The sequence below is a fragment of the Mytilus galloprovincialis genome, chromosome 7 (genome assembly GCF_965363235.1).
Source record: "Mytilus galloprovincialis chromosome 7, xbMytGall1.hap1.1, whole genome shotgun sequence".
NCBI classification, from domain to species: domain Eukaryota; kingdom Metazoa; phylum Mollusca; class Bivalvia; order Mytilida; family Mytilidae; genus Mytilus; species Mytilus galloprovincialis.
In genome coordinates this window covers 80,926,470-80,998,558 of record NC_134844.1, presented here as the reverse complement: position 1 = coordinate 80,998,558, position 72,089 = coordinate 80,926,470, and the positions used below count along the sequence as shown (strand labels likewise).

General features: G+C 33.4%; 1 protein-coding gene and 2 long non-coding RNA genes across 3 annotated transcripts; 2 read left to right on the top strand and 1 right to left on the bottom strand.

Moving 5' to 3' along the window:
- Positions 1–19,807: 19,807 nt before the first annotated feature.
- LOC143082003 (uncharacterized) lies at positions 19,808–47,344 on the bottom strand. The gene is made up of 3 exons (XR_012980211.1): positions 47,184–47,344; positions 21,350–21,451; positions 19,808–20,744 (listed from the first exon to the last, which is right to left on the bottom strand). It is a non-coding gene; the product is annotated as an uncharacterized LOC143082003 (long non-coding RNA).
- LOC143083779 (uncharacterized) lies at positions 22,134–33,326 on the top strand. The gene is made up of 3 exons (XR_012980879.1): positions 22,134–22,324; positions 23,439–23,546; positions 32,408–33,326. It is a non-coding gene; the product is annotated as an uncharacterized LOC143083779 (long non-coding RNA).
- Positions 47,345–59,726: 12,382 nt separating the features above from the next.
- On the top strand, positions 59,727–62,835 carry LOC143084285 (uncharacterized). The gene is made up of 2 exons (XM_076260695.1): positions 59,727–60,438; positions 60,515–62,835. The coding sequence occupies exons 1-2, from the start codon at positions 59,727–59,729 to the stop codon at positions 62,833–62,835; spliced, it is 3,033 nt and encodes a 1,010-aa protein (XP_076116810.1).
- The last annotated feature ends 9,254 nt before the right edge of the window (positions 62,836–72,089 follow it).

Here is a 72,089-nt window from a genome sequence, read left to right as displayed (position 1 = left end):
CTGTAATTCTAAATATTTTTCTTTTTTAAAACAATTTTTTCCCTTTTTCGGAGTTAATTGTTTGATATTTCAGTTTATTCCAAAATGTGAAATTACTTTTGCATAGTTTATTTTTAACATACTGACATAAAGAACCAATTGATTGGTCAAAATTTGGTAATTCAATCTCTCTGAATATAATCTATACTAGAATACCATGTATTTACATTAGAACTATGTAACTGTATGTTTACAACATATAAATGCATCAAATAATAATCCTTCTTTCAAACGTTCCAGTCTATGACAATATTTTAACATTGATAAAATTATAGTAAAATACATAGGAAATCTACCAATCTCTGACATTACAGCTATATTACTTGACTTTCTGTTTACACCAAGAATATATTTTATAAATTTGGTATGAGCTTTTTCAGAAGAATCCTGACCAAAAACTTGTTCCTATAGAACGTTCTATACTATATATAGTAGATATATATATATAATATTCAGACAACAAGGGATCCTGTAGACTGCCCATGTGGATCCTGTAGAACGTCCTTTAGTGTATACATGATAAACAAACAATATAATGGATCCTATAGAACGTTTTGTAGTAGATATATAAGGTTCAGACAACAGGGGATCATGTAGAACGACCAGGGGATCCTGTAGAACGCCCTAACAGTAGCTTTATTGTAAACAAGTAACAATGGTTCCTATAGAACGTCCAGCAATAGTAGAATGGTCAGACAACAGGGGGTAACATTACAGATTCGTTTCTTTAAACGCAGACCAGTTTAAACACCCTCTCACACTCCTGTAAAGCCTTAGTACGTGTAACATGTTTAACATGTGTAAGCTTAGTGACATGACTTTTTTCAATTTGCCTACATAAAAATACTCTTTTAAACGGATAATAAAAATATTATTAACTCAATAGTATATCCAAAGCCATGGGACCACGTGCATGTGACATTTGCAGGTCTTTACAACATAATTAAGGCACTAAATACTACTGTTTATCATATCTATATGAAATGTATCATGTGTATTTTAAAAGGAGGAATCTGTATATATATTTGTACTATGATATATGCTACTGTAATGCGGTACATTTTCCTTTTTTTCATGTGATAAAAAAATAAATAAAGCAAATTCACCGTGTTGCATGAAAGTTAATGATTTTGAATCGGTGTTTTTTTTAATAGTTGTACATGTTGAGAATATTCTATTCTTAGAATAAATATTTTCAGAATCGTTTATAAATAGCCTATAAATAGAATATGCATAATTCATGAATCGTGACGTAGGGCGGTCTACGGGATCCCTTCTTCCGCTTACCCTAATTGTTGGAGTAAAGGAAAACAGTTCCGGAACGGAAACGATCACTGTCCGGAGTTTGCTGGATTACCTCACAATTTGCATATGCTGTTGTTTTAAAAAAAAATAATATTTGGTTTATTATTGTATTTTTTTGTGTGTTTTGTATTTTTTATAGTTAGTGTTCCAAACAATATGAAAACTTGACGTTCGTGACGTCACATACCAAACAATGACGTCATTCAATAAATTGCGTCACGCCCGAATGACCGTTCTATTGTATTTTGAGGGGGGGATTTAAGCTTACATAAATAAAACTGACTTTAAGTAAAAAAAAAAAAAAGTAGGATGTGATAAAGGGTATGCGATAAAGGGTGCGCATCAAAGTTGCGCGATATGGATTAAACAGCAGGCTATATCAAATATTCAAAACTACTGTATTTACTACTAAACATATGATAAAGTGTATTTAAAATCTATGACACAAACAGCAGATAAGTGGATAAGAGCAAGGGGAGTAATTACGGAATCCCCGATTAAGAAAGCATTGATGGAAAAGCCTCTTTTTTTGTTCAAAATTCGGATCATAAAAAACTCGAAGTACTGTCCCCCTAAAATTGTTGAAACAAACTGCATGTATGATGTTTGTGCTCACCTGGCGTCGTCGTCTGTTGTCCGTCCTCGTTAACCTTTTTACACAAATTTTCTCATCTGAAACTACTGGACCAAATTTAACCAAACTTGGCCACAACCATCATTGGGTATTAAGTTTTAAAAAATATGTTCGATGACACTGCCTGCCAACCAAGATGGCCGACACGGCTAAAATACAACATATGTTCAAAATGTAAGTTTTGTCTATATATTTGTATATAGTGAAAACCACTATATAGATAATGAAAATCTGATTGATCAAAAATGCTCAGAATGATAAGATCTACTTTTTATACGACCGCAAAAAAAATTGCGGTCGTATATTGGTATCACGTCGTCGTCGTCGTCGTCAGCGTCGTTCGAAGACATTTCCTTTCCGGACAATAACTTTAGTATATAAAGTAAATAGAAATCTATGAAATTTAAACACAAGGTTTATAACCACAAAAGGAAGGTTGGGATTGATTTGGGGTTATGGTCCCAACAGTTTAAGATTTAGGGGCCAAAAAGGGACCCAAATAAGCAATTTTCTAGTTTCCAGACAATAACTTGTGGAACGTTGTATGGATCTCTCTGAAATTATACCACAAGTTTCCATATCACAAAGGGATGGTTAGGATTGGCTTTTGGGGGTTATGGCTCAAACCGTTTAGGAATTAGGGGCAAAAAAGGGGGGAAGGGTTCCTGGTTAATGGACAATTACTTTAAAAGTACAATGTTGTGTTTGAATTACCTCCCTTACACTGCTTTAAAATTATGTATAAAGAAATGTTGTATTGTCTTAAGTGATTAGCTGTCAATTTATTTTTAGAACTTACTGTTTTATAAATGTTGATTAAGGTATATTGATTTTAACCATGACTATGTATGTCATTTTCTTTCAAATCTGAATTGAGATTATGACCATATCTTGAGGGAAAGAATTTTTTTTTTGGAAAAAGGGGGGGGGGATTTTTTTCTCAAGATTTCAGAATTTTTTTTTGGGGGGGGGGGTCAATTGACAAATATTGCACAAAAGCAAAAAGTTAAATATAAATTCAAATCATATAACCAATTTTAAGTTCTTTGACTACAGTTATTCTGTGTCAGAAACATATTATGTTTCAAATATGTAATTACAATCCAAATTCAGACCCGTATCAAGCGCGAATATTGTGTCCATTTTTGCCCCAACTGTTCAGGGTTGGACCTCTGCGGTCGTATCAAGCTGCGCTCGGCGAAGCAAATTATTGTTCATTTACAACAAACCTGCCAGATGACTTCTTTTGGGAGTAATAGCCCTTATATGACGAATTTTACATATTTTCGACTTTAGTCGAAAAAGCGAGACTAAGCGATCCTACATTCCGTCGTCGTCGTCCACAAATATTCACTCTGTGGTTAAAGTTTTTGAAATTTTAGTAACTTTCTTAAAAACCATACTGGATTTCTACCAAATTGGACAGAAGCTTGTTTATAATCATAAGATAGTATCCAGAAGTAAATTTTGTGAAAATAAAATTCCATTTTTTCCGTATTTTACTTATAAATGCACTTAGTTTTTCTGCGAGAAAACATTACATCACTCTGTGGTTGTAGTTTTTTAAATTTTAATAACTTTCTTAAACTATCCTTGGTTTGTACCAAACTTGGACAGAAGCTTGTTTATGATCATAAGATAGTATCCAGAAGTAAATTTTGTAAAATGACAAATCCATTTTTTCCATATTTTACTTTAAATGGACTTTTTTTTCTGCCAGGAAACAACACATTCACTGTGGTTAAATTTTTAAAAATGTTGATAACTTTCTTATACTATTTTTTATTTGTACCAATTTAAGACAGAAGCTTGTTCATGATCAAAAGCTAGTATCTAGAAGGAAATGTTGTTAATATTTTGTACCTCTGTATCTGTATTTTACTTATAAATGGACTTAGTTTTTCGTCCAGTTAACATTACATCCAGTCTGCAGTTAAAGTTTTTAAAACATTTATTAGATTCATAAACTATCCAGGATTTTTTACCAAACTTGGACAGAAGCTTCCTACAATCCAAACATGGTATCAAGCAGAATATTTTTATTGATTTTTTCCCTCATTTTTAGCTCACCTGGCCCGAAGGGCCAAGTGAGCTTTTCCCATCCCTTTGCGTCCGTCGTCCGTCGTCGTCCGTCGTCGTTGTTAACTTTTACAAAAAAATCTTCTCTGAAACTTCAAGGCCAAATTAAATCAAACTTGGCCACAATCATTATTAGGGTATCTAGTTTAAAAAATGTGTCCAGTGACCCGGCCAACCAACCAAGATGGCCGCCATGGCTAAAAATATACATAGGGGTAAAATGCATTTTTTGGCTTATAACTCAAAAACCAAAGCATTAAGAGCAAATCTGACATGGGTTAAAATTGTTTATCAGGTCAAGATCTATCTGCCCTGAAATTTTCAGACAAATCGGACAACACGTTGTTGGGTTGCTGCCCCTGATTTAGTAATTTTAAGGAAATTTTGCAGTTTTTGCTTATTATCTTGAATATTATTATAGATAGAGATATACTGTAAACAGCAATATTGTTCAGCGAAGTAAGATCTACAAATAAGTCAAATGATCAAAATTGTCAGTTGACCCAGTAAGGAGTTATTGCCCTTTATAGTCAATTTTTAACCATTTTTCTAAAATTTTAGTATTCTTATAAAAAAATTTCTCCTCTGAAACTACTGGGCCAAATTTAACCAAACTTGGCCACAATCATCATTTGGATATCTTGTTTTAAAAATGTGTGGCGTGACCCTGCCAACCAACCAAGATGGCCGCCATTGCTAAAAAGAATACATGGGGCGAAATGTAGATTTTGGCTTATATCTCTGAAACCAAAGCATTAAGAGCAAATCTTACAGGGGATACATTGTTTATCAGGTCAAGATCCATCTGCCCTGAAATTTTCAAACAAAACAACCAAACCTGTTGTTCGGTTGCTGCCTCAGAATTAGTAATTTTAAGGAAATTTTGCAGTTTTTGGTTATTATCTTGAATACTATTATAGATAGAGATAAACTGTAAACAGCAATAATGTTAAGCAAAATAAGACCTACAAATAAGTCAACATGACCAAAATTGTCAGTTTACCCCTTAAGGAGTTATTGCCCTTTATAGTCATTTTTTTACAATTTTCATAAATTTTTGTAAATTTTTAGAATATATTTTCCACTGTAATTACTGGGCCAAGTTCATTATAGATAGAGATAATTGTAGCAAGAAGAATGTCCAGTAAAGTAAGATCTACGAACACATCATGATCACCAAAACACAATTTTGTCATGAATTTATCTGTGTCCATTGTTTAATATTCACATAGACCAAGGTGAGCGACACAGGCTTTTGAGAGCCTCTAGTTGTTGATCCTGCAATTTACAGCAAAAGTAGGCGAGACACTGGGTTCCGCGGAACCCTTACAATTTTTTTTTATGTTTGCCTATTATCTTGAAAACTATTAAAAAAAATAATAGATAAACACTTTCAATAGCAGAAATGATCATAAAAACAAGATCTACAAATACGTCAAGTTTTAAAAGAAATCGTTAGTATTCTCTTTGTAGGAGGGATTCTCTAATGTGACATTTTTGTTTTTAGGACAAAAATCAAAGAAAAAAGAGAGACACTGTAAACAGAAAAAATAATCATTAATACAAGATCAACAAAAGCACACTTTTGAACATAATTGTGTGGGTCACTCTGTTTGTGTTAATTTATAAGTTTTTGATATAGTTCCTCACAAATATGGACGTGTGAATCATTCTGGAGCCGGAATTGAAAGATTTGACGATGGTGTAAACTTTCTATTTCCTTATTTATGAACACTGTAACAAACTAGAACTTAGATTTTCCTCTTAATTCTACCAGTTGACTCCGATGTAACTTATCCACATGTGTTCTTCACTGCGATGTTACCGTTACTTGTTTGGATGCGTTTACTCCGATATTACTTATTTTGTGTTCTTCCCTCCGATATTACTTATTTGTGTTCTTCCCTCCGATATTACTTATTTGTGTTCTTCCCTCCGATGTAACTTATTTGAATTGATGCGTTCACTCCGATATTATCGTTACTTATTTGGATGCGTTCACTACGGTGTTACCGTTACAAAACAGACCAACCCGTGATATTTACTTATTTATACAAATTTTCTGTTACAGTATATAAGTTAATAATTTGTAGACATACAAAATCGTTATGTTAAGATATACAAGGTCAAAAGGTCACAAAAAAACAACAAATTAAAAAGAAAATGATTGAAATCGTTGTTGAGCTTTAAATATTTAGGTCTGTTCTTCTTCTTTTTTTTTTTAAGTAAACAAAAAATATATAAAGGCTAATGTCCTGTGTTCGTATTGTCTATCAGTAAACAATACAAAGACAAATGAGTAGTGTCTTGACTATTTTGTAACTACGTATGTTTATTAAGCGTTCCATTTGACTTTGTTGGCCGTATTTCCGAAATAGAAAACTGAAATGATATAATTTTTCTGATCTTTAGTGGACTTGAAATACGAGTAAGTGGTTTCAAGTATTATTTAATTTACAAACTGTATTTATTTATTTTTCAATTAATCTTTTTTTTATTTAATCATTTATGAATGATATTATATTCCACAAAGTGATACTTTATAATCGTTCCCTTTCCTTTGTCGAACTATCTTATGTTTATGTTAATTTCAAGATAATTAAAAACAAAACACGAAGCGATATTTTCAAATTGTTCGTCCACAAAAATGTCCACTCTGCCTTCCTTCTGAAACAAGAATATGTCCAGAGTACACGGATGCCCCACTCGCACTATCATTTTCTGTGTTCAGTGGATCGTGAAATTGGGGTCAAAACTTTAATTTGACATTAAAATTAGAAAGATCATATCATAGGAAACATGTGTATTAAGTTTCAAGTTGATTGGACTTTAACTTCATCAAAAACTACATTGACCAAAATCTTTAACCTGAAGCGACCAAAAACTTTAACCTGAAGCGGGACAGTATCATTTTCTATGTTCAGTGGACCATGAAATTGGGGTCAAAAATTTGGCATTAAAATTAGAAAGATCATATCATAGGAAACATGTGTTCTAAGTTTCAAAAATTCGTTGGAAGTACTTGATAAATTTGCATGTTTATAATGGTGATTTCGAATCCGTTCAAAGTTTTGATTTTTCTACCCTATTTACCACTTTTCCTCATAATCATATTAAGAAAAAATTCACACACCTAATTAAATAGGCATTTAAAAAGTCAGAATGCGAATATATATTTTCAAACTCTTTTAGGTAATTTTTTAGTAACAACAAACAAAAGAATTATGTCAATTGGACCTATGCCTGCTTTGATACTATACCTGCCCTTGGATTTTTGCTAGATAACATTTTTGTTTGCTATGGAGGTTCCGGATATCGTCAGGTTATCGGAATTCCAATGGGGACTAACTGTGCACCACTTATTGCGGACCTGTTTCTGTATTGTTATTAGTTACAATTTATGACTTACAAAGACTCATCGAAACAACATCTGATACAAAAATTTAATAACACTTTTAGATATTTGGATGATATATTCGCTCTCAATAATGACGACTTCAGTATGTACACTAAAGAGATGTATCCCGCTGAACTGACTTTAAATAAAGATAATACTAACAATGAACACTGCCCTTTCCTGGATCTTGATATCTATATCTTTAACGGGAAGCTAAATACCAAAATTTATAATAAAAGAGATGATTTTTCATTTCCTATTGTTAGTTATCCATTTTTAGATGGTGACGTTCCCTTGTCACCATCTTATGGTGTTTATATATCTCAACGTGTTCGATTCGCTCGTGTATGTAACACCGTATTTGATTTTAACGAAAGGAATCTCTGTATTACTGAAATATTATTACACCAGGGTTTTCGATATCACAAACTAGTCAAAACATTTACTAAATTTTATCATCGGTACAAGGACATCATTCGTAAATATAAATCAACGTGCAGACATCTTATACGTTCAGGTATTTCACATCCAATCTTTTATGGTAATATTCTTTACAAAGCACAAAAATGTCGGCATTCACCTCAAAAGCTAACCAAACCTTTAAACAGACGTATTCAAAAGGGATATAGTTACGATACTGGTGTCAGGTCATTAAAGATGGTATATTTTGGTATTAATATTGATTCGCTCATAGGGTCTTTGCCTGGGAAATAAATACATTTATTCTAAAACCAGTTGTTGGCATGATACGGGTTATGTTCTTCTCATATATTTTATGATGGTATGTTACGGGTTATGTTCTTATCATATATTTTATGATGGTATGATACGGGTTATGTTCTTATTATATATTGTATGATGGTATCATACTAAACGCCTAACGGGAGGAGTTGTGCTTGATTTCATATGATGAAGACATAATCTTTCAATCAGTTAAATTGGGGTCTGGAGCTGGCATGTCAGGTCAGTAACTGCTAGTAGTCCTTTGTTAATTTATGTATCATCGTCATTTTGCTTAGTTTCTTTTGTTACCTATTCTGACATCGGACTCGGACTTTTTTTAAACTGAGTTTTACTGTGCATATTGCTGTCTGTTTGTTTAATCTACATTGGCTAGAGGTATAGTGGTAGGATTGAGATCTCACTAAACATGTTTAACTCCGCCTCATTTTTGCGCCTGTCCCAAGTCAGGAGCCTCTGTACCTTTGTTAGTCTTGTATGTTTGTTTTTTTTTAAATTTTAGTTCATTTATATGTTTAGGAGTTTAGTATGACGTCCATTTTCACTGAACTGGTACACATTTTTGTTTAGGGGCCAGCTGAAAGTCCGCCTCCGGGTGCGGGATTTTCTCGTTGTGTTGAAGACCCATTGGTGGACTTCGGGTGTTTTTTTACTCTTTTGTCGGGTTGTTGTCTCTTTGACACATTCCCCATTTCCATTCTCTATTTTATAAGTTTCAAGTTCTTTGGACTTCAACTTCATCAAAAACTACCTTGACCAAACACTTTAACCTAAAGCGGAACAGATAGACGTACGGACCAAAAAACACTTAGGGGCATACAAAAATAACTTTTCAATAAGGCATATCAATTGTAACATTTAAGTGGTCATCTTGACTTTGTAGTGAGGTGTGCGGTTTTGCCCCCGGCATGATGATCGATCGATTGGTTGATTGATTGTTTAACGTCACTTTCAGCACAATTGGCTTTTATCTTTGCGGTCATTTTTGTCGAGCCTGCAACTTTTGTTGCAGAAAGCTCGACATAGGGATAGTGATCCGGCGGCGGCGTTAGCTCACTTCTTAAAAGCTTTATATTTTAGAAGGTGGAAGACCAGGATGCTTCATACTTTGTATAAAGATGCTTCATGTTACGAAGTTTCCGTCAGTCACATGTCCAATGTCCTTGACCTCATTTTCATGGTTCAGTGACCACTTGAAAAAAAAGTTCATTTTTTTTGTAATGTTGAATTCTCTCTTATTATAAGTAATAGGTTAAACCATATTTGATATGTGCGTACCTTGCAAGGTCATCGTGTCTGTCAGACAGTTTTCACTTGACCTCGACCTCATTTCATGGATCAGTGAACAAGGTTAAGTTTTGGTGGTCAAGTCCATATCTCAGATACTATAAGCAATAGGACTAGTATATTCGGTGTATGGAAGGACTGTAAGGTGTACATGTCCAACTGGCAGGTGTCATCTAACCTTGACCTCATTTTCATGGTTCAGTGGTTATAGTTAAATTTTTGTGTTTTGGTCTGTTTTTCTCATACCATATGCAATAGGTCTACTATATTTGTTGTATGGAATGATTGTTAAGTGTACATGTCTAGCGGGCAGATGTCATGTGACCTTGACCTCATTTTCATGGTTCAGTGGTCAAAGTTAAGTTTTTGAGTTTTGGTCTTTTTATCTAATGCTATATGCCATAGGTCAACTATATTTGGTGTATGGAAATATTTTATGATCTTTATGTCAGTCGAGCAGGTTTTATTTAACCGTGACCTCATTTTCACGGTACATTGCACAGTGTTAAGTTTTTGTGTTTTGATCTATTTTTCTTAAACTATAAGTAATGTGTCAACTATATATGTTGTATAGAAGCATTGTTAGCTGTACCTGTCTGCCTGGCATGGTTCATCTGACCTGGACCTCTTTTTTAAGGTTCATTGGTCTTTGTTTAGTTATCTTGGTTAATGTTAAGTTTATTTGACAGTTGTAATAAAGCTTAGCTTTATACTTAGCACTATCAACATAATATCAATGATTAGTATAGTAGGCGAGACATTTCAGCATGTGCACTCTTGTTTATTGGTAGAGGAAGAAAGCCGGACCGCCCTGAGAGAACCACCGACATTCGAAAGGAAAACTGTGACAATCCTAGTCAATTTAAATTGGAATCGAACGCATCTGTCTTGTGCGGGGTTTGAACTCCCCACATCATTGTTGACAGGTTAGTGTTACAGTAGGTGAACAACTGAGACAACATGGCCTCCGTAGTTACTCCGTAATGAAGTGAAAGTTTGAGAATAAAAACAGCATGTTACAGCAATACAAGCGGTTTTTTTCTTTCGAGAAGATTGGTAAGGAATTCTCAAAGATATAGACAGACAGTAACGACACCAAGTAGAAAACCAGTCAATCAAAATTAAATAAATAAAGTGAGAGCATACACCAACGAGACGGCATCGAAGATTTTCGTTTTTGCCGTCTTTAATCAATCTATCAATCAATTGTTCATTGTTACACTTATTATAAATTGTATCCATTAATATTTAAACGTACTAATAGCATGTAAACTTCTCTGAAGTTAATCAGGTTTTTTTAAACGCAAAAGGCGAATAAGACTAAAGAGATTTATGATTGCGATTGAGTCAACTATCAACCAGGGACCTAAGGACAACTACAGGTCACCGTCATAATTAGCTGTGGCTTGCTATATATATCCGACGACTCTTTTAAGCGAAAAGTAATAAGAAAGGGGGCGTTGAACGTTGCGTGTTTAAATTGCATATTTATTTTATTTTCAACTTTTTACCCTTGAATTCAGATTGAATGTGTGTCTTGACACACCTGGCAAATTTTCATATTTTAAACTTTATGGTCTGACTAAAATGTCTGCAACTAGCAAATATAATAGAAATTCGAAACTAAAATAGTAGAGAGATTATTTACAATTACAATTAGTAAACTAAATAAATTTTGAGAGTATAATTCATTAATGTGAAGTAGTAAATAATTACCTGTTACATTGAGTTTAAGCAAATTTTGTTTAATTTGAGTTTGAAGATATATTTTATCAATGAATACGTTAATTATAAAATTCAAAATAAACACCTTTATGTATTACTTAAAAAATTGGAATACGGGAATAAAAAAAAAGGCTATTTACATGCTGGTTAGGTAGCCACTAAGTTGATAATGAGAAAATACTTTAAACTATAATAAATAATTCCACCTGGACTTTTAGTGAACAGCACACTAGTAGACGTACCTTGTAATATCTTTACAACAGCTTTGGATTTTATGGTAATTGTAAAAGCTCACGGTCTTTAAGAACAATGAGAAATTTCACATTATTTGGCGCCAACTTTCAATTTTTTATCTTCGCACATCCGTTGAGCTAAATAATATTCAAACCATGACAACATTTTCTCGGATGAACCTCGGCAGTGGTGAAGACATTCGTTCATAGATAGCTTCGACAGTTAGTTTCTGACACTTATGAAATCTATTTGTCAGATGGTAGGAAAAGCCCCTTGTTCCTCTATCAGGATGACCTAAAAATCCAAAATGTCAACGACAACGGACATGACTAAGAGAAAACCTACAGAGCATATCTTTCATGCACTTAAAAACTCGAGCTTTAAAGTCATTACCGCAAAATATTATTTAGCGTATGACCTTATTTCATGGAAATATGTAAACCGACGTGTGGTCTTTACTATAGTAGTATTATGTATAATGGATGATTTGGTGTTCATTCTTAAAACCAGCTAATGGTGTCTATCTAATATCCAAAAAGGGTTTCTTCGCTGAAAAAGGAAACCGGTTCTTTGTGAGTCACAGACTTTAGTAATGCACGGTAATGATTTGATATCTGGCTTCAACAGCAAAACATAGTTAAGACGCAATTGACCTTTTGCGTATATAATCGCGTCAAATTCGTATACAGTCCGTTTTTCAACCGGATTTAACACTATTTGCTACTTGACCTTTTTTTTTAATCTTTTCTAGTGTATATTTAGAATTGACTTTCCTTAAGATGTTCAAATATTCATTTTTCAAGAAATTGGGATTATGAAAATAATCAAATTAGTTATATTTTTACTTTCAAGTCATGAATTCCTCTTGTAATATGCTGACCGAATAGAGCTGCATAAAATTTAATCGTTCTGATTTTATATGTGATTCTAAAATTTACGATTTCCGGATTTTGTTCATTTCCGTTTCCAGTAAACGTCAAACATTTCGTTTCATTCAAAACTTCCTGTTTCAAATTTCGGTTTTCGTATTTCTTCCGAGTAATTTAAAATGATTCTGCAGCTCTATGGTGACAAGTCATCTACCGAGAATAGAGATTGATTACGAGAAGGGCATGAAATACTCGGGATTAAAGTAATACGCTGTGTCCAAGAACGCAAATTGCGGCATGACACACATTTCTGTGATTAGAACCGTTGATTATTTTATTTAATAAAATGACTTTGTGTCAGGAATTTTTAACTATGAATTATATCCAAAGAGCAAGAATCGTGGAACACATTGGTACAAATATAACTGGATTAACCAATTGACACAAGCACGAACTTGTTAGATTTATGACAGTATATTGAGTTCAAAAAGTCGGCAAACATACACTTAGATTTACCCATGGCTATTGTTTTTTTGTTAACAAAAAGCAAACACCTTCTGTCCCAATACCCTCAATAGAGTCATTAAACAACTTCTTTTTTGTTTAGTTCGTGTTTTACATATTAATTATATTTGCATCTATAAGAAGAATCATAAAAGCGCGAACCCTATTATTTTCAAAACTGTTTGAGTTTTCATTTTATTCTGTACTCATAATTCTTGTGTTGCATACCAATGCATATTTGTTCCATTTTATGGAGACAAAAAAACATAAATTTGGTGAAGGAAGTCCAACTGAAGAGAGCATTTCTCGTATGTTTATGCCGTTTACTAAAAATAGGTTGCTAAAGCAGCAATTACATGTAGAACCGTGAGTGGTTGTCAACACTAGATTTTTATTTAAGATTTGAAAAATTATGTACGATTCCTTATAAATACGTATAGATTATAACATGCCCTTTTCCATATTGGCCCTGGTATCATCCCGAGACTCCCATATCGGCCTCGAGGCTTTAGCCGAGGGCCGATATGGGTCGAGGGATGATACCCGGGCCAATATGGAAAAGACATGTTATAATCTTTTTATCACATATTTAAGTTCTGCAGAAAAGAGAAAAGAGAAAAAAAACGTAAATTATATCAATTTTATGATACATAAAAGGTAAAATCTTAAGCAAATTATCACAAACGTGTTGTTAAGGATGCAATGACGTCACATCATTAGGAACAGGGCACAATATGGATATGTCTTTTTTGCCCCGGGCAATTTTGAGGTTATTGCATATGCAAAACCTAATTTATCATATACTTAGACTAAATAACATATGATTTTTACCGTATGATAATAACATTAAATTAAAGTATTTTCCATATTTTTCGAATTGGTGCTTAGCGGGCTGATATGAAAAGTTTATCACATGCTTCGATTGTTATCACATGCCTTTCCGTAACGTTATCACATGGCATTCCGGTGATACTCGGCAAATTCCGGAAAATACATCTCAATGCTACCATTACAAAGTAGTGTACAAAACAATTATTTGAATACTGGAAAGTATATTATGTAAAATAATTAAATTTAATTAAAAAAAAAGAATATTAAATAAATGAATTTTTTAAGTTTTTCTGAAACATAATTTAGAAAGTTACTTTAAAAAAGTTGACTTTTCCAAACAATGTTCATTATGTATCATATTGTTGAATTATTTTTTTGTCGATTCGTCTATATTAAAATGTGTTTTTTTTTCTTCTGTTGAGGCATATGATGGAAAGATTTCATATTGAATGTATCAAATTTTGGGTCCGACGTCCGTGAACTTTTTACTCTTTCAACTTCTTTTCGGAAACCACGTAGAGGATCAATATGTGAATCTGTTATTTCTCTCTACTGTTGAAGCATATGATAAAAAGATCATAACATGTCATTTTTCATTCATAACAAATATGTGATAAATGTATATACATGATATAAGCTTATTATTACACTTGGGTATATGAAGAACACGTCACAAGAGGGTTTCATAAGAAATAAAAAATAAAAAATAAAATCCTCCCACCCGCCCCATTTTTTTCAAAAATTTGGATGAAAATCTACTAATTAATTTTAGTTGGCCTAATTCTAGCATTTTAGTTAAATTATAGACGGTTTTCGTGTAAAACGAAAGTGGCCGCATTCGTGTTCATCCTTAATATTGAAATGTAAGTTGTATTTTATGATAGTACATAACATATATAAAGGTTGAGGATGAACACGGATGCGGCCACTTTCATTTTTACCAAAAACCATCTGAAAAGTGACATTTTTCGGCAAATTAGGTAGATTTTTCATATTTGAGCTTGAATCGGATCGTTTTTAATGACTTAATCTGTTAAAATTTTCACATAAACTAATTAATTCAAATAAAATAGACACTTAAGTGTTTAAAAAGTGGTCAAAATCTTTCGTCAGATGAACCTGAAATTTGAGGCCAAAATCGGTCCTTACCGGACCTACTCCTTTTGACCAAGACCACAAATTAATTAAAGCCTTTGCTTATGATTGTTTCATAGATATTAAGGAAGTTTGGCTGTACCTGTAGAAAACTAATCACAAGCATGCTCCCAAGAAAATTAAAAGGGTAAAATTACCCAACAACCAGAGTGGTGGACTGCTGATATAAAAAGTGCTCGATACCAAAGAGATTATTTTCATAGAATTGGAGATATATATAATTATAAAATTTTGCGAAATAAGATGACATTTTTAGCAGAACAGGCAAAGAAAAAGTATTTTCAAAATGCTATTTCAAATTGTAAAGAATCAGATAGTAAAACTATTTGGAAATATGTCAAAAGTTTAAATCCAAAAAAATTACTATAGTATTAATGAATGGGTGTTTTTATAATGGCCCTGTTATATGTCCAAGGTCTGTAATTATAGTCGAGAAAGTCTGTAATGGCCCGAGGCAACGCCGAGGGCTATTACAGACATCCGAGGCCATTATTACTGACCAAGGACATATACCAGGGCCATTATAAAAACACCCATTTCTTAATACATTTATTAACCAACTGAACAAAAGTGTATGTGTTGCTGATAACTTGATGTACTGTCGTTCTCTTTTAATGACAGTTTAGTTTGAACAAAATAATTTGTACTTCACCATTATAAAGCTTTAAATATACCAAATATCCAAGATATTAAGCTGAAAGAGATACATGTATGTGTTAAAAAAACAGGATGAACAGTGATCCCTTTATATGGTTCTTTAATGTTGGTTGCTGGTTACTAAATTAAACAAAATACAAAAAGGTATTATACGCTTTACAACTTAGTTGTAATAACTTTATTAAAAACCCTAACAGGGCTTAATACAGACAAACTGGGCATTAATACAGGGCCATTACAGAAAAACAGGGCCATTACAGAAAAAAACGGCCATTACAGAAAAAACAGGGCCATTACAGAAAAAAACAGGGTCATTACAGAAAAACAGGGCCATTACAGAAAATATGTAATTTTTAATAAACAGTCACTTTTGGCAATAATGCACTTAGTTGGTTAAAAAATAATAATATCACTCATTTAGAATATAAAAATAGTGTTATTGAAAATGATGTTGATATAGCAAATATGTTATAGTAAAATTGTGAATTGCCAAAGACAAAATTTTAATATAACAGACCAAACTAAAGTGAAAATTATTCAATTTTTACAATTTGAGTTAAAGTATTTTGAAGTTTAAATTTTTCTTTTATTTCTAAAATTTCTTCTTACATAAGTTACATTATTTTTGGAATGTTAATTTTTGATAAAGAAGAATGACTTACAACTTGAATATTTAGATTACATAATTAAGACGGATAACAAAGAGACATGTAAGCGCTAAATTATTGACTTTGGATTATGTACCTTACATGTAAATTAAGGCTTTTGTTAAACAACCTTTTCCTATTACTCATGTGTGAAATTGTTTGTAACACCTGTCACCCATGACTTGATTATTGACCAACCAGTGAAAATAGGTTGTGGTCAAGGGAGCTTTACAAGGTAATTTTTGATTGGTGAAAACAGGAGAAAGTTAAGAAATCAGTGATCATGTGACCACGCCCGCATGAAAACAATCGTCGGACCGTATGAGTATACGCGCCATGACCATAAGCGTATGGTCCAAATACTCATATGGTCCGGGACATATTTTATTTGCGATCACAAAATGCATTTCTATGTAAATTTGGTCGATTTGTATAAATAAGATGAATGCGTTTCTGTTGCCAAGTGTTTTCACAAGTATAGAAGCAGTATAGCAGAACAGTTTAAGTTTCCTATATACACCAAATGATACATTAAACCAATACAATAACGTAAATGCATGCAAATTTCACATGGCTTAATCCAAATAGCTTTCTTACTATCCAATAACTTTCAAGAACGAAAAAGACAGGGCAGAAGTATATTTTGTCTATATGTTTTGTATTTGCACAACTTTTGAAAGTGGATTATGCGTTTGTTCTAAAATAAACTTTTAGATCAGATAAACGTTAAAAGATGACATAATTCGACAATCGTAATTGTTAAATCGCTTTGACGTCCTAAAAAGATGATCAATCAACACATGCATTGCAACTTTTAAAGCCAGTAAGTCATTCTTTTTTCTGAAAGAGCATTGATTGTCAAAACATAACAAAAACACAAGTAAAGGACGTTTAATTATTCAATATAAATCAAAACACAAATTCCTGATTAGTATTTCGAATTATTTTATTTAGGCGTTGAGAACCTTTGGTGACCCCACGGTTTAAATGTCTATACTACGGACGTCGTGAGCAATGGGCGTTATAGACGAACGTTCACCTAATCTGTCCCAGTCGATGGGATATTAAAGTGCGCCAATCAATGTCCACAGCGACACTGTTATGAATTCGATTCTATATTTAAATAGTAATGACCTACTTTATACTAAACAGTCAGGCTTCAGACCTAAACATTTGTGCACTACTGCACTTACTAAATGAGTAGATGAATGGTTAAGCAAATATAGATAATGGAGAAATAAACGGTGTTATATTTTTAGATTTGAAGAAAGCTTTTGATCTGGTTAATCATATAATTTTATTGAAAAAAACTTGAATATTATAATGTTTCAAGCTGTACACTAGACTGGTTTAAGTCATACTTGTTTCAACGAAGTCAACAAGTTAAGGTCAATAACGTCATGTCTGATACTAAAAACCAAAATAACTGGTATACATCAAGGCTCTATCCTGTTATTTATTTTATATATCTATGATTTACCTCTGAACATAGAAAATTCATGAATAGATTTATATGCAGATGATTCTACTTTACACAATAAAGTTAATAATGTACATGAGTTAAATGCTAACCTTCAAAATGATATTTATATTATTGAAAACTGGTGTTCGCAAAATTGTATGAAACTATAAATGCCAAAACATGTAAATCAATGGTTCAAAACAGGGGCTTTATTCAACTGGAAACAGTTCGATATCAATATTTCAGATGAACAAATAGATAATGTAGATTTTGAAAGACTTCTTGGTTTATATATCGACAAAAACTTAAATTGGAATAAGCAAATAGATAAAATGTCATGTACAATATCAAATAGAATCAACTTATTACAAAAGATAAGAAAGTATTTACCTATGCATTATTTTCTTTAATGCTTATATTCTGCCATTGTTTGATTATTGTTGTAATATATGGGGTAGTTGTTATATAACTGGATAAATAAACTTAATAAGCTTTTAAAGAAATCTGCTAGGGTTATAGTAGAAGCTGGCATAGTACTAATGACATCCTCCAGTTTATTGTTTAATAGTTTCAACTGGTTAAATGTGGAAAAACGAATTCAATATCAAAAGGCAATACTTGTATTTAAATCATTAAAGAATATGGGTCATAACTATTTACAAGAAAACTTTCATTTTACGGATAACCAAAATTATAATTCATGTTCAGCTGACGGCGAAAAACTATTAACAATCTTCCGAAGCCAAAAACTAATTTTTTGAAAAAAACATTTACATATTCTGGTTCTCAAATATGGAACAGTTTACCACAAGAAATAAAGATGAGTTATACACTTGTATCTTTAAAACAAAATGTTACAAATTTTTCATAAATTGTGCAAATTAATATGCTTTTTCATTAATATCTGTATATAATTGTATATTGTTGTATATATATCATTATAATATTGTACTATATAAATATGTTATTATTATTTTGAGGACTCTCAGGAAGATTAGTTTAAGTAATGGGATTATCCTCTTGAAATAAAGATTATTTAGTTATTTATTTATCACAAACTTAATCTTTATGGACATGTTATTTACATGTACCTTCACAGTCCTACAATCTGTCAATACCTATAGTTTGGCATTCAAAGGGTCTTGTTTTTTTGTCGACTGTAAATAAACTCATCATAGATACCAGGATTGAAATTTTGTATTTGCTACAGACGCGCGTTTTGTCTACAAAACACTCATCAGTGTCGCTAGAATCAAAAAAGTTAAAAAGGCCAAATAAAAAACGAAGTTGAAGAGCATTGAGGACCAACAATTCCTAAAAGTTTTGCCAAATACAGCTAAGGTAATCTGTTCCTGAGGTAGAAAAGCCTTATTTCAAAAATGTAAAGTTTTGCAAACAGTTAATTTTTAATTATAACCATATCAATGATAATTCATTTCAACACAGAATTGCTGACTACTGACGTCTTGGACATGAAAACCAATTATTGTTGTTTTACAAGCAAGCAAGCGGTAACCTTGATACATTCGGGTCAAAATTAACTTGGCCAAGTCAAACAGTTTTACGTAACACACCTGTATACTGTTTTGGAGGTACCGATAAAGATGATACTGGCGTAGAGATAGACTCAGTATCAAGATCAGATGTACCAATCAATGTTTGCCTCAATGACCTACAGTCACATTGAAAAACAAGAAAACATGTTTCATTTTGCAGGTAAGGGATATACTTTTGAAATTTGTAATATTTTGTCGTCATTGTTGTTTCTTTAAACATTATACCAATTTCAAATAAAATTCCCGGGTAGTTGAAAATATGGCTACTAAAAAGTTACTAGGGTGACATATGTAATAGAACAAGTCTAGCGTTTGAAAAACACGTTTGCACGTATTGAACAGGTACAATATTTCAATGCACTTCAAGACTTATAAACCAATGAAAACGGTCTTATTTTTTTAAAAAAGTCTTCCACTTAACAAGCTTGAATGAGAAAGCAAAATCGTTTTTAGGACAACACATATAAAATAAATACATGATCGACGAGTAACAAATAAATTTCAGACAAACTAAATATATAAACACTTTAAAGCTCTCACCTCTATTGTGAGTGGGACCATAGAGTTGGGTTTTTTTTAACAAATTTGATTCGACTTTGAAAGGACAATTTTTGCAGAAGTATTATTCTGATTTTCCAATATTTTGAGTATGTTATACCAGTATTAATGTCTCTTAGGTGTTAATCATATCAAACCTCTTTCACTGAATAAATATTTTTTGGTTTGTTTCAGAAAATACAATGGAGCACTCTGTTCATGGAAAGGACAACTTCTACCGGGAGTAAATTGTCTGCCGGAAGTTTGTGAGGACAGATGTCAGGGGTGTTGGGACCTACCACTCCTTATATCTGTCTTCAAAATTGACCGGCTTTATACAACGATTACCATCTTCGGAAGCAAAGCAGGAACCAGTTCTACTTTATTTTACTTTCCCCATATTTGTTTGTAATTTAATATACATAGTCGTAAATATCTGTTTCTCGGACATTTATCATTTATTTGTACTGTATTTATACTAATGAATATTTTTATGAATAATATGCATGTTTTACTAACAATGTGTCACTCGACTATTTTTGTTTCAGAATTTATGATTGATTGTTGGTGTTTCACGCCACTTTCATCCTTATTCGTCGCTATATCGGCATGGAAACTGACAATCCTAGCCAATTAAGATTAGAGTCGAACGTGTTCATGTTGACAGGCTAGTGATACAGTAGATGAACTACTTAGACTACCGATGCCCGTTTCTGAATTGAATTTGTCCCTACTTTTTGTTATTAGTTTTGTAACACAATTTCTCAGCAATAAGTTTAATAATTATAGAAAATTGTTCATTATAAAACTCAACCGTTTAAGCCATAAGTTCAGATTGAAAAACCAAGATACGGTGTTTTACAGAGAAAACAACATTTGATTAACGGTATATGTAGAGGCATGATTTTATTTATGTTAATTTTTTATCGTGCAGTGAATATGAGAGTGTTAATCTAATGGTGTTCCTCCAAATCTCCTGCAAGTGTCCATATAGTCCTGGTTCCAGAGCTGGTCTGTAAATCTACGGCCTTACCTTCATGGTGCCAAGAACTAAAATGATGGCAGGCACCAGCAAACTCATTGTCCTTCAAAACAAATAGGTAAACAATTGACTAGATTTATTGAACTTTTCAGAAAGACGACGGACCTTTATTTTCATATGTTTGATATATATCTTGCTATTTTCAAGCACTATATTAACGACCTTTTTGTTAAAAATCTTCTTGATGGAATCAGGAGTGCCACCAGATGCTCTGGAAGGGCTTATTCTGTTTGCTTCACGCACTGTTTTTCGGAGTGAAAGAAAATGATGAAATTAAATACTAGTATTGTATGAGTGTTCAACTGAACATATCCCTCAAACGTTTGTATAACAATGGTCATGTCATTGTTTTTCAGTATTAGGCAAAATCTTTTGAGATACGACACCAAATATAGCAACGTCAGGAAAAAACTTTGATGAAATAATATATGTTCTTAGAATTTAACTTGGACTTTTGTTGGATGTTACATTTGACTGTGTTGTTGAGTTGATATGTCATTATATAAATAACACACATAGCTGAGAGGGAGATAGAGCAGATTGTTACCCCGAGAAAACATTTGTCAACCGAGGAGGAGCCAAGGTTGACAATGCTTTTTCGAGGGGTACCAAACTTGTTTGCCTCTTATTGCCTTTATTCATACTTACCAAGACCTTTCCTGTTCTACGACTTCCTACGTCATAAAAGATTTGGATTTAGACAGACAGGAACTACCAGGCGCTCCACTAAGGCATTCCGAACAAGTATATCTATACAAAAAAAAAACCAACAGATTCCAGAATCCTTTCATGATTTTTTTCTGCAAATTTTAAAACAGATACAATTAACGAACAGAACATAAAAATATTGATACTAATAGTAAGAACCCATATATGATTTAAATGTGTATGATATGTGACGGACGATTTCCAATAGTGGGGAAGGAGATATTTACCGTTCTGGAGCACCTAAGTTCATTCTTTGTAGGGGTAGGTATTGCTCGATCTTCGGTTTTATCTGTGTTTTGTCAACTGGTGTTAGACTTCTTTCTTCCGACTTATGGTTTATGATTGCCTATTTAATTGATATCAACTTATTTTCTCAGTAAGATATAACGTACAAGTATTTCCTAAACGGTCTAAGTTATCACCTATCTCACGGTTGAAGTCATCACAGATTTTAAAGGTAGGCACTTAAAGTTAACCATCGAGAGACGTTAACCACCGAGAGTCGGTTTTTAGACCCGCCCAGTGCACCTAAGCACGCCTACTTTTGGAGCTCTTTAGTATGAAGATAAGAAAAATATACGAAATTACGGAACTGTATACCCTGTTTTATCCTTGTTGTTGGTGTTTCTTGCGCATGCGCACAAAGCACGGTGATAGTTACGGTTACTGACTCAGGAACCTTGTATATTATATACGTTTAATAAACTGGATCCTTGTTGTGTTCAGTTATCGATACACTAAGATGGAATTACGGACCAGTTTAACATAAACATGGTAAATAGATAGACAGCTGATAATCATAATTGATTAAGAAATAACCTGGAAGAAGAAATGAGTTAACTATTGATTACAACAGAGACGAGAATGCCATCGTGTTTGTTCTGCTAAAAAAAAGCAGGAACATTGGAGTTTATGGTTAGATTTTAAATATTTATTGTCTCCAAACTGGGTAAATTTGATATAGTAACACCCCCCCCCCCTCTTTTTAAATAATTCGAGAACCACACATCTCGCTTGCTTAACAAAGTAACAATAAGAAATAATTATTGTTAGTTTCAAGAATAATTAATCGTCAAAACTTATCCCCTCCCCGACATCAAAGGAAGTTAAATGTATTATCCCAAAATTAGACCAAATTTTTATGATATAAGGACGTCTTGACAGGCTATTATTTTATTTTGTTTTGTTGGTTTTTTTTTTGCTTTGACGTCTTCCTCCTGTATGAAAAAAACCATAATAGACCCCCCCCCTTTTTTCCCCATAATATAGCTTTTTAAGAAGTCATAATTATTTGGACTACCCCTGAATATATTTCAGACAGACTCTTCTCTAAAAAAATGTAAACATGATTTGAGAGAAATCTTTGGAATAGTTTTTTAAATGATTTAATTATTATGTCATGTATATAATTGACATTAACATAGTTATAAACTGAGACTACTAGTATAACACATAGTGTTATAGTAGTCTCAGCTATAAACTTTCCATTGTATTGACCAATATGACTAACTCATATGCTCTTTCCCATAAATGTCACAATATCAATATATTACAGTAAAACTGATAGTTTGATGACATTGTTTAAGACTATTGACCTCAGGTCAGCCTAAACTGAGTTTAAAACTGTAATTTATTCATTAAACAGTTCAAGACATGTACCTTCTGAAATGTGATTGCATCAAAATTAAACCTAAGGCATAACATACTTAGTGTGCAGGAAGTGCCACCAAATAAATACTGATTTGTAAAATTAGATGATGATATTTGTGAAGTCAAAGATATTATAGCTAGTTATAACTGGTTTTAGATATAAATCTGAGTAAAAGGTTGATTTATATGTGCTCTTTCATGTTTAGATTATAATTTAAATTTAATCTTTTGAAGTTTTTTTTATAATATTAAGACATTAAAATCACAATTATTTATTTATACACAAAAAAATTATTTTTGTCCTTTTTTAGTTGAATGACTGTACACAAACATTATACACACATAATTTTGATAATTCTGTAATGTTTTTTTTCTATAGCCCCAGAATGTGACAAAAGACTTATTAATCCAGATTTACAAAAAATAGAAATAGTTCAGCTACCATAAGACTGCTATGACAAAAAATTTGCAATTTCCAGAATTTGAGGTAGAGTATAGTTAGGAATAGTTTGATTATGCAGATGCTTAGTTTGCCATAAACAATAATGCCCTTGATACAAAAGCAGAGGAAACAAAAAAGTATGAAAATAGTTGAAAAAGTAATCATTATTACCTAGTCATATACTGTAAATAGAAAAAGAGAAAAGCACTGGTTATGATTTGGTATTTTTAATAGCATTATCATTTGTCCATAACTTAAAATATATACTGGATTGATCTTGACATTTATTTAATATCATTGACACATGGTTGCAAGAAATGAAAGATGGTAATTTAAACCTAGCAATTTTATTAAGATTTAAAAAAAAGCTTTTGATTTGGTAGAATATGATTTTCTTTGTTTAAAGCTCGACATGTATGGATTAAGTGAGACTACTGTTAGTTTTTTTAAGTCGTACCTGAATAACAAAAGGTATACATTTGTAATGTTAACTCTGAACAACAACATGTAAAATTTGGTGTTCCCCAATGTTCTATACCTTGTCCTCTATTGTTTGTGCTATTTATAAATGACCTTCCCTTATGCATTAAAAATTGTGAAACAGACCTATATCGTTGTATATGCTGATGACACCACTATTCATAAATCAGGGGGAAACATCTAGAAAATATAAATGATGATGTTCAAGACGATTTATACAGGGTTGAAGAGTGGTGTAAAATGAATAACATGTTCATAGATGCAAATGAAACAAAATGTTTGATTACTGGAACAAAGCAGAAACTATTCAGACTTTTCAACCAAACTTGATAATAAATTAAAGTACATGTATTACAAAATTCTTCATGTGAAAAAATATTAGTTTCAAAATTGACAGCCCACTAAGTAACTGGAGAAATCAAATTGACCAAGGTTGTGCTAATATATCATCCAGAATATGCCATCTTTCTTAAATACATTTTTTTTTATATAACTGCAAGAAAACATAATACAATGGGTGTTCTGCTCCTAATTGACTACTGTTATTATTTGGGATGAATGTAAAAATTGAGGGATAACAAGAATTTTAAAAATCCAAAAAAAGGGCAGCATGATAAATTCTAGATGCAGATCCGTTATCCCTCTTGGTATATAGGAGCACTATATTCTATGTTAACCTCCGCCAGTAGGTATAAACAAATACTGTTGATAGACGGTATATAGGAGCACTATATTCCATGTTAACCACCGACGGTAGGTATAGACAAATACTGGTGATAGACGGTATATAGGAGCACTGAATTGTATGTTAACCACCGACGGTAGGTATAGACAAATACTGTTGATAGACGGTATATAGGAGCACTATATTGTATGTTAACTACCGACGGTAGGTATAGACAAATACTGTTGATAGACGATATATAGGAGCACTATATTGTATGTTAACCACTGACGGTAGGTATAGCCAAATACTGTTGATAGACGGTATATAGGAGCACTATATCTTATGTTAACCACCGACGGTAGGTATAGACAAATACTGGTGATAGACGGTATATAGGAGCCACTACCGACAGTAGGTATAGACAAATACTGTTGATAGACGGTATCAAAGAGCACTATATTGTATGTTAACCAGCGACGGTAGGTATAGACAAATACTGTTGATAGACGGTATATAGGAGCACTATATTGTATGTTAACAACCGACAGTAGGTATAGACAAATACTGTTGATAGACTGTATATAGGAGCACTATATTGTATGTTAACCATCGACGGTAGGTATAGACAAATACTGTTGATAGATGGTATATAGGAGCACTATATTGTATGTTAACTACCGACGGTAGGTATAGACAAATATTATTAATTCGTATATTTTAACAAATTTGATTCGCTTAGGGATAGTCACATGTTAAACTATATTTTCGAAGGTAGAGAGAAAACGGCGGATAGCAAAAAGCATATTGACCGGCAAAAAGCATATTGCACGGTTATTTTTAGAATATCTAAAAACCGATATACTTTGTGACGTCATGTAATGCATTTCAGGATATTGTTTAACGTTTTGAAACAAATGATATCTGTTATCGATTATTTGACGAAAAAAAAACTTCAAATACATAAGATGTTAAAAAAAAAGAAAGTAAATGAAATAACAACTAAATATGTTGTTATGGTCAAGGAGACAATGTAATATCTATAAAGTTCCAACAAATTAACCAAAATGACGATTTTGATACAAACATGGTCGGAAATTAATAATATAACAAATATAGCCTTTGTATGAGGTCAATACAGGATATATCGACCCAAAGAAGTATATCGACCTCGGACTTCGTCCTCAGTCCATATACTTCTTTCAGGTCAATATATCCTTGTATCGACCTCATACAAAGGCTATATTTGTATAATACTGTTGATAGACGGTATATGGGAGCACTATATTATATGTTAACTACCGACGGTAGGTATAGACAAATACTGTTGATAGACGGTATATAGGAGCACTATATTGTATGTTAACTACCGACGGTAGGTATAGACAAATACTGTTCATAGACGGTATATTGGAGCACTATATTGTATGTTAACCACCGACGGTAGGTATAGACATATACTGTTGATAGATGGTATATAGGAGCACTATATTGTATGTTAACTACCGACAGTAGGTATAGACAAATACTGTTGATAGACGATATATAGGAGCACTATATTGTATGTTAACCACTGACGGAAGGTATAGCCAAATACTGTTGATAGACGGTATATAGGAGCACTATATCTTATGTTAACTATAGACAAATACTGGTGATAGACGGTATATAGGAGCCACTACCGACAGTAGGTATAGACAAATACTGTTGATAGACGGTATCAAAGAGCACTATATTGTATGTTAACCAGCGACGGTAGGTATAGACAAATACTGTTGATAGACGGTATTTAGGAGCACTATATTGTATGTTAACTACCGACGGTAGGTATAGACAAATACTGTTGATAGACGGTATATTGGAGCACTATATTGTATGTTAACCTATGACGGTAGGTATAGACATATACTGTTGACAGATGGTATATAGGAGCACTATATGGTATGTTAACTACCGACAGTAGGTATAGACAAATACTGTTGATAGATGGTTTATGGGAGCACTATATTGTATGTTAACCACCGACGGTAGGTATAGACAAATTATGTTGATAGACGGTATATAGGAGCACTATATTGTATGTTAACCACCAACGGTAGGTATAGACAAATACTGTTGATAGACGGTATATAGGAGCACTATATTGTATGTTAACTACCGACGGTAGGTATAGACAAATACTGGTGATAGACGGTATATAGGAGCACTATATTGTATGTTGTATAGACAAATACTGTTGATAGACGGTATTTAGGAGCACTATATTGTATGTTAACTACCGACAGTAGGTATAGACAAATACTGTTGATAGACAGTATATGGGAGCACTATGTTGTATGTTAACCACCGACGGTAGGTATAGACAAATACTGTTGATAGACGGTATATACATTGTAGGAGCACTATATTGTATGTTAACCACCGACGGTAGGTATAGACAAATACTGTTGATAGACGGTATATAGAAGCACTATATTGTATGTTAACTACCGACAGTAGGTATAGACAAATACTGTTGATAGACGGTATATAGGAGCATTATCTTGTATGTTAACCACCGACGGTAGGTATAGACATATACTTTGATAGATGGTATATAGGAGCACTATATTGTATGTTACATGTAACTACCGACAGTAGATATAGACAAATACTGTTGATAGACGGTATATACATTGTAGGAGCACTAAATTGTATGTTAACCACCGACGGTAGGTATAGACAAATACTGTTGATAGCCGGTATATAGAAGCACTATATTGTATGTTAACTACCGACAGTAGGTATAGACAAATACTGTTGATAGACGGTATATAGGAGCATTATATTGTATGTTAACCACCGACGGTAGGTATAGACATATACTGTTGATAGATGGTATATAGGAGCACTATATTGTATGTTAACTACCGACAGTAGGTATAGACAAATACTGTTGATAGACGGTTTATGGGAGCACTATATTGTATGTTAACCACCGACGGTAGGTATAGACAAATTCTGTTGATAGACGGTATATAGGAGCACTATATTGTATGTTAACCACCGACGGTAGGTAAAGACAAATACTGTTGATAGACGGTATATAGGAGCACTATATTGCATATTAACCACCTATGGTAGGTTTAGAAAAATACTGATAATAGACGGTATATAGGTGCACTGTATTATATGTTAACCACCGACGGTAGGTAGAGAAAAATAGTATTGATAGACGGTATATAGGAGTACTGTAATGCTTGTTAACCACCGATGGTAGGTATATACAGGTACTGTTGATATACGGTATATAGGAGTACTGTATGGCATGTTAACCACCGACGGTAGGTACAGACAAATACTGTTGATTGACGATATATAGGAGTACTGTATGGCATGTTAACCGCCAATGGTAGGTATAGACAAATACTGTTGATAGACAGTATATAGGAGGACTATATTGCATGTTAACCACCGACGGTAGGTATAGACAAATACTGTTGATAGACGGTATATAGGAGCACTATATTGTATGTTAACTACCAACAGTAGGTATAGACTAAAACTCTTGATAGACGGTATATAGGAGCACTATATTGTATGTTAACCACCGACAGTAGGTATAGACAAATATTGTTGATAGACGGTATATAGGAGCACTATATTGTATGTTAACCACCGACAGTAGGTATAGACAAATACTGTTGATAGACGGTATACAGGAGCACTATATTGTATGTTAACTACCAACAGTAGGTAAAGACTAAAACTCTTGATAGACGGTATATGTAATAGCAGTATATCGTATGTTAATCACCGACGGTAGGTATAGACAAATAATGGCGATAGACGGTATATAGGAGCACTATATTGTATGTTAACTACCGACAGTAGGTATAGACAAATACTGTTGATAGACGGTATATAGGAGCATTATATTGTATGTTGACTACCGACAGTAGGTATAGACAAATACTGTTGATAGACGGTATATGGGAGCACTATGTTGTATGTTAACCACCGACGGTAGGTATAGACAAATACTGTTGATAGACGGTATATACATTGTAGGAGCACTATATTGTATGTTAACCACCGACGGTAGGTAGAGACAAATACTGTTGATAGACGGTATATAGAAGCACTATATTGTATGTTAACTACCGACAGTAGGTATAGACAAATACTGTAGATAGACGGTATATAGGAGCATTACATTGTATGTTAACCACCGACGGTAGGTATAGACAAATTCTGTTGATAGACGGTATATAGGAGCACTATATTGTATGTTAACCACCGACGGTAGGTATAGACAAATACTGTTGATAGACGGTATATAGGAGCACTATATTGCATATTAACCACCGACGGTAGGTACAGACAAATACTGTTGATTGACGATATATAGGAGTACTGTATGGCATGTTAACCACCAATGGTAGGTATAGACAAATACTGTTGATAGACAGTATATAGGAGGACTATATTGCATGTTAACCACCGACGGTAGGTATAGACAAATACTGTTGATAGACGGTATATAGGAGCACTATATTGTATGTTAACTACCAACAGTAGGTATAGACTAAAACTCTTGATAGACGGTATATAGGAGCACTATATTGTATGTTAACCACCGACAGTAGGTATAGACAAATATTGTTGATAGACGGTATATAGGAGCACTATATTGTATGTTAACCACCGACAGTAGGTATAGACAAATACTGTTGATAGACGGTATACAGGAGCACTATATTGTATGTTAACTACCAACAGTAGGTAAAGACTAAAACTCTTGATAGACGGTATATGTAATAGCAGTATATCGTATGTTAATCACCGACGGTAGGTATAGACAAATAATGGCGATAGACGGTATATAGGAGCACTATATTGTATGTTAACTACCGACAGTAGGTATAGACAAATACTGTTGATAGACGGTATATAGGAGCATTATATTGTATGTTGACTACCGACAGTAGGTATAGACAAATACTGTTGATAGACGGTATATGGGAGCACTATGTTGTATGTTAACCACCGACGGTAGGTATAGACAAATACTGTTGATAGACGGTATATACATTGTAGGAGCACTATATTGTATGTTAACCACCGACGGTAGGTAGAGACAAATACTGTTGATAGACGGTATATAGAAGCACTATATTGTATGTTAACTACCGACAGTAGGTATAGACAAATACTGTAGATAGACGGTATATAGGAGCATTACATTGTATGTTAACCACCGACGGTAGGTATAGACAAATTCTGTTGATAGACGGTATATAGGAGCACTATATTGTATGTTAACCACCGACGGTAGGTATAGACAAATACTGTTGATAGACGGTATATAGGAGCACTATATTGCATATTAACCACCTATGGTAGGTTTAGAAAAATACTGATAATAGACGGTATATAGGTGCACTGTATTATATGTTAACCACCGACGGTAGGTAGAGAAAAATAGTATTGATAGACGGTATATAGGAGTACTGTAATGCTTGTTAACCACCGATGGTAGGTATAGACAGGTACTGTTGATATACGGTATATAGGAGTACTGTATGGCATGTTAACCACCGACGGTAGGTACAGACAAATACTGTTGATTGACGATACATAGGAGTACTGTATGGCATGTTAACCACCAACGGTAGGTATAGACAAATACTGTTGATAGACGGTATATAGGAGCACTATATTGCATATTAACCACCTATGGTAGGTTTAGAAAAATACTGATAATAGACGGTATATAGGTGCACTGTATTATATGTTAACTACCGACAGTAGGTATAGACAAATACTGTAGATAGACGGTATATAGGAGCATTATATTGTATGTTAACCACCGACGGTAGGTATAGACAAATTCTGTTGATAGACGGTATATAGGAGCACTATATTGTATGTTAACCACCGACGGTAGGTATAGACAAATACTGTTGATAGACGGTATATAGGAGCACTATATTGCATATTAACCACCTATGGTAGGTTTAGAAAAATACTGATAATAGACGGTATATAGGTGCACTGTATTATATGTTAACCACCGACGGTAGGTAGAGAAAAATAGTATTGATAGACGGTATATAGGAGTACTGTAATGCTTGTTAACCACCGATGGTAGGTATAGACAGGTACTGTTGATATACGGTATATAGGAGTACTGTATGGCATGTTAACCACCGACGGTAGGTACAGACAAAAACTGTTGATTGACGATATATAGGAGTACTGTATGGCATGTTAACCACCAACGGTAGGTATAGACAAATACTGTTGATAGACAGTATATAGGAGGACTATATTGCATGTTAACCACCGACGGTAGGTATAGACAAATACTGTTGATAGACGGTATATAGGAGCACTATATTGCATATTAACCACCTATGGTAGGTTAAGAAAAATACTGATAATAGACGGTATATAGGTGCACTGTATTATATGTTAACCACCGACGGTAGGTAGAGAAAAATAGTATTGATAGACGGTATATAGGAGTACTGTAATGCTTGTTAACCACCGATGGTAGGTATAGACAGGTACTGTTGATATACGGTATATAGGAGTACTGTATGGCATGTTAACCACCGACGGTAGGTACAGACAAATACTGTTGATTGACGATATATAGGAGTACTGTATGGCATGTTAACCACCAACGGTAGGTATAGACAAATACTGTTGATAGACAGTATATAGGAGCACTATATTGTATGTTAACCACCGACAGTAGGTATAGACAAATACTGTTGATAGACGGTATATAGGAGCACTATATTGTATGTTAACTACCAACAGTAGGTAAAGACTAAAACTCTTGATAGACGGTATATTTAATAGCACTATATCGTATGTTAATCACCGACGGTAGGTATAGACAAATACTGGCGATAGACGGTATATAGGAGCACTATATTGTATGTTAACTACTGACAGTAGGTATTGACAAATACTGGTGATAGACGGTATATAGGAGCACTATATTGTATGTTAACTACCGACGGTAGGTATAGACAAATACTGTTGATAGATGGTATATAGGAGCACTATATTGTATGTTAACTACCGACGGTAGGTATAGACAAATACTGTTGATAGACAGTATATAGGAGCACTATATTGTATGTTAACTACCGACAGTAGGTATAGACAAATACTGTTGATAGACGGTTGATGGGAGCACTATATTGTATGTTAACCACCGACGGTAGGTATAGACAAATACTGTTGATAGACGGTATATAGGAGCACTTTATTGCATGTTAACCACCGACGGTAGGTATAGACAAATACTGTTGATGGACAGTGCAAAGGAGTACTATATCGTATGTTAACCACTGACGGTAGGTATAGACAAATACTGTTGATAGACGGTATATAGGAGGACTGTATTGTATGTTAACCACCGACGGTAGGTATAGACAAATACTGTTGATATACGGTATATAGGAGTATTGTATTTTGTGTCAAACATCGACGATAGGTATGGACAAAATCCGACAAATACTGTATACAGACAGTGTATAGAAGTACTGTTTTGTATGGTAAACACTGACGGTTGGTATGGACAATTTCTGTATCATGCATCAATTGTAAATAAAAGTATCATGTGAGTGACACAGGCTCATTGAAGCCTCTAGTTTTGATATTATTAATGTGGAGATCTGGTCTAATTTATCATTTTCTCTATTACATGCATGATAACTGCAACAATTGAATTGAAATAAAAGTGATAATATTTCTGTTGTAGGTTATCAAGATTTAGTGTTTCCATACAAGTGACAAAGATTGAACAACAAAAACATCTCAAACTTTACAGGACAGAGTAGACTTTTTGCACTGTGCTTAGTTTTGTCTTTATGTCTAAATTATGATACCTTTGAAAAAACCAATAAAATATGGAATAACATTTATTTCTATCTTATAAAGTGGAGTGAAGAAATAAGGGGTCATTGAAAACATAAGAATATATTGCTATCATATATGCAGATCAGCAGCCCATACATTTGCTATAGCACATAAATATGGGACCAATAATTTCAAGTTGCCTTTTAAAAAAGACCTTATTAATGTTATGCGAGATACCACCAAAAACCACTAGGTGTTGATCAAATGATATTGTAAATAAGAGGGTTGTCCAAAATATTTCCAACAGCTGTTTGATATACACTACCTTAATCAAACCACAATGGTAAAAAAAAAACAGTTTTGGTCAGTCTTAAAAGAAGCAAATATAATTTAGAAAAAGTGCAAGCTGTTGATAAAAACTACAAATAACTGCCAGTCCTAAATGTGGGTGGAGATTACCATTTAGCACAAATGAGTTTCTGGACTAAAGAAAGTAATTTCGGCACAAACCGATTATACCCTTTCAAAAACTATGTGTAGTCCCTTTTATAAAAGTGGCAGATTATCTTTCTATCTAGAGTATCTATGACAACTAACTGCTGCTCCTAGTGACGTTAGTCTTTGGTTTTTGAAAAGATTGGATATATTGTCACAATTCTTTTCTAAGTTACCGGTCTGATAAACAGGAAGTAGCCAGATTAGCTACTAAATATATGCACACTGAAATATAGTCCCTTAAAATTCCCATGGCTGTGTACATGTTCAGATACGAACTATGAAAATTTTGTTTATATCTTTAGAGAAGTAAAATCAAGTATGTATGTCTTTAGTTTTGTCAAATTGCTGTCTTGTTTTGTCCTGTTATTAGGTAACAGTATTGATACAATACTGTAAAAATACGGAGATGTGGTATGATTGCCAATGAGACGCCTACATGTATCCACTCAAGTTCAAATAAAGTGGATGTAAGCAGTTATATGCAACCATACAGCCTTCAACAATGAGAAAAATCATATCAAATAGACCCTTGTAAATAGGTGTTGATCAGATGATATTGTAAATAAGAGGGTTGTATATTTCATGACGGTATAATACTAAACCCCTAACAGGAGGGATTGTGCCTGATATTCATATGATGAAGACATAATCTTTCAATCAGTTTAATTGGGGTCTGGAGCTGGCATGTCAGTAACTGCTAGTAGTCTGTTGTTATTTATGTATTATTGTCATTTTGTTTATTTGCTTTTGTTTCATATTCTGACATCGGACTCGGACTTCTCTTAAACTGAGTTTTACTGTGCGTATTGTTTCGCGTTTGTTTTTTCTACATTGGCTACAGGTATAGGGGAGGGTTGAGATCTCAAAAACATGTTTAATCCCGCCGCAATTTTGCGCCTGTCCCAAGTTAGGAGCCTCTGACCTTTGTTAGTCTTGTATGATTTATAATTTTAGTTTCTTGTGTATAATTCGGAGCTTAGTATGACGTCCATTATCACTGAACTAGTATACATATTTGTTTAGGGGCCAGCTTACGGACACCTCCGTGTGCGGGAGTTTCTCGCTACATTGAAGATCTATCGGTGGCCTTCGGCTGTTGTCTGCTCTATGGTCGGGTTGTTGTCTCCTTGACACATTCCCCATTTCCATACTCAATTTTATAGTATGATTTACATCTTCAATAATCACGAAACAATCAGAGACAAGTTTGGGTCTAAATCTGTATGTCCCACATAATCAAATTGACCGAAGAGAGAGGCGAAAGATACTAAAGGCTTATTCAAACACATAAGTCAATAATAAACTGACAAAACCACGGCAAAAAAAAGAGAAAGATTAAAAAACAAACAACAGAATGCAAAACACAACAAAGAACATCACAGACTGAACAAAACGAACCTCGCCAAAAAACTGGTGTGACCAAATGACTAATTTATCTCAGCCTTACATTATTTAGCAGACCCTTTATTATACCAAACCAAACAAAGTTCTTTATGGTACAATGTTTTTGATCCATCGGTCTGTCAGTCCTGTTCTCGTTATTGCAACTCCTCTGAAACCACATAACAGAGTTTTATAAATCTTTGTAGATAATGAGGAAATTATGAAATTATCAATTCATTGATTTCCTATATACTCCTACAACAGTTTGTCATAAAATCTGTCTAAAGACCACAACAGAGTTTCATGAATTTTTTAGATAGCTAGGACATGCTATGTAAATGTGCATATTGGCAGAAAATCATGATTAAAATTTTTATGCCCCACCTACGATAGTAAATGGGCATTAGTTTTTGTTGAAGGTCAGGTCCAATAAACTTGAAACTTAGTACATATGTTTCCAATAATATGTTTTTTTCTAAGCTTAATGCCAAAGAAGGTTTTTTCCCCCTATTTCACGGTCCACTGAACAAAGAAAATGATAGGGCAAGTGGGGAACGGTGTACGATGGACACATTCTTGTTTTTGTCGAGCCTGCGACTTTTGTCGCAGAAAGCTCGACATAGGAATGGTGATCCGGCGGTGGCGGCGACAGCGTTAGTTCACTTCTTAAAAGCTTTATATTTTAGACGGCGAACGACCTGGATGCTCCATACTTTAAATACAGATGCCTTAAGTTTGGAAGTTTCCGTCTGTCACATGTCCATTGTCCTTGAACTCATTTTCATGGTTCAGTGACTACTTGAAAAAAAGTTAAAAGTTTTTGTAATTTCTCTCATATTATGGGTAACTATGTTTAGTATTTGCGTACCTTGGTCAGCATGCCCATCAGACAGTTTTCACTTGACCTCGCCATCATTTCATGGATCAATGAAAAGGGTTAACTTTTTGGTGGTCAAGTCTATATCTCAGATATTATATGAAATATGTCTTGTATATTTGGTGTATGGAAGGATTGTAAGGTGTACATGTCCAACTGACAGGTGTCATCTGATCTTGACCTCATTTCCTTGGTTCAATGGTCAAAGTTAAGCTTTTGAGTTTTGTTCGTTTTTTCTAATACTATATGCAATAGGTCAACTTTATTTGGTGTCTGGAAATATCTTATGATGTCAGCCTCGCAAGTCTCATTTGACCTTGACCTCATTTTCGAGGTTCATTGTTCAGTGTTTAGTTTTTGTGCCAAGTGTCATCTGACCTCGACCTGATTTGTATTGAATGATTGTAAGGTGTAAATGTATTCCTCATTTTGGTCATATGACCTTGATCTCATTTTCTTTGGTCATGTTATTAATAAGTTTATGTGATAATTGTAGTAAAACTTTATATTTAGGTCTATCAACATAAATAAGGCGAGAAATTTCAACGTGTGTACTCTTGTTAGGAATTAGGAACTATGCCTTCTGAACTTAGAATTTCGGCCTAAATATACTTCTGCATATCTTCTGAAATTACACAACAGAATTTCATTCGTGTTTGAACTAAATAATCTGTTGAAATTTTGTTTGCTTAGTGACAATGTCGGGCTGTGAAGTATGTGAGCGTGCTCACAAAGGTTCTTTGATTACACACAGTCAATGCATTGTCTGTGCTTCCCAGATACAGTCTGTATGCATTTTCTTTGTTGTAAATTAAATTAAGATTATGTATTGTACGTCATTCTTAGTCTTTATACATTGTTTATATGCTTTGACTATGAGTCTAAGATACTTCTATTGTCGGTATATCTTAGATTTAGTCGGTTAACACTGTCTATGGATCAGAGACACAGTATGTATGCATTGTAAGTTGTTCCAAGTTGAAATAAAAGTCTGTATGTTTTGCCTGTTACTTCAAGATAAAGTGTGTGCACTGCCTGTGGCTCTTATATAGTCTGTATGCATTTTCTGTATGCTTTATCTATGGGTCTAATTTTTAGATACAGTCTGTATACAAACTGTATCTCTGACCCATATACAGTGTCCAAAAAAACTCTGTTTTAAGATCTCTAACCCATATACAGTGTGAAAATGATCTTTGGTTCTAAGATGCATTTTGTTTGATTGGCTGAATGCTTAGTATATATTGGTTTCGATATATGGTCTGTATGTATTGTATGGATCTTTTATATTTGTATTTTTTTCCATCTGATGAGTAAGCCTTTTTCAACTGATTTTTATAGTTCGTTCTTATGTTGTACTGTTACACCAAAGTCCCAGGTTTTTGAAGGTTTGGGATCCCGCTAACATGTTTAACCCCGCCACATTCTGTATGTGTGTGCCTGTCCCAAGTTAGGAGACTGTAATTCAGTGGTTGTCGTTTGTTTATATGTTACATATTTGTTTTTCGTTCATTTTTTGTATATAAATTAGGTCGTTAGTTTTTTCGTTTAAATTGTTTCACATTGTCATTTCGGGACTTGTTATAGGTGACTATGCGGTATGGGCTGTGCTCATTGTTGAAGGCCGTACGGTGACCTATAGTTGTTAATTTCTGTGCCATTTTGGTCTCTTGTGGAGAGTTGTCAGTAGTGTTTGTGGGACAGAATGAACCCATAAAGGTGGACGTCGGACGCTGACGCTATATTTGGACCTGGGTGTGAACGCCGACGCCATATTTGGGCCTTAACGCGGACGCCATGGTCGACCATGAAATCGGGACGCGAATTTGAGGTTGGACCGTATGATTCGGACATCGAGACACCGACGCCATATTTGGGCTTTAAACTTGGACGCTATACCTTAATGTTGCATCAGACTACCCTTTAAAGTGACGTCATACCCTTAAAAGTGGACGGTATATTCTCGAAAATGGACGAGAATTTGTCTTTGATAAACGCTTACCCAACCCCTAGGTAATAAGTCTGTGATAATTCTGAAAAGAATCTTCTACCTCTTAAATAATTAACTGCTTATACATGTTTATAACAACTGTAAGAATTCTCCAAGATATACTATTTATATTAATCAGAAAAACTGTCACTCAATGCAGTAGGCGGAACTATTCCCGTGTAAAGAGAATTGGATTAAAATGTTTGATATCAATACATAGAGACGGGATACAAAAAAAAATAATGAAAAAAGAAAGAAAAAAACAGAAGAAAAGAAAAAAAATCTTAAAACACCTACATGGATGTATAGCAGGTCTCAAGTCTTGAAAAACTCTTTCTAGGGTCACTAAAAGTATTCACCCTGGAGGGTAGCCTGGTCAAACATTAAGATATAGCGTCCAGGATTTAAGCCCAAATATGGCGTCGGCGTCTCGATGTCCGAGTAACATGGTCCAACCCGAAGTTTGCGTCTTGATTTCAGGGTCGACTATGGCGTCCGCTTTAAGGCCCAAATATGGCGTCGGCGTCTGCGCCAACTTTCGAATATGGCGTCAGCGTCCGACGTCCACCTTAATGGGGGTCATTCTGTCCCACAAACACTACTGTTGTCTCATTGACAATCATACAACATCTACTTTTTTATATAATATATGTATTATCTATACGTATATATTTTCTATATACGAATTTTACATGTTTAGATGATGCAATGAAAATTCAGAAGATATGTGGTAATATTGCCAATGGGAAACTTATCCACCAAAGACAAACGAATGTGAATCAGCCATGAGTTACACATATGTATTCATGTAAAATGCTATTAAAACCCATTCCTGACTAGATGTGACGAAAAACGAAAACTAACAGCCCGATTAATGCTGAAACGATAAACGTAAAATTAATATCAAAGACAGCATCCAATAACAATACAGTGCTCCTATATATCGTCTACCAACAGTATTTATCTATACCTACCGTCGGTGGTTAACATGCAATACAGTACTCCTATTTACCGTTTATCAACAGTATTTGTCTATACCAACCGTCAGTGGTTAACATACAATATAGTGCTCCTATATACCGTCTATCAACAGTATTTGTCTCCTACAACCGTATATCAACAGTATTTGTCTGTACCTACCGTCGGTGGTTAACATACAATACAGTGCTCCATTACACAGTCTATTGACAGTTGTCTATACCTACCGTCGGTGATTAACATGCAATATAGTACCGTCTATCAACATAATTTATCTATACCTACCGTCGGTGATTAACATGCAATAAAATGCTCCTATATATACCGTCTATTATTTTTTTTTTCTAAACCTACCGTCGGTAGTTAACATGCGATATAGTGCTCCTATATTCCGTCTACCAAAGTATTTATCCATATCTACCGTCGGTGGTTAACATGCAATACAGTACTCCTATTCACCGTATATCAACAGTATTTGTCTATACCTACCGTCGGTGGTTAACATACAATATAGTGCTCCAATATAACGTCTATCAACAGTATTTGTCTATACCTACTGTCGGCAGTTAACATACAATATAGTGCTCCTATATACCGTCTATCAACAGTATTTGTCTATACCTACCGTCGATGATTAACATACGATATAGTGCTATTATATATACCGTCTATCAAGAGTTTTAGTCTATACCTACTGTTGGTAGTTAACATACAATATAGTGCTCCTATATACCGTCTATCAACAGTATTTGGCTATACCTACCGTCAGTGGTTAACATACAATATAGTGCTCCTATATATCGTCTATCAACAGTATTTGTCTATACCTACTGTCGGTAGTTAACATACAATATAGTGCTCCTATATACCGTCTATCAACAGTATTTGTCTATACCTACTGTAGGTAGTTAACATACAATATAGTGCTCCTATATACCGTCTATCAACAGTATTTGTCTATACCTACCGTCAGTGATTAACATACGATATAGTGCTATTACACATACCGTCTATCAAAAGTTTTAGTCTTTACCTACTGTTGGTAGTTAACATACAATATAGTGCTCCTATATACCGTCTATCAACAGTATTTGTCTATACCTACTGTCGGTAGTTAACATACAATATAGTGCTCCTATATACCGTCTATCAACAGTATTTGTCTATACCTACTGTCGGTAGTTAACATACAATATAGTGCTCCTATATACCGTCTATCAACAGTATTTGTCTATACCTACTGTAGGTAGTTAACATACAATATAGTGCTCCTATATACCGTCTATCAACAGTATTTGTCTATACCTACCGTCAGTGATTAACATACGATATAGTGCTATTACACATACCGTCTATCAAAAGTTTTAGTCTTTACCTACTGTTGGTAATTAACATACAATATAGTGCTCCTATATACCGTCTATCAACAGTATTTGTCTATACCTACTGTCGGTACTTAACATACAATATAGTGCTCCTACATGTGTATATACCGTCTATCAACAGTATTTGTCTATACCTACTGTCGGTAGTTAACATACAATATAGTGCTCCTATATACCGTCTTTCAACAGTATTTGTCTAATACCTACTGTCGGTAGTTAACATACAATATAGTGCTCCTATATATACCGTCTATCAACAGTATTTGTCTATACCTACTGTCGGTAGTTAACATACAGTATAGTGCTCCTATACACCGTATATCAACAGTATTTGTCTGTACCTACCGTCGGTGGTTAACATACAATATAGTGCTCCTATAAACCGTCTATCAACTGTATTTGTCTATACCTACTGTCGGTAGTTAACATACAATATAGTGCTCCTATATACAGTCTATCAACAGTATTTGTCTATACCTACCGTCCGTGGTTAACATACAATATAGTGCTCCTATATACCGTCTATCAAGAGTTTTAGTCTATACCTACTGTCGGTAGTTAACATACAATATAGTGCTCCTATATACAGTCTATCACCAGTATTTGTCTATACATAGTGTCGGTAGTTAACATACAATATTTTGTTCCTATATACCGTCTATCAACAGTATTTGTCTATACCTACTGTCGGAAGGTAACATACAATATAGTGCACCTTTATACTGTCTATCAACAGTATTTGTCTATACCTACCGTCGGTGGTTAACATACAATATAGTGCTCCTATACACCGTATATCAACAGTATTTGTCTGTACCTACCGTCGGTGGTTAACATACAATACAGTGCTCCATTACACAGTCTATTGACAGTTGTCTATACCTACCGTCGGTGATTAACATGCAATATAGTGCTCCTATATACCGTCTATGAACAGAATTTATCTATACCTACCGTCGGTGATTAACATGCAATAAATAAAATGCTCCTATATGCCGTCTATTTTTTTTTTTTCTAAACCTACCGTCGGTAGTTAACATGCGATATAGTGCTCCTATATACCGTCTACCAACAGTATTTATCTATACCTACTGTCGGTGGTTAACATGCAATACAGTACTCCTATTCACCGTATATCAACAGTATTTGTCTATACCTACCGTCGGTGGTTAACATACAATATAGTGCTCCTATATAACGTCTATCAACAGTATTTGTCTATACCTACTGTCGGTAGTTAACATACAATATAGTGCTCCTATATACCGTCTACCAACAGTATTTGTCTATACTTACTGTAGGTAGTTAACATACAATATAGTGCTCCTATATACCGTCTATCACCAGTATTTGTCTATACCTACCGTCGGTAGTTAACATACAATATAGTGCTCCTATTCACCGTATATCAACAGTATGTGTCTATACCTACTGTATGTAGTTAACATACAATATAGTGCTACTATATACCGTCTATCAATAGTATTTGTCTATACTTACTGTAGGTAGTTAACATACAATATAGTGCTCTTATATACATGTACCGTCTATCACCAGTATTTGTCTATACCTACCGTCGGTAGTTAACATACAATATAGTGCTCCTATATACAGTCTATCAATAGTATTTGTCTATACCTACTGTCGGTAGTTAACATACAATATAGTGCTCCTATATACCGTCAATCAACAGTATTTGTCTATACCTACTGTCGGTAGTTAACATACAATATAGTGCTCCTATATACCGTCTATCAACAGTATTTGTCTATACCTACCGTCGATGATTAACATACAATATAGTGCTCCTATATACCGTCTATCAAGAGTTTTAGTCTATACCTACTGTTGGTAGTTAACGTACAATGTAGTGCTCCTATATACCGTCTATCAACAGTATTAGTCTATACCTACTGTCGGTAGTTAACATACAATATAGTGCTCCTATATACCGTCTAACAACAGTATTTGTCTATACCTACTGTCGGTGGTTAACATACAATATAGTGCTCCTATAAACCGTCTATCAACTGTATTTGTCTATACCTACTGTCGGTAGTTAACATACAATATAGTGCTCCTATATACAGTCTATCAACAGTATTTGTCTATACCTACCGTCGGTGGTTAACATACAATATAGTGCTCCTATATACCATCTATCAAGAGTTTTAGTCTATACCTACTGTCGGTAGTTAACATACAATATAGTGCTCCTATATACAGTCTATCACTAGTATTTGTCTATACATAGTGTCGGTAGTTAACATACAATATTTTGTTCCTATATACCGTCTATCAACAGTATTTGTCTATACCTACTGTCGGAAGGTAACATACAATATAGTGCACCTTTATTCTGTCTATCAACAGTATTTGTCTATACCTACCGTCGGTGGTTAACATACAATATAGTGCTCCTATATACCGTCTATCAGCAGTATTTGTCTATACCTACCGTCGGTGGTTAACAAACAATATAGTGCTGCTATATACCGTCTATCACCAGTATTTGTCTATACCTACTGTCGGTAGTTAACATACAATATAGTGCTCCTATATACCGTCTATCACCAGTATTTGTCTATACCTACCGTCGGTGATTAACATACGATATAGTGCTATTACATATACCGTCTATCTAGAGTTTTAGTCTTTACCTACTGTTGGTAGTTAACATACAATATAGTGCTTCTATATACCGTCTATCAACAGTATTTGTCTATACCTACTGTCGGTAGTTAACATACAATATAGTGCTCCTACATGTGTATATACCGTCTATCAACAGTATTTGTCTATACCTACCGTCGGTGGTTAACATACAATATAGTGCAGCTATATACCGTCTATCAAGAGTTTTAGTCTATACCTACTGTTGGTAGTTAACATACAATATAGTGCTCCTATATACCGTCTATCAACAGTATTTGTCTATACCTACCGTCGGTGGTTAACATGCAATATAGTCCTCCTATATACTGTCTATCAACAGTATTTGTCTATACCTACCGTCGGTGGTAAACATGCCATACAGTACTCCTATATATCGTCTATCAACAGTATTTGTCTGAACCTACCGTCGGTGGTTAACATGCCATACAGTACTCCTATATACCGTATATCAACAGTACCTGTCTATACCTACCATCGGTGGTTAACAAGCATTACAGTACTCCTATATACCGTCTATCAATACTATTTTTCTCTACCTACCGTCGGTGGTTAAAATATAATACAGTGCACCTATATACCGTCTATTATCAGTATTTTTCTAAACCTACCATAGGTGATTAATATGCAATATAGTGCTCCTATATACCGTCTATCAACACTATGTTTCTAACCTGTTTCTATACCCACCGTCGGTGGTTAACATGCAATACAGTGCACCTATATACCGTATATCAACAGTATTTGTCTATACCTATCGTCGGTGGTTAACATGCAATATAGTCCTCCTATATACTGTCTATCAACAGTATTTAGTCTATACCTACCGTCGGTGGTTAACATGACATATAGTACTCCTATATACCGTATATCAACAGTACCTGTTTATACCTACCATCGGTGGTTAACAAGCAATACAGTACTCCTATATACCGTATATCAAAAGTATTTGTCTATACCTACCGTCGGTGGTTAACGTAAAATATAGTGCTGTCTATTAAAATTATGTGTCTATACATACTGTCGGTGGTTAACATACAATAAAGTGCTCCTATAAACCGTCTATCAACAGTTTTCATTTATACCTACCGTCGATGGTCAATATAACGTATTATATGGTCCGTATATAGTGCTCATATACACCGTCTGTCAAAAGTATCTGAATTTACCTACCGCCGGTGGTTAACATACAATATAGTGCTCCTATATACCGTCTATTAACAGTATTTCTTTATACCTACCGTCGGTGGTTAACGTAAAATATAGTGCTCCTTTATATACCGTCTTTCAATAGTATTTCTTTATACCTACTGTCGGTGGTTAACATAGAATTTAGTGCTCCTATATACCGTCTATCAACCGTATTTGTCTATACCTACCGGCGGTTGTTATCAAAACAAACTATTTTCAATCGACAGTCCAAAGTTTCGTATCTATACTTCACTCTGAATGACTGATGACATTTATTTGACCAGTAACATTCCCTATTGTATTCATTATTTAGTTTTCTCCCTGAACTTGTCTGAAATATTTGCGGCTGTACTGATGGCAAACAACAATCAATCAATTTCTTAAAGTACTTCTTAATCTAAATAATATATTATTTTTTAATCTAACCAGTAATATGTGATCGGTGAATGTACGTATGACAATTACGCCAATTTTGAAAAAGCATATTTTTTTTCATTTGCGCACATTGACATTTTTTAATTTGCGCCAAATTGATTCGAAAGGTTAGGTCTGATAAATTTAGATGATAAAATTAAACTTGTTTAACCAAACGCAGCAATTCAATGAACACAAGCTACAATATAGATAAATGTGTGTATAGACACATGTTGAGCTCATGGGTATCATCATTTAATCACACTTCTGGTACCCGAACATTTACTTTCATATATGGAACCGATGCCATAAAGAAAAAAAACAGGCTTTAACTTATAAAAATTTTGATAAAAAAGGGGATGCTTTATTGTAGGGAAGATATCACAAGGTTGCAGTTCAACAGAAGTGTTGCATGACAATACTCAGTTAAAAAAGATTTGTGCATATGCAAATGTGCTTTTTATGTCAAACTGTTACAATCTTATTTTATAAAGTGCTACTTCAAGTGTGATGTACACTTGCAATAAACTTATCCTGCTTTCAATCCCCCTCCTCCTCCTCGTCACGTGTGAGCAAGTGGCAGGTGGCAAAAGGCCAGAAGGAATATTTTTGTTATTATATAAATAAATTCTATACATCTTATATGCCTCATGACTTGTGTTTACCTGTTAATTTGTGCAAATGAAGAAAATAAATTTGGCGCAAAGAAATAAAAAAAATAGGCGCTAATTAAGTGCAGATTGGCGCAAATGGAAAAAGCCGAAGCAAATATAATCTTTTCTCGTATCAAGATTTCAAGATTTTATTCATAACCTCAGACACATACTTGTGTACAAGAGGACAATAATATATACAACCATATTAAGATAATACATAGCGAGACAGGCGGGACAAACGAAACACAAATACATAGTATATATATTTTAAAAGACAATTGGTATAATTAGATTAAGTATTTTATGATTTTCTTCACGAAAATTGATAATTTCATATGAACTTGTACGTTACATATAGACAACAAGCCAGTGAATTTCTTCTTGCTTGGATTCATTACATAGTAATTTGGTACAAACTTTGATCTAAGAGCAGAAACATCAGCATTTTTACAGGTAAACAATATATGAAACTCATCCCCTATTCCCTCATTACATAATGTACATATTCTATTTTCCCTCGCGATCCCCGCCCATCTACCCGTCTCAATAGGTAACTTCAAATTCGAGCATCGAAGTTTAGATATGTAATATCTGTCCTTGGGTAATAATCGCAATAGATACGGTTCCAAACCAAACTCGAGTTTGAATTAATAAAGAATAGAATACACCCCTATCAGATCAAATTGGTGTTTTCTTTCTTTTTTCGTTCAGTTTCATCTAGTCTATTAGTTCATTTGAATTGCTAAAAATTCTATAATTAGTGTATTATTCTCCCAAGTTTATTTGAAAAGGTATAATTCCTCTATACAAATGGCAAAATCTTTCATAAAATATCCAGTAAGTTGGATAAACGTTTACCAAATCATCCCAATACAGTTTGATTTATATATTCACTTTGCTATTCCGTTCTTGCACAGTGATATAGTTAATTTTGCGTCATCCCATATTCTAGCAAAGGGAGATTATCTCAGCATCACCGTTACATTAGTAATAGCTCTCGTACATAAAATAGTTAGCTCGAACTGTATGATCCTGTGTGAATCTGATCTTTATATTAAAAGTGCATAAATGGTTCACATATGGGTCTTATTTAAACATTAAACAGTATCAAAACAATTAGTGCATTATAATATAACCAAATAGGCATGCAAAAAAGAATCAATAGGCAAAATATGCTTGTCTACCGTCTAATTCTAATTGCTAATATTTACTGTATTGTACATAGCTCAATTCCATTCCATTCCATTCAATTTTATTTATTTTTTAATTTTCAGCAGAAAACAGTATTTCTAACAATTAAATTGAATTAATTTGATATGACGTTGACACACGGTAATCACTCTCATGTTTTTATTTACATCGCTGTCAATCATCCGGTAAAGATGAATATTCATTACTACCCTCGGTAGTTAACGTCCCTCGATGGTTAACTTTAAGTGCCTACCGATTTTAAATGAATTCAAACACCGATAGCGGTATCTAAATATCTCTCAGAGTCCAAGGTACATCTTTGTTCCGTCCTGGCCGCCACATTAAACTCAAATGATTACAATGCATATTTTAAATGGATGGCCACAAAACTATAATGTTTGTACAATATAGGTTTAATCTGTACATTTAAAAAGAAATGTTGGTTTTCGACCTTATCTTTTAAATTCTGCATGTTTGCTAGGCGGAATGTTTTTTCTGACATACTTCTTGTGGGTTTAATATTCTGTAGTTGTTTACAATCATTTCACTGTAAACATATTTATATAATAATAATTTTGCAGGACAATTGGCTTGTTTATCATACCACGCTCTGCGCCTACTTTTCGATCTATCATGGATATAACCCCTGAACGGTAAAAGTGAAAATCGTCGATATCGAACTATAGACATCCATATACCTATCAGTTACATCATATTAAAATTTGAAAATCATTGATGAATGGTTAATGAGTTACTGCACGAAAATAAAGAACCATTATCTCCTGACCGGCAAAAGTGAAAATCGTCAATATCAAACTTGACCTCCATGATAAAATTGAGAATGGAAATGGGGAATGTGTCAAAGAGACAACAACCCGACCATAGAGCAGACAACAGCCGAAGGCCACCAATGGGTCTTCAATGCAGCGAGAAACTCCCGCACCCGGAGGAGTCCTTCAGCTGGCCCCTAAATAAATATGTTACTAGTTCAGAGATAATGGACATCATACTATACTCCGAATTATACACATGAAACTAAAATTAAAAATCATACAAGACTAACAAAGGCCAGAGGCTCCTGACTTGTGACAGGCGAAAAAATGCGGCGGGGTTAAACATGAAGTCACCAGTAACAACATATAAAAAAAAAGCATTGGTTGAACAATTCATAAGTCATTGCACGGAAACGACATAAAGTGCTTTTTTCCAATCTATCAAGGACTATAACTTATGGTCGGTAAAATTGAAAATGGTCAATATCGACCTCGCTCTTTATTTAGTCATAGTAACAACATAGCACAGTTTTTGCAGCCCACCCACCATATTCACATTTTAAAAATTCGGAAATCAAGTTTAAAAAGTAAGAGAAATATGTGTGTGGCTGAGAAATATGTTTGTTGCAAAAAAATACCATCCCCATTGATTAAAACTTGTTTGCTTACGATGGTCGCTGAGCTTTTCCTCCATTGCAGGTGTCTCGGATATTATTTATACAGAAGGCACTGTCGTGCTCTTTAGAAGCATGCGCATCCCAACGACTTAGTTTTCCTGTATTATATAGCTGTAATATCTTGCAAGCATATTCTTTGGCAACTGGATCGCATAGTGTTGGTGAAGATCCACCATTTGAAGAACTAGAATTAGATGTTTTGCCAGAGCCTGAATAAAAATCAAAGGATTTGATGATATTTGTTTATTGGACTATGTATATACTTGACTTTAAAGTGATGGTATGGGTTGTTTAGTTACTGAATGTTATGACATAGCTAAGTGTGGCAACTATAATAGGTTTTGTGATATATTATCATTGCTAATGGGTCAGTATTTCAGTTTATAGTCTTTTAGCTCGAAGTATTTCCCGGCATTCCGCAAGTAGTTAGTGTAATTCGACTGTTCGGATGTGAATGGTAAATAATTTATTGCAAATCATTTGATTAAACTAAAGTTTCAATTCCATAAGACAAATTGGCTCCAAATTATATCGGATTTTGTCTGTCCTCTTTGTATCCTTTTGTTTCTTTGTTCTAAATTGTCAGTACATGTAGTTTCCAAAAGTTCCGTCTCGATGTTACTTGATAAAGACTATTAAAGAGGAGGTTTCATGAACAGATCTAAATATTGTAGAATATCATACGCATGTTCATACACATGTACCGTTTTGTTACATCTTATCGGTTGTTTTACTTTTATTATTTGAGAAATAATATATATAGCAAACCCTTGCAAGTGTTTATTTGCCTACAAATAAGTTTACAATGGACAATATGCCGTGCAGTATAGACAGCTGTCTATATTGTTGAAGAAATCACATAAAAGTGTTGCTGGTTTTGTTTCTAGTTAATGTGTAACATTTATGCGCTTTTAATCATGACACAGTTTTTAATTTATATAACAAATTCAAATTCAAAGTTTTATTGCCATATAAACTATACAGTTTCTGACATATAACAACAACAAAAACAAATAAAGACAATAACTAAGTAACTCAATATATATACACAAATTCAGGTAAATATTAAAGGGTCCCCTGTCCTCAGTTCCATTGACTTTTTTTTATAAAGGATCCTAGTTTATTCACTTGTGTTGGTGTTGATATATATAACTTTGTCATTGTCAGTGAGATTAGCAAATGAATTACTTTCTCTGTTAATGCAATTAAAATATGTTAATCTAATATTTGAATTATGAGAACAATTTATTAAGAAATGTTTCTCATCATCTAGTACTTTGCATTTTTTGCAAAGTCTCTCTTCACGAGGAATTTTAAAATGCCTTCCCTTTTTCAATTAATAATGAATGGTCACTGATTCTAAGTTTTGTAATTCATTTTCTAAATTCAAAGTTTGGGTTAGAGAGGTAAGGTTTGATCAATAGATTTCCTTTATAAAAATTTAATTTACTTTTATCATCAATAGATTTCAACTTATCCATCAACAGATTGTTGTAATATGAGTTTATTTGGGGTTTAATATAGCTTTTAATATTTTTTAATTGTTTTAAATTATTACAGATTTTTAGTCTATTTATATCAATGTTAGATTCAAAAAGAATATCTTTTGCAAAAGTGAACCATGAATAGGAGCCACTAGAATCCAAAGTTTTAGTTAATTGAAAAGATTCATGTAATAAGGGATTCAAATTTGAGGTGAAAAGCCTTGCTAAATACATAATAGTTTGGGTTTTTATATGGCATTCGATAGGCAGTCTTCCCAATTCGTTCCTTGTACCAAAATTTGAGGCACTCTTATAAACTTGCAATAACCAAGATGCAAGTTTTCTATTGGAGTCTGGTCAATAAAATTAAATGGGTCCACAATTTTTCCAGAAACCAAAGCTCTTTTTTTAGCTTTGAAATATGTGATATATGAGTCCAAATATGTTATCTCAGAATTATAAGTCAATATAGGTCTCACTAAGGTGCACTCGTCAAATAAGTTATTTGACACTCTGATAGGAAGGCTGCCAAGAGAATTAGTATATGTTTTAATAGAAAACAAAACCTTTTTTGCCTTTTTTGTTAATTCAGTTGTACTATGACTGAGATTACCATTTGATTTAATCAGCAGACCCAAGTAAGGATATTCCATAACATTCTCTATTTTTTTGTTTTTATATACAAGTATATATGTTTCAGGCTTTTGCTTTGTTGTTGAAAAGATCATACTTTTTGTTTTATTTATGTTTAGAGAAAGCTGCCAGTTTTCACAAAACATGGAAACTTTATTTAGACTATTTTGGAGACCCTCCTTAGATTCTGATAGTAAAAGCAGATCATCAGCAAACAGGAGGGAGCCTAGTTTACTATTTATGAGCTCCAGTGGACTTGAGTTGTCATCTTCCAAACCTTTCGTGATATCATTTATAAAAATTAGAACAAAGTAGGACTTAATGAGTCCCCTTGTTTTCACACCTCTAGTAATGTCAAAATAGTCAGAGATGTGATCTTTATATTTTAAAGAGGATTTTGTATTTAAATATTGTTGTTTTATTACCCTGTAAAAAGACTTTTCTACTCCCATTTTGCATAATTTATATAGAAGGGCTGTCCTCCATACAGAGTCAAATGCCTTTCTTAAGTCAATGAAGCATGCATATATTTTTTTGTTATTTTTGTGTATATATTTATTAATTAAAGATTTTAATATGAAAATACTGTCAGCAGTTCTGTGGTTTTCTCTGAAGCCAGTTATTCAGCTGTTTATCCACAACTGTGATTAGTCTATTATTGAGTACAGTATTGAATATTTTAGGAAGATTACTGATTAAAGATATACCTCTGTAATTATTGGGATCAGATTTGTCTCCCTTCTTATGCAGTGCTATTATATATGAGTCCTTCCATGATTTTGGGTATAAACCTGTTTTTAGAATTAAATTAAATATTTTAACAATTGACTTAATTATTACTTGATTTGAGGTTTTAATTATTTCATTTATAATTCTATCTGGTCCAGCAGACTCCTCTGATTACCTTATTTACGTCTGAACAAGATATTGGAGCATCTGTTTCAGCTTTGAAATCTATATTATTTTCTAATAGCTTTAATTGTGATTCAATGTCTATCATAAAAGCATTATTTATAGATGAAGGTTTACCTTGATCTTGAAAATGTTTTATTAAAACTTCTTCATCTTTTAATACCTCTGGTATTTCATCTTTTTCTGTTTTATTCTTAAGAGATTTTAAAATTTTCCAATATTTTTGATTGATATAATCACTTAAACAATTATAAAGTTTTTGTTTATATTCATACTTTTTCTGTTTAACCATTTTCTTTAAGATTTCTTTTTAACTCAGGAGACTCTCGCTAACAACAGCATAATACAACTGCTTTACATATATGTATAATATCCCAATGAGTCACCTTAAAATCGACCATTGAGTAAGCGCAGCCTTGAAGACAAGCACAAGTCTAATAACTTTGTACTAACTGTATAACGTGCACACAAAGATAACAGAAGTTTACCTTGTCGATGCATTTCAATTTGTCTTGCGGTATTTTGACGGACATCTGAATAATATCTTCAAATGATAAAAAAAAACGTACACAGTGACTGAAACTGATCAGCATTCCAGTCCATTCTAGTACAAACACCAGGGATACCTTTAGACACACAGTTAATATAGTCCCCGTGATTCAGATACTCTGCCTTCACGTGACATCAATCTCCATTGGCTATCAAACTCTGCGTTTGTGGTCCAATATCTCCTCGATAATAAGCGTTAACTATAGCTATTTTAACATTGAGGGGCAATTGGCAGAATACTGCTCCAAATCGACTTTTCGGTTGTGAGACATAGTTTGCATCCAAGTCATACTGTAATAATATACATGTATTTCAAAACAATGTTCCCATTCGTCCGTTATTGTCAGAATATTTATAGTATAACTAATCGCCGTATTTGAATACGCACTCGTTTAATCAATGCGTCGTTCGGTCACGCGTTGTCTTATTTTTGATATTCAAATACGGCGATGAGTTATTCTTTTTATTACATTGGCAAATGGCTTTTTTTTATGAAATTAATGTAGAAAATGTAAGGAACTATATCTTTTTCCTACGGCATTGACAATTTGTTTTGATCCGACGTTATCGACGTCTTGACAACGCCTATTGTTGTATGACGTCAGAGAGTGAAATAACCACGTTTATTTCACATGTGAAATTATCGGTTTTTATCTAACTGAGCACGAGTTTAATCCATAGCCGCGTTCGGTCACAAGTTGTCTTATTTTTGATATTCAAATACGGCGATGAGTTATTCTTTTTATTACATTGGCAAATGGCTTTTTTTTATGAAATTAATGTAGAAAATGTAAGGAACTATATCTTTTTCCTACGGCATTGACAATTTGTTTTGATCCGACGTTATCGACGTCTTGACAACGCCTATTGTTGTATGACGTCAGAGAGTGAAATAACCACGTTTATTTCACATGTGAAATTATCGGTTTTTATCTAACTGAGCACGAGTTTAATCCATAGCGGCGTTCGGTCACAAGTTGTCTTATTTTTGATATTCAAATACGGCGATGAGTTATTCTTTTTATTACATTGGCAAATGGCTTTTTTTTTTTTATGAAATTAATGTAGAAAATGTAAGGAACTATATCCTTTTCCCACGCATTGACAATTTGTTTTGATCCGACGTTATCGACGTCTTGACAACGCCTAATTGTTGTAAGACGTCAGAGAGTGAAATAACCACGTTTATTTCACATGTGAAATTATCGGTTTTTATCTGACTGGGAAATCAATGTAATTCATTGCAATGAATTGTTACATGCACGTGAAAATATCACACAAGATGAAAATTATGTCAAATCACTTTTACATCAACTATTAGATAAAACCGACACAGTTGGAAAGCAGGTCACGGTTTGACCCCAAGTTTATCAGCAACAATAGAGTCACGTGACCGTGAAAATTCAGTAAAAAAACGGATGAGACAAACCTTATTTTAACTCACTGAATACTATTGTCGTAATAAAAACTTATTGACCTAACTAATCTTGAGTATCCATAGTTTATTCTCGTCAAAGCTCACACATCAAATCAAAGTCCTTTATTCTTTATTTTATCTGCAAACTTGGAGTTTGGGGGAAAATTGTCAAGTCTCCTGAACGAAAAATCTAAATATTTACGAGGAAACTAAAAATGATGGGCTGAATTTAAATTTAATAAAGCATCTCATTAAGATAAACACTCGATATGAATATCTCGGCAATAGAATGTTGGATACGCAAACGTCAAATTGATTTCAAACCGAAGCGGTGGTTTTTATGCCGATTTGTGCAAGTGGTTATCTCCCCTTAATACCACCAGTCAAAAATAAAAACCCAGCAAAATGCATTTAAAAATTAAAAAAGGAGTTTACCTTACAAAAATTAGAAAGAATTTATAACTATGTTATGATAATATAAAGAAGAGATACTTCCCCCTATTTTTCAGAGAAGGACTAAATGTATTAAATATTAAAAGACAAAATATTACTGCAGTAAAAAAAACCAATTCAGAAATGTGGATAATGACACCTACATGTAAAATTAATAACCTAGCTATATTGAAAGAAATTAGATCTGGCGGATGAAATATACTACATGCAGAATTTTTTTAAACACTTCTGATTATATTTAATGCAATAAAACATAGTTTATACAATTTCAATAATCTTTCTGAAATTGATATAATTATTAAATAAATAGTACTGATCATATATATTTTATATTCTATAAAGTGTGACCAAGAGTCTCAACAAATTTCTTCAAATTAAGAGAGCCTTTAAACTCAAGCCTATGTTTCTTAGTTGAACAGTAAAATACAAAAAAGGGATTTATAAGTTTTATACCAAAAGTATTGACAGAAATTTTGTAAAAAAATATATGCTTTAAATTATAAGTGAAAGTGACACAATTTTGAATTTCAGAATCATTATTATTGTAAAATTAAACTATTAGATTAGCTTGCACAGTAGCCCTTTGTCTTATTTCTCAGGGTATTTTATAGATTATGAAAGTAAACTTTTTGGAAAAAATGGGGCTTCTTCTCTTGAACAGGTTGCTGTATCAGCTTCTTTAAATAATTACATATTTATAAACAAAGTATTGTATATATACTTTATCTGAATACTAATAATAGGAAATTAAATGAAACTGGTGGGACAAATTTTGTGCATTTTACTTCAATAATGATCAAAGATGCTTAAATTTGACAAGAATTTGCCAATTGAATAAATTCAATTTTGTAAGAACACATCTCTGAATAAACTTCTTGTTTGGCTGACTTGGCTTGATAAGCTAGTTTTTGCTCTTATTACTATAAAATTGAGAATGGAAATATAGCTTACTAAGTAAAGAGATAATAATATAAGCAAGATTTTATTAACTGACCTTCATTTTCTTTTTTCATATGTTTTTTTCCTACAGAATTTTCTTTGCAATGCATTTTCTATTGCTATTTTTGTGCTTTTGTCCATCCATACAGTAGCTAGGCTATCAATAGTTTGTCAGATCTGTCAGAATTTTCCAAGACGTTTAGCTTTAAACGCAATAAAGAAGATCTTTGTTTGTTGTTTCACTTTTCCAATGTGTAAATTTTTACTATGCACATGACCCTGACACATATTTTGTTATAAACGTTACATGACGTATGTTGAAAAAAGAAAACAATGTCACCGTCAATTTGTGTAGGGGATCAAAAGGGGTTTTAGTTACTTTAAAATACAAGTATCGTATGGAATTGTGAAAATCCACAATTTTTAATCAAAATTTCATTCATGTCTTTAATAAAATCAGTATGTTAGAGCACTTTAAAACAGGTACAATAAAAAGAAGCTAAACTTCACTGTTTTGAAGTTGAAACGTAGCTAAAACCAGATACAAATTGACATGGCTAGTGGTCACTAAAATTGATGTATAAAAGTAAAAAATGATGGCTTCAAAAAAGTGTATAAATTTGAAATAGGTTTCCCGGTTTCATTTAAGATTATAACCGTTCTTTTCTGTATTTGGATACGCAAACGTCAAATTAGGAAAAATCGATTTTTTTGGCGAACAAAAAAGATGGCTATTTTTTTTAGAACGGACAGGAAAAAGGAATAGCAATAACAAGCTATTTTTTGTAATGTTTGTATGTCGTAAATAAATTATATTGGTCACAAAACCTACAAATTTTAAAATTTAATTATAATAAAAGCATGACAAGTTGCAAAAAATACTTTAAACGTCAATCTTTTAGCCGATAGATTTGGCGGACTTTTTGACGTTACGGACGACTGTAGCGCCACCTAATTAATTCCCCCTGCTATTGTTGCTGATAGAGCTTGACGACAACGGCCGTATCGAAGGACTTGCTTTCCAACTGGACAGTTTATTTGAACTCGTTAAATCAATAGACAAACAATGTATAGAAGACAAACAAGATTTCCAAAATAAGATCGATCAAGTCAACGATAGGATTACCGCTTTTTCAAAAAAAATGTGTACTATTGACGAACACCAGACACACATTTATATGACATTGAAAACAGTGTCAAGTGAGTTAAAGTTGACCAGGACAAAAATTTTAGTCACGTTCATAACAAAATACAAAGCCTCGCCGATAGAGTAAAAGATTTACCAAGCCGTACACAGTACAACGCCAAAAACTTTGAAGTGGAAAAATCAAATGAAAATATAGATTATCGTAGTGTTAACAGCAACACAGCCAATACATCAAAGACATATATAGATCAATCACATACAACAATAAGAAACTCTAAAATATTTCCAGACGAACGGAAAGAAAAAACATTGATAATAGGAAGTTCCATAATTAAAGGCATCGATGCAAACAAAGTTGGAAAAGATGTTCACATACGAACAAATAGAGGCGCAACAGTACCAACATTAACAGAAAAGATTAAAAAATCTAATATACAACATTACAAAAGTATTATTTTAGTTGTTGGTGGAAATGATGCCTCGTCAAGGATACATCCAGAAGCTTTCAAAGAAAAATATGATGATATGATAAAAACTGTCAAATCGATAAACCCAGGCATAAACATTGCTGTATCTGAGATTTGTCCAAGACGGAATGTTGATACAGAAATTTATAATGCAATATTACACAGGGTTTCTACTGAACATAAGTTAAAAATCATCAAACAAACAGATGCATTTGTCTCCAGAGGCGGCGATCTCGTTTCTTCTTACTACCACCGTGATGGAATACACCTCACTAATCAGGGTACAATTCTTTTACTTAGAAACATAAACAAAGTTGTAAACATTTTCAACCAAACAACTATTTCTCAGTCCAATAATGAAAGTAATGAACAGCATGGTAAAAGACAAACCATTGCAAATACATTCAATGGTATCTGCTTTAATTGTGGCTTTTATGGTCATCATTGTAAAGACTGTCACACACTTTAGGATAAATCTGATGTATTTCAATTTGTAGACAACGTATCAAATCATAGTAAATCATTACTACTTCATAACAATTTCGATATACTTCTTAATTTATGTCCAAATTGTAATACATCAAAATGTATATGTACTCAAAAATGTGTCTGTAGCTGAGAATTTTAAAAACCAAAGTTCTACAGAAAATTGTCAAAAATCAGAAAATGGTAAATATGCTAATAGCCTCAGCTCAAAACCTAATTGTAATAGAAACAAACATTATCAAAAAAACTGTCTTAATCTAAAATGTAAAGGTTTCAATGCTGTATGCCTTAATGTTAGACATATTTTATCTAAATTTGACGAGTTAAAAAATATAATTACTATAAACAACAAATATTTAGATTTATTTGGATTAGTTGAAACATTCTTAAAACCTGACAAAAATTTTCAGAAAAGATCGCCAGTGTAAGGCTGGTGGTGGCCTATTGGTTTATGTCAAAGATTCTATTGCAGTTAAAAATCGATCTGATTTATCCATCAATACATTAGAAACTTTATGGTTAGAGGTAGAATTTCCAAAATCTAAACCTTTCTTCATTTGTACTATTTATAGACCACCAAATTCCCCTCAGTCCTGGATAGATCTTTTTGAGGAAGAATTTAATGCAGCTCTTTCAGAAAACAAAGAGATAATTTTAATGGGGGACTTTAATATTGTCTTGATTAAAATTGAGAATAAAAAATGGATCAATTTCATAAACAATTTTAATCTTCAACAACAAATTTGCACTGCAACACGTATTTGTGACAAATCTGAAACTCTAATTGATCATATTTACACTACTAATCCTGAAAATATTGTCCATTGTCATGTACCTTCATATGCTTTAAGTGACCACTATCCTGTATGCTTAAATAGAAAAATCAATATAAAGATAAAAAAAAGAAAATCATATCGAAATAAAGTATAGGTGTTTCAAAAAATTTAATGAAGATGCCTTTTGTACAGACTTACATCAAACCCCTTTTCATATTGTTGAAATGGAAGATGATATTGATATTGCTGTCGACAAATGGTATGAACTTTTTAATCAAGTTATAAACAAGCATGCACCAATGAAAACTAAAAGAGTAAAAACATTTAAACAAGCCGAATGGTTTAATGAAGAAATTAAAAACTCCGTTCAATATAGGAATATGTATCATTCAAAAAAAGATTGGATAAACTTTAAAAAGTGGCGTAATAAAACAACGTCGTTAATATTTAATGCAAAAAAGGAATACTACCAAAACGCCATAACTAGTTCCAAAAATAGTAAAGAACTTTGGAATCATATTAAAGAGTTAAATCCAAAAGAGGATAATAGTTTTCCACCTAAAATGCAGTATGAAAATCAAACGGTTTATAACAACCAAGATATTGTAAATACTCTTAATGTTCATTTTTCATCCGTAGCTGAAAAACTTATTGGAAATAATACTTCAGATATGGATTTTTCTATGCTACAAAATTTTACTAGTGAAAAATTAAAGAAAACTGAAAATTTTCATTTAAAACTCATTTCCATTGGAGAGGTGTGTTCTCAACTAAAACATCTTAATATTAATAAATCCGCAGGTTTAGATGGAATAGGTCCCAAATTTTTAAAGCTAAGTGCAGAAATAATATCCCCATCATTAACTTTTTTAATAAACAAAAGTATAACTTCAAATCGTTTTCCGCAAAAATTAAAACTTGCAAGAGTAACTGCTATACATAAAGGAGGACCAAGAGATATTCCCTCAAATTATCGTCCAATTTCCATTTTGAATACCATATCTAAAATTTTCGAAAGACATGTATGAATTCCTTATCAATAAAAAATTGTTACATATCGCCCAGTCAGGTTTCAGACAAGGTCATTCCTGCCAAACAGCGCTAACTAAACTAATTGACGAATGGTTAAAATATTTAGATAATGGAGAAATAGTTGGTACAGTGTTTTTAGATTTCAGTAAGGCTTTTGACCTTATTAACCATGCCATACTTCTAGAAAAGTTAAAATTTTATCATATCGGAAAACATATAATAGATTGGATAAAATCATATTTGTCTGACAGACAACAAGAAGTCCAATACGCTAACATTAAATCTGATAAATCGTTTGTAAAGTATGGAGTGCCTCAAGGTTCTATTTTAGGTCCGCTGTTATTTTTAATATATATAAATGATTTACCACTTCATGTTAAACAATCCAATATGGATTTATATGCTGATGATTCAACATTGCATTTTCATGATAAAAACATTGAAAAAATAAACAGCATATTGCAAAATGATTTAAATGCTATACAATCTTGGTGTAACAATAACAGTATGAAAATCAATGCACAAAAAACTAAGTGTATGAAATTGGGTTCAAAACAAAAACTTAAACAACTATCAGAATTATGTATTACCGTCAACGAAACATGTATTGAGAATGTCCATTCTTTCAAATTACTTGGAATAGACATTGATGAAAATTTAAGCTGGGAAGATCATGTTGATCGTATATGTAAAATTATCTCATCTAAAGTATCACTTTTATATAAAATTAAAGTATATTTGCCTATACACACAAGGCAACTATTTTATAATGCATATATTCTACCATATATAGACTATTGTAGTTCAGTTTGGGGAAATTTATTACAAAAAGATTCATAGAATCATAAAACTTCAAAAAAGAGTAGCAAGAATTATACTGGAATGCGATATTTCTATTCCATCTAATTTCATGTTTTCTTCTTTAAAATGGCTATCTTTTACCAAAAGAATAAAATGCCAACAATCAATTCTAATGTATAAAATTGTAAATGGGCTAACACCTGATTACTTAGCAATACTAAATATTGATGATGCGCAACGCCACAACTTACGATCTGTCTCTAATAATGATCTTTTTGTTCCAAGACCAAATACAAATTTTTATAAAAAATCTTTTCATTATTCTGCAACCAAGTATGGAATAATTTACCACTCGAAATAAAAAAATGTCCTAATGTGGAATTATTCAAGAAACATAGTTATAATCATTTTCTTGAAAATTATATGCAAGTCAACTAATTTGTTTTCCTCTAACAAAACTATATCAAATATTGTCATTTATTACCCTTTGTATATTTCAATGATTGAATTGTGTATATACTAGTAATATATATTGTAAATTAATGTATGAATGTATGAATGTTAACTGTATGCATGTGTTTTGTTTGAGGGCCTCAATGAAAATTAGACTATTTCTAATTGAGTTAACCTCTTTAAATAAAGAATTTATTATTATTATTATTATTATAATGTAATAATTTTTTTTAATCAATCATTAAACTAAAGTTTCCTTAGTTTTTTTTTCTAAAATCGACAGGGTAGTCGGATGACTGATTGCAATTAAAAAAATGTACACGAGAAGAAATAAAGGTGGCGGGTAGCATGTATTCAAACTTTCTGTCAACACAAAACGGAATGTTGCGGCGTGCTGTCATTTAGTTTACTTTTATGTATAATGGCAGTCCTTTAGCAATATGAATGTCTGTAAATAGTTCCTTAACATTATATCAGAAACATGAGCCATATACCGGAATGGGGATCGGGTTATGAATAGGTACACACAATTGTGTGTTGGTGGTTTGTCCACAGGATTGTGCATGCGTCTAGTGTGGTTAGAACCATAGGTTCTCTATCACCGCTGGCTAGCCTGCTTTTGCAGGTGAAAAGAAAGCCGAGTGAGTAAGTCTTTCTGTCAGTACATAGCCTCTGCATTATTCAAGACTTCTACAATGCCTCCTCGCGACAACACACGGTAACTAGGAGCTAGCATCCTAGGCATTATTGTAGAGGATCTCGGAGCAGCAAGGGCCCCAGAGATGCAGTGTGTAGGCCCACCGGCGTGTGAACATGCCCTAGCACTCATCAACCTTGCTCCAGCTATGGGTAAATAGCTGGTCAGATGAAGATCATAGCTCTGTTAAAGCAGTTCATCTAAGAGAAGGAAAACTCGATATAAAACCAATGGCAAGATGGGAGTCATAAGCTTTGGCTAGCGACTCATCTAGAGGAAGGAAACCTTGATGAACAAATCCCTGGCCCTCCTGGTAAGGGGGTTGTGCGCTGGGCTAGCTACTCAGCCACGGAAAGAAACTTATGCTACAGAAACAGAAACAAGGGAAAATCAATTAGTTCGGTGTAGACAGATGGAAACCTCCGCAGGAATGCAGCCTATGACGAGCGACAAGACTCCGACAAACTCTATTCTGTCTCCTAAACAAACGTTAAAATTTGGTTGTTGGAATGTTAGAACTATGAACGAAACAAGCAGAACTGATCAAACAATTAAGGAAATGAAGAGATTCAAGCTTGACATACTGGGTGTTAGTGAATGCAGATGGACTGATTCAGGAAAATTTAAACATAATTCAGGTACAGACATTTATTATTCAGGACGTACAGATGGTAGACACCAGGAAGGAGTAGCTATTCTATTGAGTAAGAGGGCAAGCAAGTCTGTTGTAGAATGGATAGCAATAAATGAAAGAATAATAAAAATACGAATGAAGACCAGTTATGGACACATGACCGTTATCCAATGCTATGCCCCAACAAATGATTATAAAGATAATGAGAAAGAGATTTTTTATGATAAATTAAATCAGAACATAATGGATACACCAAAGCATGATGTACTTACCATCATTGGAATTGTTAATGCAAAAGTAGGTTCAACTAACATAGGTTCAGAAGAAGTGATGGGAAAACATGGGCTTGGAGAAATTAACAACAATGGTGAAAGATTAGTGGTGTACTATGAACAATCTGATAATTGGGGGAACAATCTTTGAACATAAAAACATACATAAAGCCACATGGGTGTCTCCAAATGGGAAAGTGAAAAACCAGATCGATCACATACTGATTAATAAGAAATGGAGGTCATCATTATTAGATGTGAAAGTGAAAAGAGGTGCAGATGTATACAGCGATCATCACCTAGTCATTGGAAAGATCAGACTAAAATTAAGAAAAAATAAATGCAAAACACCAAGCAAGATCATAGACTTTGGAAAACTTAAACAACCTGAAATACAACAAAACTTCAATATAGAACTGAAGAACAGATTTGAGGTCTTACAACTTGAAGAAAATGAGATTGACATAAACTCTAAATGGCAACATATGAGTGAAATTTATTTAAAAACAAGTGAAGACATCTTAGGTTACAAGAATAAAGAAAGAAAGGAATGGATATCTGAAAAAACCTGGGCTCTAATTATGGAAAGAAAACTGTTAAAATCAAAAACCAACCAAGCAACAGGAGAACAACAAGAGAGAACAAAAGATCTATACAATAGTAAGGAAAAGGAAGTGAAAAAGAATGCTAAGGCAGACAAAAAGGCATACATAGATAAGATTGCAGAAGAGGCTGAAAATGCATCTAAAGTTGGAGATATGAGAAAGCTATATAACATTACAAAACAGCTTAGTGGCAGAGTAAATACCAACAGTACTCACATCAAAGATAAAGATGGTCAGACAATATGCAAATTTGAGAAACAACTGGAAAGATGGAAAGAGCATTTTGAAGAGGTGTTGAATAGGCCTGAACCAGAAATCTCAGTTGACAGGACAGAGGAAGCTCCACCACCAATAGAAATAGAAATGGGACCCATAACAGATGATGAGATCAAAGCAGCCATTAAAAAACTTAAAAACAACAAAGCTCCTGGGGTAGATGGCATACCAGCAGAAGTACTAAAATCAGACATAAATCTCAACGTGAACATCCTAAGTGATTTGCTGAATGAAATATGGGAAAAAGAAATACTACCTACCCAGTGGAAAGATGGTATCATCATAAAACTACCAAAGAAAGGTAACCTTACAGATTGTAACAACTGGCGTGGAATTACTTTACTATCAGTGCCTGGTAAGATACTTTGTAGAATAATTTTAGAACGAATCAAAGACAAAATCGATACCATTCTACGGGAAGAACAAAGTGGATTTAGAACAAACCGTGCATGTATAGATAACATCCTCATACTGAGAAATATTATAGAACAGGCACTAGAATGGAGGTCACCCATATATATAAATTATGTGGATTTCGAAAAAGCCTTTGATAGCGTCCATAGAGAGTCACTCTGGTACATCATGAGTATGTATGGAATTCCACAAAAAATAATTAACATCATTATGGAAATATATGATGGTTTTAGATGTGCAGTCAGACATGATGGAAAACTATCAGATTGGTTTTTAATAACATCTGGAGTAAGACAGGGATGCATAATATCTCCTTTTCTCTTTATATTGGTGGTTGACTGGGTAATGAAGAAGACAACAACTGAAAATCATGGTATACAGTGGGGACTAACAACATTTTTGGAGGACATGGACTTTGCTGATGATATCAGCCTCTTTTCTCATACACATGAACACATGCAGAAAAAGACAGATAAAGTAACATCAGAGGCAGCAAAAGTAGGACTGAAGATAAATGTAAAGAAAACTAAGGTGATGAAGATAGGTACAAAGAACAATAAAGCAATAACAGTGAATGGAAAAGAACTGGAACAAGTAAACTCATTTAATTATCTTGGTAGTAGAGTAAATGCAGAAGGAAATATTGAAGAAGAAGTTAACATCCGTATTGGCAAAGCAGCTTCTGCATTCAAAAACCTGAATAACATATGGAAAAACAACAAAATATCCAGAAAGACAAAGATCAGATTGTATGTGAGCAATGTAAGATCAGCTCTGTTGTACGGTTCAGAAACATGGAAAACAACCAAAAAAGTAGAAAGTCGAATTAGAGGATTCGAAGGACGCTGTTTGAGACGAATAATTAACATCAGATGGCCAAGTGTAATTTCAAACAGTGAACTATCAGAAAGAACAGGTGTGAAGAATATAGTGAATGAAATCATGAGAAGGCGGTGGAAATATATTGGACATATACTGCGAATGGATAACAACCGGCATGTGAAAAAGGTATTGACATGGACACCGCAAGGGAAAAAAAAGCCTGGAAGACCGAAAGGCACATGGAGGAGAGATATAGCAGCAGAGATAAAAAGACATGGATACACCTGGAAACAAATAGAAAGAATCGCGAAAGATAGAACGAGTTGGAGGTCCCTTGTTGATGCCTTATGTGTTCAAGAACATGAAGAGGATTAAATAAATATAAAAATAACACACAATTGTCTTTTGGTACTCCTACCACGTTACCTTTGAAAATGGCAATATATTGTAATATCAAGTCTTAAGGTTGCTTTAGTGTAAAAATATTGAAACTCCAGTCGTACCCAATGATGCCGTAGTACTCTGTTATACTGGAGTAAAAATCCCAGCGAAGTGGATTAGTTTATATAAGAGATTTGATTTAGATTTTCGGTGTTTTAACGCCACTTTTAAGCACCGCTTTCGTGGCGGCCAGTTTTTATTGGCGGAGGAAGCCGAAGTGCCCGGAGAAAACCACCGACCTTCAATAAGAAAACTTACACTCATAGTCAATTAAGATTGGAGGTGAGTGCACCCTCACGAGCGGGGTTCGAACTCACAACCTCAGTGTTGACTGGCTAGTGATTACAGTAGTAACTACTTAGACCACTCGGTCACCGAGGCCCCAAAAGCTCCTAAGAACAAAATAGCAGATTATTAATGTTGAAATATAGACATTCTAGTACAAAGGGGACATGGGGCTCATATTCTCTTTAAACATCCCAAATAATATAAACTGTGCAAGTTCTTATTAATTCTACGCACTTACAAGGTTTTTTTTGTGTGGCGCAAAAACTGTTTACCCTTTTAAGGCATCTGAAATCACCTGGGTTTGTGTTGCTCCGTCTTTGTGTTTTATGTGTAATATTTTTCTTTTCAAATTTGTTTATTGAAATAATAAGACTTACGGCGAAAAGTTTCATACATTGTTCCTTGGTTAGTGATTGACCGTTGTACACTGCATCAAAACTAACACCAGGTAAGGCCTTGGCAAACACGTTTCTTGCATTACCGCGTTTAGTTCAAATTAAAACCAACACCTTCGGAAATAAATATCTAGTCGTTAGTTTTATGTTTATCTTATGTCTAGCATTGATCAGAATTATCAAAATTCACCTTTACTGTACAACTTTAAGTGTCCAGAGACATCACTTTTCTTTGATGATGTGTTTTTCTAACCTTGGACTTTCCGGCGTATTCCCTTGTCATTATCTATATAAACTTGGAAATAATGCTTTGTTTGTAATCTTTTGCTTTCTCCCCATTATTTATCAGAGAAATTCAATTGTCAATCATTTCTTGTTTGGATATCTTGACCCCGCACAAAAATCAAATAAGAGGAACACTAACAGTTGTAACATTGACTCATAATGTTTTGTACAAATCAAATATACGGCATTGGTGAAATTTGATTAAACAGTACTTACACACTGTCCAGTCCTTATAAGATGATTGAGCATCATATGCTGTTGTCCTTAGACTTTCATACTGTAGCCACTTCTGTTCAAGTGCATTCATTTCAGCTCCAGAGAAACAGTTAGATAGAGTTCCTTTAAAACAGTCTTATTAATTTTATGTTTGATTGTTGCCTCGATTTTTCATAACTTTTTAGCCGATTGATTTGTGTAAACGCCTCATTCAGCACATTTGGATTTAGTCCGGTATGTGTTGTAGGGAGAAGCCAGAGTTCTCCGAGAGACTTTGTCCTTAGACTTTCATACTGTAGCAACTTCTGTTCAAGTGCATTCATTTCAGCTCCAGAGAAACAGTTAGATAGAGTTCCTTTAAAACAGTCTTATTAATTTTATGTTTGATTGTTGCCTCGATTTTTCATAACTTTTTAGCCCATGTTTAACACTGAATTATAGATTGATTTGTGTAACCGCCTCATTCAGCACTTTTGGATTTAGTCCGGTATGTGTTGCAGGGAGAAGCCAGAGTTCCCCGAGAGAACCACCGAACTCCCGGCGGAGTTTTTACAGTAGACCAGTTATATAGTTCTTATCATAACTATTTGCATGGTCTAAACTAAAAATAAAAAATACTACTACTTTGTGTCTCTCGTCCATCATCGGGAAAAATAAGATAAGCAAAAATAAAGCGTCTGCAATTTTGTGAAGATATAAAATATAACCTTACGATATTTTGGGACTATTTGAAAATCAAACCGTTTTACCTTTTCGGGGACATGACCCAGTGTTTTATGGAAATGTGTCCTATTACTTTTAAAAACTCTAGTTTTCAGCTTCAATATACAAAACATGCAATCCAAAAAGTGCAAATCGAAAGGATAAAATGTGATTGTTGTTTACAAACCGATAAAATTGATGTGTATAGCCATTCTGATTTCCATTTTATTTCGTTGTTTCGATACTTTTCTTGTCTGCATTTATTACTAGTGAGATTTTTTATTTTACCCAACACTTTGTATATTACACCATAGAGCCAAAAACAACCATATCTCTCGAAAAAAAGGAAATAACAATCACTGTCTATAAAGGCATCGAACCTGAGGAAGCTTGCTGATGATTGCCACTGCCACCAGTGGTAGATGTACTGTGGCACCGTCCAAAATTCCTCTAAAGTCCACAAACTTTCGGCTAAAGTCCACAAAATGACCTCCGCTAAAGTCCACAACACCGCTAAAGTCCACAAACTTTCGGCTAAAGTCCACAAAATGACCTCCGCTAAAGTCCACAAGAAAACGCGGTTAAAGTCCACAATACTAAGTTCCTCTAAAGTCCACAAAAAAGCACCATTAAAGTCCATACATTTTTTTATTTATTATCAAAAGATCAATTCGCTGTTTTTTTACTCTCCATAATATTAATCTAAGAAAAAGCAAAAAGCTTTGTTCTTGTAAAATATTTCTTATCAGCTTGAATTATATTTTTGATAAATGAAAAGAGTAGGTCGGTCCGTGTAAACACTTATCAATTCAAAATATTAAAAAGTTTTCAAATTTTGGATTTTTGAAATTTTGATCAAAGTTTCAAAATATCATAATTCCAAACATTTGAAAAATGTCGAAATTTTGAAATGTTCACCAAATAGTTAAAATTTCAAAATTTCCAAACAGTGGCATCATAGAAGTTACACTTACTTAAACTGTTGAATAGAAGAGCATAGGTTTTAAGAGGAATTAAATGACGACTAAGATATAATTACGAAATTCAAACTTATAGCTCTGTCTTTGTAAAAGTTGAAACCATTCATATCATATATAAACGTATACCCTAAACATTTTTTTCAGCATTCATATGCATGTAGTAGTTGCCGCTGTACAACATTAAGCGCCAATCTATCTATTTGTAAGTGTCGGCATTTTGAAAATTGAAAATTCTTTTCAAATTAAAGTTTATATCAGCGATATACTTAATAAAATTGTTAGCATTCATACCATATGCTAGTAAACGTAAACCAAAAACATTAAGCCTGTATATGTATGTAATAGTTGCCGCTTTTAGTTAAGCGCTCATCTATCCATTTGTTGGTGTCTACATTTTGAAATGGTAATTTGAAAAGAATTTTAAAAAAGTCAACGATAAATAAGCATAGAATCAAGTTGAAGTGACCAACCGAGACCAATCGAAATTGGAAATATAAATATTGTCACTAAGGTGACACTATATTTTACTTTGATACCTCTACGAGGGGCTTCAATGATTGTACATTTTTAGGTGCAGATCCATAAATTTGAAAATGTGGCCTGGGGCCTAGTTAGAAAACGGTAGAATAGATGCTTGTAAAAGGAAATATACATTTATCATATATGTAGCTCCGTTACGGGTCGGTGGCCCCCTAAATCCGTGCACCTCTGTTTTTAAATAGCGACTAAAAGGAAACGGAATATTTTTGCATCAATGGATAGTTCCGTATTTGTTATTTGCGCATTTTTTAAGTTATCGTATTACAATCAATTTTGAGCAAAGTACAAGTACGTCCAGTCAAAATGGTGAGTGTAAAGAGAGTGCCACGCTAGCTTTTCTGCGTGACAAATTTTTGCCGTTTTGGCCATACACCAATGTTGCTGTCGAAAAACCAGGAGATATAAACGCTGAATTGTAAGTTTAGCATTTACATGGGGAACGCTGAAAACCGAATATTTGAAAGTCAAGTAAGAAAGAACCGAAACTAATGAAAAAATGTATAGTCGTACGATTACTTATACGGAACTATCTCTATATACAAAAAAAAAATCCCGTTTCCTTTTATTTGCTATTTGTAAATCGCGGATTTAGCGGATTTAGGATCCCTAATAGAGCTACATATATGATAAATGCATATACTTTTTACAAATATCAGTCCACACGTAGTATAAGAGAGCAACCATTGGCCTTCAAAAAGGGGGATATTTATTTGTCGATGTGAGAAATTTGTTATCGCGCGAACAATTTCTTCCAGTTTTTCAACGTTTTCAATCAAATTATTTGGTTCAAAATTTAAAACTAATCTGGATTTTGGTTTGTCATCTGCTTTAACAGATTATTTCTTTCAGCAAATTAGGGATCACATATTTAAAATAAAAAATTAAAAAAACCAACAACATATGGTCGTTCCCTGATTCCACCTTTTCAAATTCATTGATCCGCACATGAAAAGTGCAGCATTATTGAAGCCCCTCGTGGAAGTATCCAAGTCAAATAAGTGTCACCTAATGAACAATATTCATATTTCCGATTCCCAAATAGATTACGAATTACCGTTAATATAAACTTTCAAAAATTTCACTTTTCCAAATGTCGACACCTACAAATAGTTAGATGGGGGCTTAATGTACAGCAGACACTATTAGATTATTATGCAGACTGAAAATAATGTTTATGGTATATGTTATATTTGATATGAATGTATTCAGCTTTAACAAAACCAGAACGATGAGTTGGATGTTAACGTTTACTTTATTTGACATTTTTTTATCATATATCCCTTTAGCGTTATTAGATGACCTTTTTTTCAATTCGATTTGAGCGTCACTGGTGAATCTTTTGTAGACTGGCGTCTGGCGCAAATACAAAATTTACATCCTGGTATCTATGATGAGATTATTTAGATACCTTACAACAGTTTCTTCGCTCCAAGCTACTTATATTTGATCTTTTTCGTCGTGTATAGAGGTATAGAGGGTAGAAGTGTAAATTAGATATCAACAACCTCCAACAGTCGCGACTAGCGCAAAGTTCATTGAACCACCAAGGATTCAGCATTCCTACAGTACCAATACTTTGAACTGAAAAGCTTGTTGAACTTAGGTTTGTTCAAAGGATCATTGTTGAAGACCGTACTTTGATCTATAATGGTTTAATGTAACAAATTATGACGGATGGAGAGTTGTATTATTATAGCACTCATACCACATCTTCTTTTAATATGTACAATATATGATCGTCGTGAAATCGATATAAAATGAAAATAAAGCGTTAAAAATTGCATGCGTCCAAAACGCTTTTCTATAACTTTCTTCATCAGTAATGATCCAAGGTGATTATTAGACGGCCAACATTTTATAAAGAAGGAGTTGATAAAAGCTTAGAGGTTGATCTTTTAAAATCTACATTCAATGATTTCAGCTGTCGACATCATTGCAGATAGTAAGATAAAGCAAAACAAAAAGTAATACACGTGTATATTAAGCCACTTTCAGTATTGCTTAAAGTTGAGTAGAAATATATACAAACTCAACCCTAACATACTATTTGGCAAACTGCGGGTTCATCTTTCTTCTAAATGGCCGCTGGGAAAACTAAATAGTTTTGAAGTATTCGTTTCGTTTCGCTTTTATTCAGTTTCGTATAGTTTACAGGTGCCCCTTTATTCGACCCTTTTCTATTTTTTATATTTGAAAACTTTCAAAATGCGTAATAATCAAAACTGCTCGTTACTATTATTACTTTTAAAGTTTGATCAAATATCTGAACTATCAAATAAAAAAACGTAATTTAATTTTTTTTAATTTTTAACTATTTGGTGAAAATTTCAAAATTTCAAAATATTTCAATATTTGAAATTTTGATATTTTTAAAGTTTGATCAAAATTTCAAAAATCAAAAATTTGAAAACTGTTTAATATTTTTAACTGATAAGTGTTACACGGACAGTTTAGGAATTTGATCAAACTTTTAAAATACTAAACCTAACGTGAAATTTGATTATTTCCCTTTTTGAAAGTTTGAATTTTTAAATTTTTGATTAAATATCAAAAATAGAAAAGGGGCGAAAAGAAGGGTACCTGGAAACACTGATATAAACACGAACACTGATATAAACACGGCTCTGATAACAATCATTCTTAGTTATAAATAAAAAGCACGAAATATATCAAACCATTTTGAATTACAAAATAAATAATGGAAAGAAGAAGCCTTTTTTTATATATATATATAAAACATATTAGACATCACATGGAATAACAGTATCCTGAAATTTTAAGGTTGTGCATCGATCAAAAAAAATAGTGTTTGTTAAATTTGTTACACCTATTCAAACCGGAATTAAATAAGTTGATTTAAATCTCTTATATAAGGTTAGCGTTTGAGATAAATAATTCAGAGCTATTTGGTGTTCCTAGTGCCCAAATTTAGAAGTGACGGTGAAAACTAACCAACTCGCAGTAAACGAAATAGTATTATTCGCCTTTTTGACGTTCATTGCGACGCTATACATTAAGTATTCCTTCCGTGTTTTTTTTGGAACTGAAATAAATCATCAAATATATTATCGTTATGCAATCGATAAAAAAGAAAACAAAACTTTTAAAGTTTCATGCGACCGAAGCGCTTTTTCTGGATTTGCCTTCATCAGGAACGTTGTGCTAGTCGTGCTTCAGCTGGCCCCTAGACAAAAAAGTGTACTGGTTCAGTGATTATAGATGTCATACTAAACTTCGAAATATAACAAATGAACTAAAATTAAAATCATACAAGACTTAAAAGGACAGAGGCTCCTGTATTGGGACAGGCGCACACAAATGCGACAGGGTTAAACATGTTTCGTGAGATCACAACCCTCCTCTATACCTCTAGCCAATAAAGAATGAAAAACACACAGTAATACGAACAGTAAAACGCACTTGAAAAAAAAAATACAAGTCCAATGATAGAATAGGAAACAAACGAAACTAATCAAAATAACAATGATAATTAAAAACCAATTGTTCAGAGAACCATTGGTGGTCTTTCCACCTGTAATGATTTTTTTTTTATATGAAAATATTAAAATTTGGTTTTAAATGTCAATTTCAGCGTCAAATGACAACTTATTGTACGCTGATTCCAAAAATATAAGGTTTCTATACAATAAGATATAAACAAGGGAGATAATTTTTTACTTCCGGTTCAAAATATGTTACTTCCGGTACTGTATTAGAGTTTATTTGACGCTGATTCCAAAAATATATGGTTTTACATACTTTTACAATAATTTATTTCAAGAATTAGCTACTTCCGGTTGACAAAAGGTCACTTCCGGTTAGCTTTTCAACGTCATACTGCTTGCAACCTAATGCAAAAAGTCTAATAGCTTTAACATGAATACATACGAGGTAAAAGCAAAGGTCAAAATCTAGAACGTTAGATTACATATGACCTTGAGCTCAATTTCAAGGTCATGAACCAAGGACCTCAAATCAAAAGACTCTAGGTCTTTACTTTATATTGTTAATGAGTTATATTACCATACGACTGATATTAGATATAAAAGGGGGGAAAACTCGCAGCAAATGTTTACGTACCCTTTGGACTAAAATTTATGTGTAACTACATGTTGCGACTAACAATTATGTGAAAATATTTTGTCGATATCTTATAAGATTTCTGAAAATAAGAGATAACAAGCCAAAATGAAAAATTTAACCATGACCTTGACCTTTGACCTTGACCTCATTTTCATTTTTTTGGACCAAGGACCTCAAATCAAAAGACCCTAGGCCTCTAACACTTATGGTTTTCCAGTTAAAAATGCATATCACTTATATCAAATATAAAAGGGGAAATAACTCTCATATGGAGTCTTCGGATAGCTTCGGTCAAAATTAATCAAATCATCCTGAGGATATAACGAGCAATTTTGTAAAATAAATTTGTCGGTTTCTTATACGGTTGCGAATATTAAGCGATCACAAGAAAAACAGTGTTTGGGGAGATAACTCTTACATTGAAAAGATTTTGGTTACGCGGTGTCAGTTTCAAAAGCGTAATAACTGTTCGATATCATATACCATATGTCTAAGCGACATCTTGCAAAACAAAAAAATTGCGAAGGAACAAAAAGTTGGCGGAAGAAAAAAAATAATAATAATTAAAAACCAATTGTTCAGAGAACCATTGATGGTCTTTCCACCAGTTAAGACCTTTTTTTATATGAAAATATCAAAATTTGGTTTTAAATGTCAATTTTAGCGTCAAATGACAGCTTTTTGAACGCTTATTCCAAAAATATATGGTTTCTATAAAAAAAAATATATAGAAAAGGGAGATAATCTTTTGCTTCCGGTTTAAAAAGTTTACTTCCGGTATTGTTTGATAGTTAACTTGACACTGGTTCCAAAAATATATGGTTCTATATACTTTTACATTGATGTAGTGCAAAAAATAGCTACTTCCGGTTTACAAAAGGTCACTTCCGGTTGTGTTTTTTAAGGTCACATTGCTTACAACTTAATGCAAACAGTCCCATGGCTTTATCATGTGTATATATGAGGTAAAAGCAAAGGTCAAAATCTAGAACGTTTAATTATCATATGACCTTGAGCTCAATTTCAAGGTCATAAACCAAGGACCTCAAATCAAAAGACTCTAGTCCTCTACTTTATATGTTCATGAGTTGTATTACCATACGTATGATATTAGATATAAAAAGGGGGAAAACTCGCGTCAAATGTCTACGTACCCTTTCGACTAAAATTTATGTGTTACTACATGTCGTAACTAACAATTTTTTGAAAATATTTTGTCAATATCTTAAATGATTTCTGAAAATAAGAGATCACAAGCCAAAATCAAAATTTTAATCATGACCTTGACCTTTGACCTTGACCTCATTTTCATTTTTTTGGACCAAGGACCTCAAAACAAAAGACCCTAGGCCTCTAACACTTATGGTTTTCCAGTTAAAAATGCATATCACTTATATCAAATATAAAAGGGGAAATAACTCTCATATGGAGTCTCCGGATAGCTTCGGTCAAAATAAATCAAATCATCCTGGGGATATATCGAGCAATTTGGTAAAATAAATTTGTCGGTTTCTTATATGGTTGCGAATATTAAGCGATCACAAGAAAAACAGTGTTCGGGGAGATAACTCTTACATTGAAAAGATTTTGGTTACGCGGTGTCAGTTACAAAAGCGTAATAACTGTTCGATATCATGTACCATATGTCTAAGCGACATCTTGCGAAACAAAAAATTGCGAAGGAAAAAAGAGTTGGCGG

What these genes read in the sequence shown, in the direction of transcription:
- LOC143084285 (XM_076260695.1), top strand. Translation starts at nt 59,727, where the DNA reads ATGAACAAATCCCTGGCCCTCCTGGTAAGGGGGTTGTGCGCTGGGCTA. An exon ending in TGGAGAAATTAACAACAATG is followed by an intron (nt 60,439 to 60,514) that starts GTGAAAGATTAG and finishes ACATACATAAAG; the next exon opens with CCACATGGGTGTCTCCAAAT.